Consider the following 72,089-nt stretch of genomic DNA (forward strand, 5'->3'; position numbering starts at 1 on the left):
CTGAATGACCATCACATACAATTTCTCAGAGCCTGTTTTAAACAGTTCTGATCAATTTTACAACTGCAACCAAAGAAAGTAGCCAAATTGCAAACTTTTGTAAGGGCTGTCATATTGTATCTGTGCTATGAGCACTGACTTACCCTCCCCCACAATCTTCATGAGGTGTCAACGCTAGCACCATAACCCAAGAATCTTCCTGCTACTAACCAGATCAGTGTCTGCAGTAGTAGGAGTATTTTTTTTTTGGCATCCTGAATTTTGGAGAAACATGTTAATGTATCTGCTCTTTTTGCTCAATATTTTACAAGCACATATTTTATAAGCACAGTAAAAAAAAAAAAAAAAAAAAAAGCAGTGTGTGTGTGTGTGTGTGTGTGTGTGTGTGTGTGTGTGTGTGTGTGTGTGCATACAACTGTCTATGTGTCATTGACAGATCTGTCATTTAAATTTGTGTAAGTAGATTGTTTAAACCGAGGCACAAATGCTCTAATACATTTATATTTTCCCACTTCAGTTGCATCTCTACCCCTTGATTTGTTATATTACAGCATACAAAGACTTCATCAAAACTATAATCTTTAAGCATGACAAATCAGTTTCTCTTTGTAAGACTAACATTACTTTCTATAAAACTGTTGTATTTTTAGAAAATACCACTTACAAGTGAGTTGCTATACAAAATACACGGTCGTCTGTTTGAGCTGCCATTTTTTTTAGATGCCCAACGTGGGACATGCGTAGTGAAACTTAGGATTACATGGGAAAAAGAATGCCATCATTTAATGAAAAACAATGATTTTTCATCTTATTCCCAAAATAAAGACTCCGTGATGTACAATTTTTGTTAGTTATACTATTTAGCATGATATTAAGATGACTGTAGTATCACAGCTTTCTGTGATATTCAGAGGAAAGTCAAAACATATTTTGTCCTGTAAAATACGAAGACATTTGCCTTTTTCATGCTCTCCCAGAACAAAACTGTCCACATAAGACACAGATGGTAACCCTATCAATTAGGTGCACTAATTCTATTTCTCTTCCGGTCTGTAATAAAGGTAATGGAAAACAGTTTCACAACACTCTGCTTTTCTATAGCAGTTACTGATCTGCTGACATCAGTAAGACTATTCAATTGCCTATGCAAGACTGTGAGCAGCATCTAACAGGGAGAAATGTATATTGCCCTGCATCTGTGCTATGTCATGCAACTGGAGACAGATTCCTCTGCCAAAGTATATGAGAAGTTAAGCTTAAAGAAAAAAGTGGGTAGGCTTTCCCTTACTTTTATTCCAAGACAAGGAAATGAAAGTTTCATGAGGTACAAGCAGGTTTCTAGTACATAAATAATACTGGAACCATATTGTAACAGAAAAGCAACCTAAGGGTTGAGTTAAGTTGTAGAAGAGGGTGGGGTTTTCCTTTAATATAGAATGTTTGTGAATTTCTTCATTACTTGCTACTTGCATGGCAGGTACACTGCACAGTTATAGCCAAGACATAGTGTGGAGTAATAAATATAGGGAGTACACTGCAGACTGGAGGTGGAGATTAAATTTAGTATCAGGGTAAAGTTGCAGGATGCCATATGCTCTCTGCAATGCTACCCAGATTCTTTTGGAATCTAGGGGTGAACCATTCACACATTATTGGTCAGGATTCTAAAATAAACACAGTCATATTGCAGAGGTTCTTCACTTTCCAGCAGTGCTACTCTAAACTCTAACTCAGTCACCTGGTAAGACATCATGCCTGTGGTAAAGTACTGCATACACTTCCAATGCTACAAGCCTACGGAGTGCACACTACTCAGGAATCAGTACTGTGATTCACCAACATTCTACTTGAATCTTGTTGCCTATTTCTGGGGTAATCTAATAACCCCCAAGCTTCCCACATTATCACTAAGGTTATCTGAAGCTGGATGTTCTTACAATTCTAGCTGAAATATTAGACTGCTACATTACCATATTGCCAAGTAATGTCAACTTTATCAGTTGTTTCATACACGTGCAGCTGATAGTTCCCAAAAGTTGGCTTTCACCGCAGCGTCATCTGTATTCCAGCACTGATAGTACAGGGTACACGCTTTGTCACCATGTGCTGCGTACAGTACCGCTACCAGCAAATAGGTGGAGCGCCACCTACAAAAGAAAATCTCTTTCATTTGAATGGGCCATATTGTTACTTAAAGGTTTTACATTCACATTTTAAATTTCTAACTCAGAGGAACTATAAGCCTGATTCACTTACTGAAACTGGATGCTGCGCAGTGGGACTCTTTATTAGCCTAAACAGTTGTGGGATTCCTGGAGGGTTTTTTTTTTCATAGAATAAGATATACTGTTTCTGCTTGGAGTAGTGGGTCACTATAGGCATGTCTCTTTTAGAATCCCAGAGATTGTTTGCGAGGGTTCAGTGCTACAAAAGCACTAAAATACAGCTATTAGTGCTAAAATCAGTACAATAAACAAGTAACACAACAGTTTATAAATTTCAATAATTTAAAACAACAAACTACAGACTCCCATGGTGAACTTATTGTGCATATTGGGTGAAAGTGACATAAAATAACTATTGTATTTAGTCTATTTACAAAAGATAACCAAACACTAACTGAAAAAGGCGTCAGTGAACCGAGTGGTGTGAACATTTCAGTGAGCTTTAATTGTGAAACAATAGTTCAAATATATTAAATTCATTAATATTTAAAGACTTGCAGGATAAAGTATAAATTGCCTAGACTTTACTGCGTGACGGTAGGAGCTTTGAGACTTTGTGATTTTTAAAAGTTACTGAACCATCCCCATAATATTGTGCAGTAAGGTATAAAGGAGATCTGTTTTATTTTGTAATTTAAAGCATCTGATTAACAGAGATATAAAGTGCTAGATTTGATTGTATTCATGAGAGCTGTCTGTCATCTGCAAGGCAGGATGTATTTTTTTCTATAGTAATTTTCAGTGGGTTACCAAATTTCTAAACATTTTTTCAGTATCTGGTCCTCTTTCTCTGCATTTCTGTCACCCAGAATCCTTTGCATGTAAACCGAAGAGTCCCACACTACTTTGCAGAGTGAACCAGCAGTACACATATGGCATTCATAATGTTTTATGCTTCTGAGTGCAGTTATGATCGGTAAAAATTAGCACTTCAGAGCTGCAATTCTTTTTACTATGTATGGTGTAACAAATGTTCCATTATATTTTTGATGAAAACTGGAAGTGTGTATATAAGTGAAGTGTGATTCTTCACGAGTCCTAGCTTTAATAAGTTGTAGAACATGCGTGCCTGTGACTTTTAAGGCAAAATCTGAAAAATGTTCTCACAGTGATCTGGAACAGCAACTAAAATGATGTCTCTTTCAAGGAAGCACTAAAGCTAACTGTTAATATGTTGTTGAATTTACCACACTTCTAGTTTTAAACAAAAATCACAGTGCTTTAAAGTCAGAGGGTACACACAGCAAAGTCCAGAAAAAATGTAAAAGTTACATTGCTGAACACATTAACAATAATTAATAAATGAATAAATAAAATTCTAGAAAAATATAATTGTTTAAAGTATTTTGACACATTTTCCATCCCTTAATCATGAGAGTAATCTCATTACTATGTACAATATCAAATGTTGGTGTCTAATGCAAAAACAGTATTATTTTTGCAAGTAGTTTTTTTGGAAAAGTATCCCCTTGAAAATTTTCTTGAAGCTGAAATTCCTTGTCATGATGTCGTGAAAGACAGAACCCACAATTCTCTCTACTTTCATTAGTGTATAGGCTATTATTTGTCCATGCTAAATACAGGCAGCAACAGAGGGGTCTTATATCCTTGTAATACAATTTGTTAGCTATGTTTCCCAGGTGGAACACCCCATATTGTGAAACCAGAATGTAAGTAAGGAGCTGTTGCTCTAAAAAAGGGTGGTGAGCTGAAATACCCAATGTAAATCATTGTTAATACCTTAGCTGCTATCATTAAGTGGGTGTGGTTATAAGAAAACTCTAAGTTAGCAGTAGATATAATTTTTGTTTTGTTTTCAAACCGTTGGAAGTCATAGTAAACAAAGCACTTTAACTTCGAAGACAATAAACCATAGAACCAAAAATGAATGTGATAACCCAGTCTCCTCATGGGAAGGATACTCAAACTGATTAAAGAAAAATGCATAGATCACATTAAGAAGTATCTTTGTTTTACATTTCAATTAATTTAATTTCTGTTATATTCTTCATGTTAAATATGCAAGTCATTTTACAAAAAGAAAAAGACACTGCTGTTTACATGAGCTTTTTCTAAAACCGCACTCACAAAATTATGTCATGGTACATATTGGGCAATGATTTACATATTACTGCAAAGCATTGTGGGTAATCAAACAAGTTACCCCTTTAGAGGAACTACTTCATATTTACATTGTGGTTTCACTATTATATTATCAAGTAAACATTTTCTATGTGAGGTGTTCAACCTGCAAGAACTTGTCTTTTAAGGAAGTACATAACTTCTGCTGATTCATTTTGTATGGAGTTACAGTAGCCTGCACATTAATTTAGGTAGTGAGACATTATAGATTCTGTTTTTCATGACAACATGGCAGTTTTGTTCTGCTCTGAAGAAAAAAGGAGAAGAAAAAAACACATAGGGGGCTGTCTTTATTAACAAAATAAAACAGTGAAGTAAGATACTTTTTGTATCCAAAACTACATAATTTGGTGTTGTGTATGGCACAGAAATTATATCTAACTCCAAAAGTTTGTGACTTTCCTCCAGAACATAACCAGTATGGTTTGAGAACTGGAAAAGGATGTTAAAATTAGAAATACATTCAGAAGTGTTTTACCTGGGGCCGGGTCGGTGGGGTAGCACACCACCAAAGAAGTTGCACCACTCCTGGCTCTGTAACAGAGGGCACTGTCAGTCTTCACCAGCATATCTTAATAAAGACTGGTGGAACCCTATACTAGTTTATAAAATGTTAATATGGCTCACAGTGCCTCAACACTTACAATTCTGCATTGGTGATGAATGCCATGTAAAGCTCCCAAGCAAAAGAGTACTTCATTGACATTAATGGGCTATTGTGGCATTGCTACAGCTCCCTTTGTAAGAGGTAAGTGGTATTACAAGCAGTAGAGGATGGAAAGTCACACTGCCTTCAATATAAAGTCCCACAAACAGGTGGAGTTGTACTGCAAGAATAAGGAAGCCAGTGGACAGCCGACAACAGCATGCATATGTGCATGCATGTATTGCACAGTGTTTTCTGAGTGAGTCCTGATTTACAGTGGTGACAACTCAAAGTCTGAACTTTTAAAAAAAATAGTCATTGCACCTCTGGAACATTCCTGTAGCAATAAGTCTGCTATACAGGTGGGAGCTGCATAGCCATGAGGCACAGGACCTCAGTCTGCAGAGTGGACTGGAGAATTCAGGCATGACATCAAATTGCCATCATGTCTGCATTCTTCCCATTTGTAACAAGGGATGTAATTATAGGACCACTAGTTCACCAAGAAGTTCTCTCTGTTTATAAGTAAATGGTCATTGCAAGCTATTCCCGCAAGAGTTTGGGAATTGCTTGTACTTCATGAAGAAATAATAGAGCATTGAGATGGGGGGGTGTTTATATATAGTGACTGTGGTATAAAGACATCATCATCTAGAACCAATTTTTACACTGCTGATTGTTTAACCCTGACCAGGTGTGCAGCCTATGGTTTGTGTACTCCTTTGTATGTGACTACAAACCACAGCTGAGTCCTAAACAAGTGGTCCACACAAATTTTCCTGGAGTTTGAGTTGCTATCTATGATTCCATTCATTTGTGGGAGCTTTCTTCTTAGAGGCACAAACACTCAGCAATTTTTTTTTTAAGGAACCCCTTCTGGAAAGGGGGGAAGATATGGAAACTCCCACATATAGTAACCAGAAGGATCATGTCCTGGTTCTTGTGTTCATAATGCAAAGATCTTAACCATTACAACAACGTCTCCATGCTATTATTCTAATGTGTCTTCCCATTATGCTCCTATACCTCTTCCTTACAGCACATTGTCGTCCAGATTCAGATCAGGATGCAGTACAATTGACCTGATGTCTGCAGTGAAACAGATGGTGTAAATGATGTTGGACATTAGGAAGGAGTCCAAATGGGAATTCCTAGACATAGAGATAACATATGACAAGGTTCCTATACGATAGTTTGAAGTCTCAGAAACACTGATAGAATTAGTGCAGGCTATATACAAGGACCCAATAACACACGTACAAACAGTGCTTGTACACACAAACATCTTTCAGTGGGAGAGGGTATGCATCCAGGTTCACCTCTGTGCCCATTTCTGTTCATAATGGTGATGGACTATATCAGCAGCAAACAGGTCAGAGAGAACAGATCAGAACAGCTGGTGTTTATAGATGATGTGGCACTGCAAGCAGACACTGAACAGGAGCTTCAGCAAAAGTTAGGAGACTGGAATACGTCACTGAAGGCACATAGGATGAAACTCAGTATAGACAAGACAGTGATCATAGCAACAAATGGGGGTTATTAGAAGAAGCTGAGAAATGAGATAGAATGGAACCTAGTGGAACATGTTAGTAGAGGTAAATATCTAGGAGCTGTGGTGTGGCTGAGGAAAATGGAAGTCTGAATGAAGAAGTCAAAGCTATAATCACAGGTGCTACAGCCAACTGGCATGAAGTGCTAAGAGTAGCGTGTTACACAACAATGTCACAAAGCTGACCAGCAGCATGTGCAAAAGAGATGTGCATCTAATGCTTTCTGTATGGTACAGGAACCAGGACAATGAAGGCAGAGTAGCTGGGGAAGCTTGTGGTGATGGAAATGAAGTGCCTAAGATGCACATTGTGAGACAGATGAAGAGATGAGAACATCAGAGTGGAAGCCAAAGTAACCAAAATTGCAAACAAGGTCACGGAGGACAGATTACAGTGGCTCAGTCACATGTGCAGGAAAGCAGAGTATCATTTGCTAAAGTAGATTTGAAAGACATAGAAATAAGACAAGAGAAGATGTGGATGTCACACTACGGATGGATTGATTGCATGAGAGACCTGAACAGTTTGGCAAGACTGTTAAAGAAGGTAGGACAGTAGCTCTGAATAGAGATATGATGACAGTTGGCATGACACCCTGATCCCATGGAAAATGGAAAAAGGGAGTTGATGATGATGATGACGATTATGATGACTGCATCAGAAAGAGCAATTCCATACAGTGACTGATGATACAGAAGTACTCAGAGGAGTTTAGGATATAAAAACAAATATGGAGTGTGGATGTAAATCAATTACATATAGCAATGTCTGGTTTAATGAATGTGGTGCATAGTGCTGAAAGTAAAAGTAATCATATAATGACAGAGAGTGCAGGTACTGTGAGAACATTTTGAAAGATGGAGCTTTTTTATCGAAGTGGAAGAAAGGTATAAATAATACAACATAATGAAAACTATGGGAAATAGAATTTCTTTCTTTCTTTCTTTCTTGCATTTTCACACTTACTATTTTTTTTTCCATTAGCAAATGTCTTCAGTTGGAGGAAAGAAGTCTCCAAGTGGAAGTCTCCAAGTGCAAGCAATTAATCAAGAGAGGTCTGAACACTGTGTTCTGAGTGGAATTTACAAAGGGTCTTTCATGAATTTGCAGTTACTTGCTGTTTTTCTCTTTCTATCATGTACTGATTATTATTTCAAGAGGAACAGTCTGCAGGTACAAGCAATTAATCAGGAGAAGTCTGAACAGTGTGTGCTGAGTGATATGTAAAATGTACACTGTAATGAGCATTTACAGCTACATTGGCAAACAGTTCACTGAAAAATAAATGAAGTTTAAAACTGTAGGAATTGAATAAGCTATAATAATAGCTGCCAGCCCAACAGCCTTAGTATTTTAATGCATCTAATACAACAGTACTCAGTTTAGTTTATTTATTTAAATAGATTGAGTGCACTTTTTCTGAGGGTTACAAGTTAATGCAGACTGACAGCATGCAATTTATTTTTACATTTGGGAGGGAAAAAGATTTAAGAAAAATGTTGCTAAGTGTGATGAGTAGCAGAACACACGGGCTGTTGCAAAGTTTATTATTTAGTAAAGACAAACAATTTAATTGTGGCAATACATAGTAATTGTTGGTTTAAAGAAAATATTGCTGGCACCATAATTAAAAAGACAATACTGCTACTTATTACATACCTGTAACCCTCTATGCACGTAATTTTCTGTGGGAAGGCTTTGCCTTGAACACCTCCAATATGGGATGCTTTTCTCCCTATACTCCTTGAATTTACATGCACCCCCTCTAATACCACAACAGCACCTAATAAGGGTACATTCTGACTTTAGTGATATTTACAAGATTATCCTCTTTGAAGTTATGTGAATTTAATTTGTACTGTAGTCTATAACTTCATAGATAAGTACTAAGGTAATCAGTCTACAGACCATTACAAGCCAGTAAACAATATTCTGACATTTCTTCCAGCCTCAAAGAAGGCAACACAAGACAGATGGGGGGAGGGGTGAAACTGCCCAACCAATTATCTAGGTTTACTTTGAAGTTGGCAAGTATATGCTGCTTGGCTTGACATGTAGAAGAAGTTTGTTCCAGGGCTAGGGATACATTGTGTTATGAATACATCATGCCAGTGTGTCTTAAAGATCTGTTGAGGTAACATTTAACCCTTTAACCAGAATTTCAGGAAACATTTTTCTGTGAAGGAATAGGGGGTCAAGGAAGATCAGATCTTTCATGGCTTGAAATGGACACAGATCACCACAGAGGAATTTATAAGATAATGAATACAAGAAGAGTGTTAAAAGTCTGTCCTATCTGAGGGTTTTGAGGCCATTGATAATTTAGTTAGTAAACTTTGTGTCTCTTAAGTTCAATGATATGTTTTGATAAATATATACAAAACAGACATTTTATTCAATAACAGGTCTTATAAGAGATAAGCAAAAAGAAATTGCTGCTTCTTTGGATTAAGAGCAGATGCCTTTGGAAATCAGTTGAGCCATATAGAAGGATTTCCAAACTACTATGGTGACATGATAGTCAAAAGTTAAAGTATTATCCACAAGATTGTACAGATCCCTTACAATACTGTCTCATTGGAGAGATGTGTCATCTACATTGCATGATGTGGTAATGTTTTGTTTACCAAGATGAATTACAATACATTTTTTCACATTTATTTTGAGACTGTTGTCTTGCACCAATTATTAACATAGCTTAAACCACATTTGAGCAATTGTGAGTAATTGGAGGAATGAATAACAATACTCAATTTACAGTCATCAACAAACTTAGATAACCATAGACTTGGACTGCTGGCTAGAAGGTGTAATAAATGGATGCCAGCTAGGAGAAGGTCCAACAATGAGCCATGTGGTACACCAGTGGTAATTATTTTGTACCTATAATACTAACCACATGGGTTCTTTTAGTCTACCAGTTAGCTATCCACCACACAATATATTGATTTATATTTAGATTTAAAATCCTGCCAACAATATCTGCGAAATACCTGCATGGAGAACAGTGATAAAGACCTTGGCTAGATACAAATATGCTGTATTTATTAACTAGGTTAGTCAGACTGGACAAAGGCCCCATTCCAGCAGAAGCCCAGGGAAAAAAAAAGTTCAATTAACAAAGACAGACTTACACATTCATAAACTGCAGGTTAATTATACCATGCAAATAAATTATATTACTTACAGTTTATGCTGACAAACAGATAATGTTTGCGGTACTGGTGATAGTATAAAACATATGATCTGAAGTTGTTAATCTTCTTCCTATTCATCACTAATGGCTTTGGTTCCGAGCCCTCGGAACCAAGTCGGCCTAATACCAAGCTCGCATACACCAAAAACTGTCGAGCTAAGCTGCTACCCACAATTTCCTTCTCCCAGTTACCTCAGATCTCATTTGACACGCAGCCATATAGCAGCGTTTCACTGAACTCTCCAGCTAAGTGTTGTATTTTTTTCAAAATTTTCAGTATTTTATAAGTTTTTCTCTTAAAAACTCTTCTATACCTATTTATCTTAACCAGCTCTACCCAGGGGTATCTTCTTTTTACCATTGTTGGTAACGCCCTTCTTTACCCTTGTGGTATTCTCAATACCATTGTTGGTATTTTCTTTTCCTTCTCTATCCCTTTTTGGATTGTTGAATTGTTTTTTTCTGAGTATGTCTGAAAAGAAAGGGACTTTGGGGTTTAAGCATTGCACTTCCTGCAGTGGTAAACTCCCCAATAGCGACCTGCATGAGGAATATGTATATTGTCTGGGGGTTCCACACTTATCTGTGAAACCTCCCTGTCAGACTTGTGTCAGGTTCAGTCAGTGGATGCTGAATGAAAGAAGAAATAAACTTATTTTGAAATGCCCGTTCCCTTCTTTTTCTGAGGCTCTTTCTGCATCGGAGGTCTCAACCCCTCCATCTAAGGACAAAAAAGTCCTCATTCTGACCCTTCTTCACCGGCCAGTCATAAGGGCAAGCCTCATAAGCACAAGGCCCATAAGTCTTCCACGGAGCACAAGATTGCCTCCTCGGTTCCGACCACCTCGGCTCCGAGTTCTGCTCCATTGGTCTCTACAGACATTGCGATGACTTCCACATCGGCACCACCCTTGGCACCCACTGTTACAGTTTCAACTGTGATTTCGGCTCCAGCCTTGTTGCCCATCTACCACAAGAGGAGTGGTTCTTGGCCCAGAAATTGTAGCTATTGGCCGTTTGGGAAGTTTTTTTTCCATCTCTTTCAACTTTCTGGTTTAAAAGCCGCACTTGCGCTTGTTTCCCACCTGTCCTATAACTAGCCTAGTCCAGATACAGAGTTGCTGTATCCAGGACTGTTGGTAAGCTTCTGAGCCCCGCAAGCCTTTCTGTGTTGGAGGAAACCCTTCTAGCTTATCATTGGAAGTGGTAAGCACTAGGTAGCCTGTCTACCACAAGAGGAGTGGTTTTTGGCCCAGAAATTGTAGTTTATTGACCATTTGGACAGTTTGTCCATCTCTTTCAACTTTCTGGTTTAAAAGACCACATCTGCACTTGTTTCCCGTCTTTCCTGTAACTAACCTACTGGGAAGCACTATAAAGCCTTAAACTGATAAAAGCCTTCTAGCTTAGAAGAGAGACTTTGGAGTGATTAAGTATCAGTTTTCTGTACTTTCTTGCTGTATTTAACTGTTTTCCGCCTAAATGCCGATTTTCCAGCATTTATTGTGATTCAAAAGCTTGTTTTTTTTCACATATTGTACTTATTTGACTGTTTGCACTTTTAAAAAGTTGTTTTTTGGTTAAATAATTTGTTTAACTGTTGTAGGTTACATATTAAAGTGCGATAGCCTTTTCTGATTGTTTGTAGTCATTTAAAGCTGTTTTAAGTGCATTTGTTACTGTTTTTGCCTTATCTTTTCAAAAAAAAAAAAAAAAAAAACAAAACAATTCCTTGTTTTCTGCCTTTCTAAGCTAGTATAGTCCAGTTTTCAGGAAACCCAAAAAAAAAGGAACTGTGGCAAGCAAACGGCACACGAACAGGAAGTAAAAACAAATCCTTTAATATAATAAAGCGGTTTTCGTTTGATACAATGTACAAACTTCTTCAGACAAACAAAATCCCTTGCTCTAGTGCTATAAATACTAAATCAATTAATAACTCAATTAAGCAATAAAATCAGTGATGCACATTTAAACAGGAATGACCGCTTTAAAACACCTTCAATGCAAAATAGGTCCAGACTCTAAAGCCAGTTATAATAGCAAACATTGGGTCGGCTCACATAACAAAACCTACTGAATAAAAATAAACAGTAGAAACAGTATTGAAAAACTTATTAAACAAAAAATTAAACTGTGAACTAAAAGCAAAGTGGAAGAAAGTAAAAAAACTATCATCTTGATAATAATTATTTTATTTTTGGTGACAATTTTTATTTACAGAAAGTTGGGGTCGCGATGGGCTCCCCTTGTGGTGCCAGTGTTGCCAACTCAGTAATGGCTTATTGGGAGCATCTTTTTGTTTTTAACAACTTTGACCTCAAGGAAAGAATGATCTTTTACACCCGTTACCTTGACAACATTTTTATCTTGTTGGATGGTGACAGAGTGACCAATGATATGGTGGTTAACTATTTTAATAGTTCTACTCAGTTTTTGAAGTTTACATCTACATTTAGAACTGAGGCCATTGCATATCTTGATGTTTTGTTAACTAAAGATTATTCTATCCAAAAATTTACGGCAAAAATCCATAGGAAGAATACGTATTCCAACTCCTTTCTACACTATTCTAGTTGCCATCCATATTACCAGAAGGGGGCTGTAGTAAAGGGTCAGTTGGTTAGGGCAGCCCGCATTATTACCCTTGACACTGACTTCCATGCTGAATGCACTCTTTTAAGGAATATGTTCTTACATCGAGGCTATCCAGAATCTATGGTTAATGACATCATAGAGGAGGTTTCGAGTAAACGTTTAAGACGTTTTTATAAACCAATTCTAGATAGTGTACATATACAGCTCCAGCACGAAGGGAATATTGTTTCTCAGTCAGCAAATGATTCTAACAAGCCCCCCGAGTCTAGGGCACAAGGACCCACTTTTATTACAACTTATAACATCAATAGTAATGCTTGCTTTCGCATTATATGCAAAAACTAGGCACTGTTTAGAAGTGATCCCAGTGTTTTCAATAGGGTCGGAGATCAATCAATAGTTGTGTATAAGAAAGCTAAAAATCTTAAAGCTTTCTTTGAACAACATCAACCTGGAAGTTTTAGAACTGTTGGCATGTACAAATGTCAATCCTGTAACTACTGTCATTACATTATAGAATCTAATAGACTTAAGGTGCATGACCAACAGTACACTTTAAAATGTAGAGTGAACTGCAATTCTAAGATGATAGTCTATCTAGCACAGTGTCAGGCTTGTTTGGCTTTCTATATTGGAAAAACGGAGAGGCGACTCCGTGACCGCCTCTATGAACATATTTATGCTATTAGAAAAAATAAACTTGCAAACGCTTTAGCTAAGCATATTTTATCTTATCCCGATCACAGTGTTAAATTTTTGGTGATTGATCAGGTTTGAAAGGATGTTAGGGGTGGTCCAGCACCCTTAAAGTTGGAAGAACTAGAGTTAGTTTGGCAGATCAGATTAAATGCCTATAATTTGCCTGGACTGAATGAATGCTGCTCTATCAGCAGCATTCTGAAACTAAAGAGTTTATTAAGATGATAGTTTTTTTACTTTCTTCCACTTTGCTTTTAGTTCACAGTTTAATTTTTTGTTTAATAAGTTTTTCAATACTGTTTCTACTGTTTATTTTTATTCAGTAGGTTTTGTTATGTGAGCCGACCTAATGTTTGCTATTATAACTGGCTTTAGAGTCTGGACCTATTTTGCATTGAAGGTGTTTTAAAGCGGTCATTCCTGTTTAAATGTGCATCATTGATTTTATTGCTTAATTGAGTTATTAATTGATTTAGTATTTATAGCACTAGAGCAAGGGATTTTGTTTGTCTGAAGAAGTTTGTACATTGTATCAAACGAAAAGCGCTTTATTATATTAAAGGATTTGTTTTTACTTCCTGTTCATGTGCCGTTTGCTTGCCACAGTTCCTTTTTTTTTTTTGGGTTTCATGAAGTTTGTTTTTGCCTTGGTTCGAGTTTGAGATAGTCCAGTTTTCAGGCTAGTGCTGAATTCTGGGCTGTGTTACAAGTTTCTATGTTGCCCATACCTTCCTTGGATATAAGGAAGTTTCTCTGTTCACCTGTGAGAGAGGGGAGCTTTGAGTAGCCTATCTGTCCCTGGAGGAGTGGTTCCAGCCCAGAAGTTAGTAGTTTATTGGCCATTTTGGGCTAATTTCTATCTCTTTCATTTCCCTGCTATAAAATCTGCATTTGCACAGTTTTGTGCACTGGGCAGTGCCGGTTAGCTAGAGTTAAATTATTCCCGGCTCCACTAAGTCTCCTCTTCACTTTTTCCATTGAAAGTAGTCTAACTCTCAACCTAAGCTTTCAAAAAGCAGCCTACAGCCCAGCACTTGCTCAGACGTAATAGCAAGCACTAATATACCCTGACACTTGATTGCCCAGCGGGGGGCTCTTTATTCACCCTTCACCAACCAAGTGACTAAGCCGCTCACCCTAATATTCAGGCATGACCAAAGGACAATTTCAGGTGTACTCTCCAGTCCAGCTGGTGAATCTGGGTATCCTGAGGCAATGTTACAACTGCCTCATGTACACAGATAACCCTCTCCCCCTACCACAAAACACTAACATATGCGAGAGATGCAATTATACAGCCAAACTGGAGGCTAAGCTTTCTCCACCCAAGACTGGAACAGACAGTCAAGAGGAGAAGGTTAACACTTGCACCATACCTCCAGCCACACATAGACCTACTAAACCAGCACTGGCAAAAAATACACATAAATGCACTAAATTATACTCGGAGGCTTTAAATAAAAACCTGCAAAAGCATCAGAGACCTCCAAAGCAGACACCCAAACAACCTGCACCTCCTGTCACAAACCAGACAACACATAAAACACAAAATCAGTGTGCCGCACAATCACAGCCCTTAAGGCAAAATAACATACCTAACACAGTGGTAATAGGTGACTGTATAGTCAGGCACACTGACGTCTCACTCACTAGGCTGGACAAGCAGAAGGTTACTGTTAGCTGCCTGTCGGGAGCCAGAATCCGCCACATAACACAAGCAGTCAGGTCACTCCAGAACAAGTACAAATATGACTCTGTCATTGTTCATGTTGGTGTGAATGACCTGAGACATACCTCCCTGGACTACATGAAAAGAGACATGGAAGAGCTCTCTGATCATGTAGCCCAGGCTGGTGTGACCCTAACCCTGAGTAGCATCCTACCCTCACCAAGAATGATACCTAAGTATAAAGAAAAAATGATTAATTTCAACAATTGGCTAAACTTCTGGTGTCATTCAAAGGGGATCCAGTATCTGTCAGCCTGGGATGACATGCTCGACAAGCCGCGTTGCTTCGCAAGAGACGGCTTGCACCTGTCACCCCTAGGCTTTTGAATACTGGCCAAGGCTCTTGCTTCCCCCATAGTGCCTTTTTTAGGCAAGGCTCAAAAGTCAAACCCAGCTCCGTAAACAGCACAATTAACAAAAAAACTGAGGGTTATGCTACTCAATGCCAGGAGTTTAAATCTCAAAATGCACACGCTCGAAGCACTCTTCAGTATGGAGAACGTCGACATCTGTGCAGTAACTGAAACCTGGTTCAAGGCTCCAGAGAGCACCCCAGCACTTCGGGCTACAACTCGTACCACACATTTTGGCCACAGAACACGGACCAAAACACAAAAGGAGGGGGTGTATCCATATTCATCAAGGATACCTACACCTCCAGGTTAGTGGCGCAGCATGATACCTCTGAGATCATCTAAATGCAACTAGCATCGGGCAAATCTGCATTGCAAATTGTGGTCTGCTACAGATCACCCTCCATGACCCAGGACCACCACTCCACCTTTCTGGAGACACTGGAGAACATGAAGGTCCTACCGAACATCCTGATATTGGGCGATTTCAATTTCCCTATCATTAACTGGGAAAACTACTAGAGTACAAACTCCCAGGCCCAGCGCTTCCTGGTATTCATCAACTCAAACACCCTGGATCAACTGGTAAACTCCCCTACCAGAGGTGAAAACATATTGGATCTGGTCATCACGAACATGGGCGACAGGTGTTCCACACCAGAGGTCAACCCATCACTGGTTAGATCAGACCATAAACTAATCACTCTGGATGTCCACACTCCACCACCACACCCAACTAAGGAAACCACAGTAAAAAACTTTTCTAAAGCAAACTTCACTTTACTTAAGACAGAGGCGGTAAGTTTCACAGCCCCCATACTAAAGGATAATGCTGCCCAAGATGCAGAAACCTTTACAAATGCACTCTATGAGCACCTACAAGGATGCATGGATCGTGCCATCTCTAGCAAAACCAAGCCTCACTCTTCTGAGAGAAGGAAACCAGTCTGGTGGACCCCTGCCATAAACAGGCTCTACAATAGAAGGAAGAAACTAGTTCAGAAAAAAAGCAAATATCAAGAAGGAAAGACATCCCTGATCAGTATCAGTAAGAAACTAAGGTCCCTCATAAAATCATCCAAGGCTAACTTTGAAAGAAAAATAGCCAAGGATTCAAAAGATAAGCACAAAGCCTTCTTTAGCTATGTTAAGAACCTAAGTGGCAACTCGCAGATATGCACTGAACTAGTGCAAAATACCACAAAATATACTGAACCTACTGATATTGCCAACATCCTGGCAGATAGATTCAGTGCAAACTTCACCCCCCTCTCACCCCCAAAAGGGCCCACAACAATACCGGAAAAGTGTAGTGTCCCGGAATTCACAGACGCACAAGTGAAAATAGCCCTTTCAAAAGCCAAAAACACAGCATCAATGGGACCAGATGGTGTCCCAGGCTGCGTCTTGCATGAACTACAGAACGAACTAACCCCCTACCTAAACACGCTGTTCAACCTCAGCCTCTCCACAGGCTACATGCCCATAGAATGGCACACAGCAACGCTTATTCCACTCCACAAAGGAGGGGCCACAACTGACCCTGGTAACTATTGCCCCATAAACCTGACTAGCCTGGTCTGCAAGGCTAAGGAGCGCATCATCATAGAACTCATTAACAAAGACATCGGGAACCTCCAAACAGTTGACCCGACCCAGTTCGGCTTTACTAAGGGCAGATCATGCCTACTAAACCTGGTTGACATCTTCGAGACAGTCACCAATGCCATAGATGAGGGAAAGGTTGTTCACACAGCTTACCTTGACCTCGCCAAGGCTTTCAACACCATTCTCCACTCGGGTACTACAGAAAAACTCACCAGTGTGAACATAAACCCCTACGTCATGAGATGGGTTGCCAACTGGCTTACAGACAGTACTCACAAGGAAAGAATAGCGGACTCCAGGTCCAACTCTAAACCAGTCACAAGTGGTGTCCTGCAAGGCTCGGTCCTGGGACCCCTACTGTTCGGCATATACTTCTCAGAAGTACAGGCAAACACAGGAGGACTATAGCTAACCAAGTTCGCAGATGGCTGCAAACTGTGAGCCATAATTGACTCTCCGACTGACACGGACATCCTTCAAAAGGGCCTTACTGAGACGGACACCTGGTGTCAAAGTCATGGCCTCAAGCTAAATGCCAAAAAATGCATAGTCATCCCGTTTGGAAAAAACGAAACACCCACGAATTACCACATAGGTGGCAGCGCCCTTAATACAGAAGAGGTAATAAGAGATCTGGGGACCCAGGTAGATAGTAATCTCTCCTTTGATAATCATATTGCCAAAGTTGGGAAATCCTTCTTTGTTTTCCATCTAATTACTAAAGGGTTTGCATCTAGAAATAAAGAGGTTATAGTGCCCCTCTACTCATCACTCATTAGACCCATCATAGAGTACAATGCCCCATTTGGGATGTACCTCTAAATACACTTCCAACAGCTGGAGAGACTACAAAAGTATCTCACCAAGAGGATTACTGGTCTCAAACATATGTCCTATGCAGCCCGACTGGAAAAACTCCAGCTGTACTCAGTGGCATATCGCTTACTCAGAGGTGATCTCTGCCTGACTTACAAAGCCATGTCCAACTCAGAATTGATGGACATGCTCCACCTAAAGAAATTCAAGTCACTACGAGCCACGTGCTCTAGTGAGCTAAACCTCACCACAACAATAAATAGAACATGCTGGAGTTATAGTTTTCTGTCATAGAGACTCCCCATTCTTTGGAACAAAATTCCAAACTACATTAGGCAGAGCCCCTCATTAACAATCTTCAAGAGAAACCTTGACGAGTGGATGGGTAACAGAAAATACACCCCTGGGATCACTTCATTGGCTCTGCTTGACAGAGGATCAGTTAATTAATCAATGGGGCAGCGAAAGCCGACACACTCTGGCTAGGCTTATAAATGCCCTTGGGAAGATAGCCTAGTACCTACCTATGAACGTATGAACCTATGCCTGCCATTACCTCGGCACCGACATCTCCCATCTCCGTTCCAAGATCAGTACCGAAGACTTCTTCGGAGCCGATAATGACTTCCAATCCAGCTATTTCTTCGGCTCCGAGCTCTTTCTCGGCACTGACAGTCTCCCTTTTGCCTGTTTCGAAACTGGAATCCTCGGTGCTGACTTTTATTGCACCATGGACCCAGTACTCCCCATCTTTGGATCTGTTTTCAGGACAAGCCTTTAGCCCCTTTTTGGACCGACCTGACTCCCCCTCAGGAGTGTCAGTAAGGTCCACCAGGAGTCTATCTGAACTGGATGTGGTGCGCCTGTTCGATCAGCTGCTGACAGCTAGAGGGATTACAAATTTTCCTAAAACCCATCCCACTCAGGGTTTTGGGTCCATTGCCCCTGCAACTCCTACGTATTCTCCTCCCTTGGACCCTTCGGTTCCGAGGCCCATAGCTCTGACGTCTGCGGGAGGACTCCTATCCTCGGCACCGACAGTGACCTTCTCTGAGGCTCCTTTGGGTTTGGTTTCTTCAGAACCACCCCTTCCTCAATCTCATGCTTGGGGGGTGGAACCCCCTGGCTCCAGGTACGGTTCCAGTTGTTTCATTGGTTCCGACTTCGGACCCGAGGGCGACTCCTGCCCCAGTTTTGCTTGAGGCTTCATCCCTGGGAGCGGGACGCGTGGAGTGGGGTGTGACCCCGGTTCCGAGATTGTCTTCTTCGGTTCCGGGCTCCCATTCCTCTTCGGGCGGGCCTGCCTTCCAGGTGATGGAGAGGGTGCTTGTTGTCCTATGTTGGACATTCCCCCCACTCCTTCTGAGCTGCAGCTATCACAGGACACCCCCCCAGTACACTGAGAGCGCAAGCCTCAGGAATCCCCTGTACAGCGCTTTCTGAGTCTTTTTTAGATGCTTCCACTGAAGAACCACCTCAGAAACGGACGTGTAAGAGGAAACACATGGACTACCCAGAGGAGTCCCTTACTGAGGATACGGACTACGAAGATGGGGAAGGGTCCCCTGACGATGTCTCCTTTGGAAACATCCTGGAAATTTTTAGGCAGAGGGATGACTGGAAGCCCGCCAATCCTTTTGTATTCCTGCAGGCCTTCCGCTCTCGGCCCTCTATTTCTTGGGTGACCCCTCCCTGCTGATGAGTTAGTCAAGCTCATCGTGCAGCGTGAGTGGAAGAACCCTGATACCATTGAGGCCATTCCCCGGAGACCAGACAAGATACTCACCCCTCCCGAGGAACAGCCCCATTGATCTAGAGGCTTACCGGTAGCTGCTGTGGTGGGGGCGGCTGCCACAAAAAAGGACCTTGCGAAGGAAAGTCCTGCTGTCCATCCACCCAACAGAGAAACCTGGGCGGTGGACAGATTAAGGAAGCAAGTTTTTTCTTCAGTGACCTTTGCTGTCAGGTCTATGAATTACTTGGCACATTTTATGAGGCTCCAAAGAGATCTCATATCCGAACTCTCTGGAACCCTCGTGGGTCAAATTTCAGACAGGGCACATGATAAAGTTGCTTCCCAGCTTGCTACCCTAGAGTTGATCTCCAACTCATCCATGAGGTTGCTGTCCCACGCAACCGAAGGGGCAGTTAGAGCTGCGGGTGCAGGTGTAGTTATGAGACGCCACGCCTGGATGCGCATTTTGACCTCGCGGACTCCTTCAAGTCTTCCTTCTTGAATGCCCCTATCAAACCGTCTGCTCTGTTCGGTTCTAAAGTGAAGGACACATTAGCCAGGTGCAAGCAGGGCAGAAAAACCTTGTCTCCCGTTGGCCTACGTTTTTCCAAACCTCAGTGCTATTTCTCCAGGAACCAGAAGAGTGGAAAGATATGGCACAAAAAATCTCAAGGTCCTTTCCGTAGTGCACGTGGTGAGGATTACCCCAGAGGCAGAGGGGGTTCCAATAATGGAAGATGCCCCTTTTGGGGGAGAGGGGGTCCCCAAAATCAGGACTCCAGGGATTCTTTCTCCGGACGACCTAATCAGCGCTCCTGAAGTGCTGCCTGATTGCATTCCTCTGGAAGCAGTCAGGGGTCGTTTTTCTCTGCACCAAGCTGCCTGGCACTAAACGATCAGTGGGTGCAGAGCATAATTTCCAGAGGTTATTACATCCCTCTAATCTCTTATCCAAGACCTCCAAAATGCCTTTCTGATGATCCATCCAGTCAAAGGACAAGAGGCAGCTTCAGAAATAAGAAAGCTGTGTCCAAAATAAGTAATCCAACAAGTCCCCTCAGACCAGTGCGGATCCGGTTTTTACTCAAGATTCTTTTTGGTGCCAAAAAAGACCGGGGACTGGAGACCCATTTTGGATCTCAGCCAACTAAACAAATCAGTAGTTTAGACCAAATTCCGCATAGTCACGATACAATCCATTCTCCCATTTCTTCGGGAGGGTATGTGGATGTGCTCGATAGATCTCTGGGATGTGTATTACCACATCAAAATGGACAAGCACTCCAGGAGTCTCCTTCACTTCTGGCTGGGAGCCAATCATTACCAATTCAGAGCCTTGCCATTCGGTCTCTTGACGGCCCCCAGAGTGTTCACGAAATGCCTAGCAGTGGTGACAGCTCATCTGAGACTTCAGGGATTCCAGGTGTTTCCATATCTAGACAATTGGCTCCTCTCCGCCCCCACCAAGCGCCAACTGGTCAGGGCCCTCCGCTACACTCTAGCACTGGTGGAGTTCCTCGGCATCACAATACACTGGGAAAAATCCAACCTTCATCCCACCCAACAATTGGTATTTATAGGAGCAGTATTCAATACTCAAACAAGCCAAGTCTCTCTTCCTCCTCACAGACTTCAGAGATTAAGGTTACAAGTACAAGTGATACTCTGTCGAAGGAAGGTGTCTGCAAGGGAAGTTCTACAAGCTCTGGGGTGTATGGCGGCAGCCATCCCAATTGTCCCCTTAGCAAGACTGCATATGAGATTACTACAATGGCTCCTTTTGTCCCAGTGGATATCCAATCTCCATCCTCTGAACTCACAGATCCTCATCACCGATTCCTGCAAGCAAGATCTCCTCTGGTGGATGAGAACAGATAAAAATCTTTTGTGCCGCCCCTTCCAGTCTCCCCAACCCAATGCCACGGTGACCATGGACGTTTCCCTGATAGAGTGGGGGGGGCCACTTCCAGGGAAAGACAGTCCAAGGTGCGTAGTCCAGCTTAGAGCTCAACTTTCATATCAGTGTCCTGGAGTTAAGAGTGGTGCTGTTAGCGTTGCAGGCACTTCATCCGCTCCTTCCTTCAGGAACGATTGCAATCCAGTCGGACAATATGTCCATTGTCTGGTACATAAACAAACAGGGAGGGACCAAATCCTACCCGCTATGTCTCGAGGTCATGAGAATTTGGCATTGGTCGATAGCTTCCAACCGCTTTTTAATTGCAACGCATATCCTGGGGAGCTCCAACGTGATTGCAGACAGGCTGAGCAGATGCATCCTCCGTCCACACGAGTGTTCTCTCAACCCGAACATAATGGCAGAAATCTTCAGCTGTTGGGAGCAGCCTTGCTGCAATCTTTTCACTTCCCTTCAAACAAAAAATGCAGCAGCTACTTCGCTCTCTTTCCCCCAGACAGGGAGTCACCGAGAGATGCTTTGACTCATGATTGGCCTGCGGGTCTCCTCTATGCTTATCCTCCGATACCTTTGATACCCCTGTTTCTAAGGAAAGCAATCCGGTTGAGATTTAAAGTAATCCTCATTGCCCCCTTCTGGCCTCGACAAGTATGGTTTCCCTTCCTCCGGCCTCACCTGTTACAACCTCCTTGGATCCTGGACACTCATCAGGACCTACTATCTCACCCACAAGGGCTGACTCCCCCAAATCTATCCACTTTCTAGCTGACAGCTTGGTTTCTCCATTTCCATTAGTCATCAGGCAGGAAACCCTCTCCTCAGCTGTCCATGATATAATTCTGGCCTCCCATAAACCATCCACCAGAAAACTCTACAGAGAGAAATGGAAAAGATTCGCTATCTGGTCTAATGATCAGATGCTAGATCCCTTTTCAACTCCTACAGCTGCTATACTTCAGTATATTTCTGTGTTGTTTGACAATGGACCATCAGCTTCTACTATTCAAGTCCATTTAGCAGCTATTTCCAATTTCCATAATGGCTCAGATAGCATTCCTCTTATCTCCTTTCTCAAGGGTGTTTTCCATAGCAGACCTCCTACTTCCTATCAGGCAACCTGTGGCAACATGGAATCTCTCTCTGGTTTACAGTCTCTGTCTCTCTCTGGTTTACAGTCTCTCTCTCTCTCTACTCCCCTTTGAGCCTGCTGTGACAAGTGATCTTAAATTCCTATCATGGAAATAATTGCTTCTGGTAGCGGTCACATCAGCCAGATGGATATCTGAGTTACAAGCCTTATGCATCAAGAGCCCGTATCTGATCTTCCATAAGGACAGAGTATTCCTTCGTACTAACCCATCCTTTCTCCCCAAAGTGGTGTCTGACTTCTCTGTTAACCAGTCCATTGAGCTCCCTGTGTTTTTTCTAAATTATTCCAACTTGGGAGAATACTGTCTACATTCATTGGACATGCATAGACAACTACGCTTCTACCTGGACAGAACTAAGTCCTTCTGCAAGTCGGACCAACTTTTCATTTCCTTGTCTGGTCCAAGAATGGAATGTGCTGTATCAAAAGTTACTTTATCAAAATGGCTCAGAGATTGTATTACCTTTTCATACTCCCTAGCGAATGAATCTAAACCTGTTCATATCAAAGCTCATTCAATGAGGGTCATCGCAACTTTGGTTGCCTTTCACTCCAGGGCTTCCATGGATGACATTTGTGCAGCAGCCATTTGGGCTAAACCCTATACTTTCATCAAGCATTACAAATCGGATTTGGTCTCCAGGGAAAGAGTGGCCTTCGGCTCTATGGTTCTCAGAAATGTTCTTCCATAGGGGCCATCCAGGTTCTCCAAGTAGCTTGGGATTCTGCCCCATCAGTGATGAATAGGAAGAAGATTAACAACTTCAGATAAAGAAATTATGTCTTACCATAACGTTCCAGCTGAGTTGTTGATCTTCTTCCAGTCATCACACCCTCCCATCGTCCCCCACCAAAGGCTCCTGGTGGATCTTCTGGGTCCTTGTGGTGTTTCAGGGCTTTTGCGCAGAAATGGCCTCTATTTTCTGTTTCTTCTATATATTGCATGCAAACTTGATCTGTGGTAACTGGGAGAAGGGCATTGTGGGTAGCAGCTTAGCTCGAGAGTTTTTGGTGTACGCAAACTTGATATTAGGCCGACTCAGTTTTGAGGGCTCGGAACCAAACCCATCAGTGATGACTGGAAGAAGATCAACAACTCAAATGGAACATTATGGTAAGACATAACCTCCTTTTACATATTATAGTATGGGTATCACCCAGTAGTGGGCATGGAAGAAAGAGTGCAGACATTGAGAAGAGTTGAGTTTATTACGAGACATATAAAAGATAAAAATTAATTTAGATAATGCAATAAGGGAAAAGCAAAAGGTGAGGAAAGAGCAACAAGGAGACAGATAAAAAGAGAGGGACAACTTGTATATACTGTGTAACTGGTATCTGCTGTTTCTGTGACTTTTTCAAAGAAATTAATGAGGTTAAGGAGGCAGGACCTGCCTTCCTCAAAATTGAATTGAAGAGGATCCAGGGTTAGGGGGGTTTCAATGTCCAGATTAATGAGGTTTGAGATAATACATTGCATAGCTTTATATATGAGGCTTGTGAGGCAGATTAGTCTATAGTTACCAGGTCCATATCTGGGCCATGCTTGTGTAATGACTCTACAATGTTTTCCAGTTTTTTTTTTTTTTTTTTTAGGATTCAGAAATGTAACCAGTGGAGAGGCTTAGATTAAAAAGGTCAAGTTGATGTTCAGATAGACCATGTTTGATGATAATATGAAAGGGTCTTTTTAAGCCAAGCTATGCATCCCAAATCTCTGACAAGTTCTGGTACCACAGGAGTTTGGGAGATGAAACATTTACAAGCAGGGGCTTGGGAGATGAAACATTTAGGCTGCCTGTGTTGATTAGAGACATATGTGCTTATTCCCCATCCAATTGTCTAAGTTCACTTGAATTGGGTTAGGGAGGGCTTCACATGTTCCAAAGAAGGGGTAATCTCTGGGATGCATACCTGCTATAGGTATATATAGCTATAGCTATATAAATTTTTCCACACCATTCTCTTTTTATCCACCCTTCCTCTTCTTGTTCGTTGTTATTATTATTATTTTTATTTGATTGGTCTATTTATATTTGATTTTCAAATTGATTATATATATCGTATATATTTTTTAGGTATGTTCTGATGAAATTTGATATGTTGTATGGTATATACAACTATGCATTAATATAAATTAATATATATTAGTAATGTATTATGTGGTTTTAAGAAATACAAACACAATATATTATATTTATTTAAAATAAAATAAATATTTAGATTTTCTTAGATAGGAAGAAATATATATTAATGTTCATTGAACTATTTATATAGGTATGGTTTTTTGATAAATTGAAGGAGTGCACTGTGTACATCTATACATTTAATATACTTTTAGATTATTCTATTGTAGTAGTGATAAGCCTTAAAAAAAGTTGTACTAGTTTCTAAGCTTAATCTTCAGATGAGCTACGGCTTTAAGTACAAATGCAATTAAGTGTTCTCTAATTGTTTAATTATTTTTAGCCGCCAAAAATGCGGTTAATTAGGGTGTATGCTACACTATATAAGATGAATATTTATTTTTAAAAATTGTAACCTGATGAAGCGCACTTGTTAGGTGCGTGAAAGCGCTTGTTTTATTCTAAAAATAAAATCCTTTGCTGCTTATTCATCGTGGAGGCTTCAGTGATTTGTTGAATAATTGTGTAATGACTCTACAATGTTTTCCAGTTTTTTTTTTTTTTTTTAGGATTCAGAAATGTAACCAGTGGAGAGGCTTAGATTAAAAAGGTCAAGTTGATGTTCAGATAGACCATGTTTGATGATAATATGAAAGGGTCTTTTTAAGCCAAGCTATGCATCCCAAATCTCTGACAAGTTCTGGTACCACAGGAGTTTGGGAGATGAAACATTTACAAGCAGGGGCTTGGGAGATGAAACATTTAGGCTGCCTGTGTTGATTAGAGACATATGTGCTTATTCCCCATCCAATTGTCTAAGTTCACTTGAATTGGGTTAGGGAGGGCTTCACATGTTCCAAAGAAGGGGTAATCTCTGGGATGCATACCTGTCTCTCCAGCAGATCCTACTTATATCGCGGGTAAGGTTTAAGTCTTTAGAATTGTTAATTCTGGTGCTGTTTATTTTTTTTTGGCGGATATGCAGGAGGTCAGTTAGGGTGGGATCTCACAATGCCTTGTATGTCATAAATAGATCTCTCCTTAACAGCCTGTAGGAGACAGAACAGTGGGATATAGAGGGATAAGGGCTTGAGGTGGTCTGCATAGGACATGTTACCTATGCCCTGTATTGTTTTAGTGAGGAACCTCTATAGACATTCCAGTTGTTGGATATGCCTGGTTAGGTACATACCAAAGGAGGCACTGTACTCAATGACAGGTCTGATGAATGCCAAATGCAATGAAACAGTGACTTCCTTGGACCTAAATGCCATACTTTTGTTTATAAGTTGCACAACACAGAATGATTTCCAAACTACTGTAGACTCGTGATGGTCAAAGGCTAGATTACTGTCTATGTGGGTCCCCAAGTCCCTGACTACTGGGTCACCTGTTAGGGGTGTGTTATTCATGTGATAGTTACCAGGGGTAGATGACTTCCTAAAAGATATTATTATGCATTTCTTAACATTTAGTTTTAATCCATGGCTCTGACACCAGTTTTTTATCTGTGTCAGCCGTTCTTGGAGAACATTTGTGTCAGTGGAGAATTCTATGACTGCTCCTAACTTGTAATCCTCTGCAAATTTAGTCAGCCAGAGACCATTGACTTTGGCCTTGACTTTAGAGAAGTAAATGCCAGAAAGGAGCGGTCCCAGGTCCAGTCCTTGAGGGATTCCAGTTGTGACTGGCCTCTTTGTAGAGGTGGTCTCCCTAATTCTAACTTCCTCGGTCCTGTCTGTGAGCCAGCTGGCTATCCATTGGGTGACATAAGGGTTTATACTTAACCTCTTGAGTTTCTCAAAATGCCTGAGTGGGATATGGTGTCAAATGCCTTGGACAGGTCAAGGTAGGCAGTGTGAACCATTTTCTTGTCCATTGCATTGGTGACCTTCTCAAGAAGTCCACCGGGTTGGGTAGGTATTAGCCTACCCTTGACGAAACCAAAATGGGTTGGATCCATTGTCTGGAGGTTTCCTATGGCATTATTGATCATTTCCATGATAATTCTTTCCATGACTTTGTATATGAGACTAATAAGACTTAAGAGTCTGTAGTTAACAAGATATGTAGATGGCCCACCTTTCTGCAGAAAGATGACTGTTGTTGTTCTCCATTCATGAGGTACGAAGCCTGTTTGGAGGCTACAGTTAAACAGCAATTCCAGAGGGCATGATAAGTTATGTTTCATGCTACTTAGAAGGCATCATGGGATATTGTCTCGGCCCATTGATGCAGTGTTCCTGGCTTTAGAGAGAGCATTAAGGACCTGTTCCCTAGTGATAGCAGGGGGAGTTATATTTGATGGTATTACCTTTGGGAAAGATCAGGGGGAGAAGTGGTAAAGTTGGAGATTAATTTGTTGGCCAGTAGGTTTGCTATATCTTCAGGCTCAGTACAAGTGACTCCATTAACAATGAGCCCTGCATATAACTGTGTATTGCCTTTGACGTTGTGGACATAGTTAATGAATGCCTTGCGGTTGTCCTTGGCCTGGGAGTCAAAATTTACCTCAAATTTGGCTTTGTTAGACTTTATTTGTCCTCTGAGTTGTTTATTTGGTTTGATGAGAGTGCTTTTATCCTGCTGGGTGCTGTACCTCCTAATTTTTGCCATGATTTTCTTTCTTCTGTTATACACTATTGATGTTGTGATTCTGCCAGGGTGGCTTGTTTTTTGAATTATTTTGTACTTCTTCCTGGTGGGTACAGCTGCCATTATGCGGCTATTAACAATCTTGTATAGAGTTTCTGTGAACAGTTCCACGTAGGCAGCAGTGTTTTCAGGGTTTATGGGTGCTTGAAATTTTGCCAGGTTATCGTTTAATGGTAAGAGGTTGGTCTTAGAATAGTTCCTGAATATTCAAGAGTTAGCGGGGGTTCCAGGTTTTACTTTTGCTTTAAAGGAGACCATTTTGTGGTCTGACCTTACCATAGAAGACATTACACTAGGGAGTGTGCTGCACACTCCTATATTAGTGAGGACCAGATCCAGTATGTTTGTACCCTGGTCGGTGTATTGACAAACTGGTTCAGGGAGTCTGTGTTTGAAAAATCCAGGAATCTCTATGCCTGTACATATGGGGTCATATATGATTCCCAGTTAATAGTGGGATAATTAAAATCACCCATGAATATGGTATTCGATTGGATGGTGGGTGTTTCCAATAAAGTTTAAATACATGTTATGTGTTTCCTGAGTCACAGAGGAAGACCTATAGCTTGCAAGGGAGCTGTATGAGATTTTGCATATGATGATTTGAACATAGGGAAGCTCAAGTGCATTGTCCTGTTTGAACAGCCTTGAGGTATATTTATTTTTGATGTAAACTAAGACGCCTCCCCCTTTAGTTCCTGTCTGTGTAGTAGCTGGTAGTTTGTGGTAGTTTTTGATTGAATCTACTAATTTTTCTTTTAGCAAGATTCAAGTGTTAGTAGTGCTTATGGAACTTGTATTGAAGACTAATTTTATATTTTTTGAAGGGCAATACTTTTTGCAAACTGAAAGTGTAGCAATGGGGGATGCATGTGCCACCATTTTTTCTAATATTATGATTCAGTATGAGAAGAAATTTTTGTTCATCCATCCTATTTCTAGCTCATGGGCCCTTTATACCCGTTTTTTAGATGACATCTTTATTGCATGGAAGTTTTCCCCTGAGAAAATAGATGTTTTTTTGAATATATTAATTCTGCTACTTCTTTCCTGAAGTTTATGCATTCACATAATCAGGATTGAATTAATTATTTAGATATGGAAATTTGCTAACATATACAGGAAACCTACATATTCTAATGCTATTTTGCATTTTACTAGTTGCCACCCTTTGTATCAAAAAGAGAGATTATAAAAGGGCAATTTGTTTGTTTAGCAAGGATGGTTTCAGGTGATAGCTTATTTCGTAATGAATGCAATAAGTTAATTGGTATGTTTACCACCAGGGGGTATCCCACTGACTTGGTGCATGAAAAATTTAATGAGGTTAAGCTTAAAAGAGTGTTCCATTTACTTTAAAGTAGTAAGGTTGATGATGGTGTTGTTCTTTCTGATTTTGTTACAAACAACAATTTTGAACTGCAATGTTGTGTTAACTATTCTGAGTCCTTCATTACCACCTTTACTTCTGACCATTCATCTATCACACACATTGCAACACATTACAAAAATGCTGGACAGAGGTATAAATATTAAGAATCTTTTGGAGTTTTCTGGAAATTTGTCCCACACAATGAGTGGGGAGAAGGGTACTTTTAGATGTGGTTTGTCCCCAGTACAAATTTATTTTGGAGGCAACAATTGTCACTTTAAGAAATTTGGTTGTTTATGTAGCTATTTGTCAGTCTTGCTTTTGTTTTTATGTGGGGAAAACAGAGAGAAAATTTAAGGAGCATAGACAGAATATATGCATTTGAATGAGAAGGAGCTAGAGGAATGGTGAAGATGCAGGGAGTAGAGGTGGCAAAGGTGGATGAGTTTAAGTACTTGGAATCAACAGTTCAGAGTAATGGTGAGTGTGAAACAGAGGTGAAGAAGAGAGTACAGGCAGGGTGGAATGGGTGGAGAAGAGTATCAGTAGTGATTTGTGACAGAAGGGTACCAGTAAGAGTGAAAGGGAAGGTCTACAAGAGGGTAGTTAGACCTGCTCTGTTATATGGGTTGGAGATGGTGGCATTGACAAAAAGGCAAGATTCAGAGCTGGACATGTCAGAGTTAAAGATGTTAAGATTTGCACTGGGTGTGACGAGGATAGACAGGATTAGGAATCAGTATATAAGAGGGTCAGCTCAGGTCGGACGGTTTGGAGACAAATCCAGAGAGGTGAGATTGCATTGGTTTGGACATGTGCTGAGGGATCTATATTAGAACATCGAAGTTTCAAAACTTTGAATGTTCTAATATCGAACCCTATTCAGCGAAAGCTGAAAACATTGAACATACAGAACGAATTCGCTGTTCCAAAACACATACACACAACACAAGCACCCCAAGCAAACAGCAATCCACACACATACACCTAAAATCTTACACCTAACCCTACACTAAACTATACACACACCACTAACTATCCACTTAAAGGTCTGTCACTATCGCACACTCACCCGCGCCCTAACCCTAACTCACCTACCCCGCCCTAACCCTCACATACACACAATCGCACACTTACCTGACTCGCACCCTAACTCACCTAACCTGCCCTAACCCTCACATCCACACAGTCGCACACATACCTAACCCTCGCCCTAACCCTAGCTCACCTAACCCACCCTAACCCTCACGTCCACACAATTGCACACATACCTAACCCGCACCCTTATCCTAACTAACCTAACCCGCACTCAGTCGCACACTTACCTGAACCCGACCCATAACTTTCCACCACAACGCTGAAAATACTGAAGCAACAGAAATGGACAACCAAATTCTTTCCCTAGGAAAAAGTTCGGTTTTCTGTTGCTTCGATATTTTCAGCTTTCGTTTTGAAACTTTGATGTTCTAATATAGACCAGTGCTGAGGAGGGATGCTGGGTATATTGGGAAAAGGATGCTAAGGATGGAGCTGCCAGGTAAGAGGAAAAGAGGATCAGAATCAGCCACTATACCTTGCATCTATAGCTGGAGGCAAATACATTAACCATTATGCTAACCCCGCTCCTCTTACTTGCACAAAAAAGTTAGCATTTATAATGTCAAGGAAGTACTGGGCATGGTTGTGTAGGTCAGCCTGTTTATTGATAAATAGTTGAATTTCCCTAATACAGAAGGTCTTGGGATAAATGGGAGGTTTTGGATAAGGCATTAAAATAGCTATTGTGTTCAGCAGGGGACATAAAGGTTGTTCTACATCAAACTAGTAAATTGTAATTAATCTTGTTTAGTTTGATTTGGATATCTAAATCCGCCAGTTTTGAGCCCTGAGGAATTATTTACAAGATAAAAGCATCCTTGACAAATACTGATCTGGCACCCATAATTTTCATCAGGTCTAATGACAAGATAGTTGCTGATCCCAGAAATAAAAAGGGAGTGCTTTCATTGATATGAAACCATGTCTCTGTAACTACAGAGATACGAGTATGTTTAAGTTGTAGGAGATCCTCAAGTATGTACATTTTAAGACCCTTGGGATTGAGTAAAGCCACTCTAATGTGTTATGAATTATATAGATGACAGGATTTATAATTATTGTCTTCAGTCATACAGGGCTGGTGTGCAGTCCAGCCACATACTGGAATCCTGTACAATTCATGAACAGACCTATGTGTAATGGAATAACTACATGTATACTATAGTGTTCATGAATAAGTTAAGGTATGAAGTAGGTATGCATATTATGTGCTTAACAAACCTGTAGCTCACAAATACATAAATGTTATAGAGTGTGACATGTAGGGTAACCACATAGATATGTGAGCCCAACTGTGCAGCATAAGTACAAAATATATCAGCAACATCGTTAAGGTGAACTAGACACTGATGTTATGCACAGCATATCACTGTTGTGCACAACATCAGTCTGTCATTCAGGTACAGTGTTGTATTAATATATATATATATATATATATATATATATATATATATATATATATATATATATATAAAATAAACATTGTTTGTTGCATTGTGTTGCCATGCATACACACATTGTATGACAGCCATACTTACTACTCTAACCATACAAATGACAACGCAGTTCTCTCACCCATGAGAATAGCTGTAGTAGTAGATCACTGAATTTAAATATATTTAAATTCTGCTTACTTTCACAGTCATGGTCAGAGTGATTAACCACACATGGCAATGACCATGGAATACTAGTGTATAGAACACCACTACCATAACCGTGTTATAACACATGGTTAATGGTGCACCACCTACTTTGTTACTCACCTAGGGATGTCTTACATTAGCTGACTGTTGCTCATTTCAGTGTACCTTGAGTAATTATGTTAACACTGTTTACAAAAACTATCTGTAGGGTCTGACATTTGGGATAACACCAACATGGTAACATAGGATGTATCATGCAGAATACTATATGCAACATGGAATTGCTTCTGCATATAATGCTTTATTTGGTTCCTCTGTACTATATTATGACTAGAAGGTGGCAGGCTTGTATAACAAAGTTTGATATGGTAGACATGGTTTTGAACACCTCTTTACAGGGATGTCACATTTTTAAGTATAATTATTGTTACTAAAACAAACAACAGTCTTCTTCCTTACAGATTAATACTTTCCTTTTCTATACTGTCTAATGCATCATTTATCAGATCAGTGCTGATTATTTTTTGATGTCTCCAGACCTGCCAGATGACTGCATTACATTACCCAATTGGTCCATTCATTCAATCATGAGGTCAAGAGCCAGGCATATCCAGGCTAGGCAGGAGTCCTATGACCATTCATCCCTGCCTAGGGTGCCTTATTAGCCCACCTATTTCCCCACTATGATGAGAGTCAGCTGATAGAGAGTAGGCCAGCTTACTAGTTCAGTGGAGTGGTCTACCCTCCTCTGCTGTAGCACCCACTCCTTGCAGCGGCTCACTGAGCTGCACTTCTGTGCTGCTGGATGCAGGCAGCATACCTCTGCATGCTGTCGTGGTTCATGTGCATGCATGCAGGCACTGTGTGATCCTAAGCTAGTGTTCCACAAGTGCAACAGTAGTGATACCATTAGGTGTCACCCAAGTTGTGAGCCAGAGTTGACAACAGCTGCTTACATACATCCTCCCCGGTTAGATCCTACAGGTGACTGACCTGCTTGTTGAAGTCAGGTCAACTGCATCATAGGGCTTTATCCTTCCATGCCACCAAGCTGGCTCAGTGCTAAATATTTGTAAACTGTGAATACAACTATTGAAGATAGTAAGGAGAAAAGCATCTATTGTTTTAGCCAGTTTACTGAAGAATGAAAATAACCTAATCTGTATACTGTCTTACAGCAGCTCTGACCAGTGTCTGGTTGCAGCAGCTGTTATATACCACTTGTCCCTTGTCCATGTATATCACTATACTCATCATTGCACATTATCTGGTCCCAAACTGGGTAGTAGAAAGGTTTGTGCAAACATTTAAGAATGTTGTTAGAACCATGAGTCCTGGTCATAATCCATTATAACAAATGGTAGGTAATGTCTTTTATGCACATCAAAATTTAGCATGTGCAGTTTTTTTTCCTAAGTCAGAACTTGAGGTTCTCCTAAGACTTAATAAAACTGAATGTCAGGAGATAAGTATAAAACAAACAGTTTCAGAACATAAATGCCAAGCCAATCCAAAAGTTTAATTCTGGGTGCATGCGTTAGCATGCACCTAAAGAACTAACAAATTAGAGTCAGGACAACTAATTTTAACAGCAGATCTTTTAACATATACAAGATAGCACATGAGGAAGGCACATAGCCCACATCTGAATTACTCATCTTCTCAAAGTCTTAGCATATATTGCAAAGCAATTAAGTCTATAAAGCCCTCCAGATGACCAATGGTGGACTCCAAGAAGGATGGCTAACCAATATTATATGCCAAATAGGGCTAATGGCCAGTGGTGTATCCCAAAAATGATGGATGACAATAATTGTATCCTAACACTAAATGAGTAACCAAGCATATATTACAAGAAGGAATGAATGACCAGTGGTGTGCACCAAAAAAGATGGATGACCAAGACTATATCATAACTATGACTGATACTCAAGACCATATCCCTAGAAGGATGAATGGCCGCAACCATACCCAAGAGAAAATAGATGAACTATAGACTCATGCATCATTCTCAGACTGAAGGATGACAATTTTTATTTTCCAGAATGTTACAGAGTTTTAGAAAAGATGTCTAAATTCCCTATATGGAAGATGACATTATAAAACATCATGAAGTCAGAATGACCCAATATATTGATATTAGCTATGTCTCCAAGACAAATGGAACTCTTAGAGAAGATATTCTGAAAGCCTGAGAAAATCTCGACAAAAACATAATTTATGTGGTTTTGGATGGGAGACAGTAACAGTGGGAAGTTCCTTTTAATAAGTAATTGAAGCAATTCATCCTATGTCATCAAAATTAACTTGTGATGCCATCAGAGAACATTCATTGTAAGTGCTATCGTTTTACTAAACATTAATATAACCAGAATACATTGCATAACTAACATTTAATATTTAAATCATAGTATAAGTAAAGTATTGGTATTAATATGTATGTCAGAGTAGCATTACAAGTTTGTAGGGAGAACATTACATTTTTTCCTAGCGTAGTGTCCTCACTGGTCAGGTCAGACCATAAAGCTGAATCCTTTGAAATAAAAATAAAACCCTGGACTCCAGCTAACTGTGGAACTTTTAGGAATTGTTTATTTATTTACTCAGTTCACATTTGTTTATCGGAAAGTCCAACTGAGTCAAAAAGTGCCAATTTCCAGCAGAGGCTCAACAATCACAATCTATCAAAAATAAGTTACACATATTTTAAATCACAAAATATCATGTAACACTACAAAGAGTGAAAAAATGTAATGATAAAAATATAGAGCATATGTTTCATAGTAGAGTGCGATGAAAAACAATAGCATTAGTTGGAGAAAATATGTGAGGAAAAATTCATTATATTATTTGATACGTAGATTAGTATGCAATAAATGAGACATGACACAATTCCAATAAGATACTTAAAAGAGATATTAGAGATTAAATTATTAGAGACAATTAGGGGAAATTAAGTGATGTCTTAGTATGAGAAAGGGTGTTCATATTAGGATTATAGAAGGAAGTAAGGATGGAGAGAAAAGGAGATTATAAAACGAGTGCAGGGCAGGGTGTCTTCAGGTAGCTTAGGTAAGTAGGGAGAAAAGAGAAAGAGGTAGAGGAAAGGTCTGTATTATTATTCTAAGGCAAACTTCCAACTGTTAGATGACATTCTGATAAAAATTCAAGCCCCCCCCCCCAAACATTGCTGCCTGCAAGAAATTGTTCACTGAAACCCTGTACAGTCATGTTAATGGTTACATAGAAACAACTTTACCTACTTGGAATAAGCACAGGACAAACTCAAAAAAAAAAAAAAGACACCTTGGTGTAATCCCAACATGAATAGGTTCTATAATAAAAGAAAGAAAATCATGGCAAAAAATCTTTAGGGACTGCATTGCCCATTAAAGTAAAAACTCCCTCATCAATCTAAACAAGCAATTCATGACATTATGGGTATATGTACACATACTTACACACACACACACACACACACACACACACACACACACACACAGCAAATACAGATGGGGAGAATTGTGGTATGTGCATAGATACATGGAGAGAAGGAAATGTATTCTGTCAGATGTCATATTGATTAATTTTTCTACACAGCCACATAGATCTACAACTACTTGCAGATATAGTTGGTATACAACTGACAAGCAGTTTTTTATGCTGAGAAAGCACCCCAGCTATGGGCATCATACGTGTGTGGAAAAATATGTACTAGTGCCAACAGCAAATGTTACAATGTAAGTATTGCCATCTATGTAGAACAGTTTCCAGAGGAAGCTTCAGACATGTAGGCAGTTCCACAGTAGCAGACACATGGCAGGAGCACTACAGTCATGTATGTATCAAACATGGACTTAAATATGATATAGCACAGCAGATGTGGCATTATATAAGTGGACATACATTGACATAAGCCTGCTAAATTTACTCAAGTAGAGGTAATCACATATATGTGAGCATCTCAGAATACTGCAGACTATTGTTCTGTGACTAGCTGCCATAATTAGTTCTTCTGCTCCATATTTTACTAATGGAAATATTTAGCATGTAGTGTTTTGCAATCTTATCTCAAAAATGTATAACATTTGAAAGACTGGTAGCACACAGTACCAATGTCTGCAAATTCTTACTGAATATAAAAGTATGTACCAAAATGTAGAAGTCTTGCAGGGGAAGCCATCTTGTAAAGGTGCATGTGTATGTTGCAGGATGAATTATCAGAGTTAGAGAATAGTGGCACTGAAGAAATGTCTGGAGTCTGCAAGTATTTCGTGAATATCTCAGATGCAGCACAGTGCACTATGATCATGCCTTGTTATATTTTCGTCTGTTGTTTGCTAATATGTGGTAGCCTGGTTAGAATGAGAAAATGCATGTGTTAGCGTAATGCAATGTGTAACAGAGTTGATATTGGTTTATACATATTAGTAATGCAATTACTATGGACACAAGTCAACTGTAACTATATGTTAATGTACCACTCCTAAGCAATATTAGTTACTGTACTAACCAGTATCTAACTATTATGACAGGTTTTGTCATTCTGATAAAACATAATTATATGTGCAGGGAAATGTGGAAATAGTATTTCATGTTGTGATTAGCATATTCCTTATTTATGAATTCTTGTTGCATACTTGTTGGCAAGCTTATATGATTAACTAACAGGAGACATGAGGCGCTATATACTGACAGCAATGGCATAATCACACAATATAAAATATGTTCAACGTTTATTGTTTAATGCAGACAGATTAGCAGCGAAGTATGTAATCAATACTGAGTGGCATTTATAATATGAGACAATGTTTCATTCTTTTTTTTGTGTGTGCACACATGAGGTTTATGGTATTTGGCAAGATAAGTATACTTAGCTGTTTGATTTATTATGGATTTAGTATGTGTACAAGTTTGTTATAATGTGTCTTGGTGTGCTGTTTTGCTAATTCTGCATGGTAGAAGTATTTGATGCATGCGATGTTCATGATTTTAAGCATGCTAGAGATATATTAAGTACTCCATCTTGGTGCCAGCTGTGTTTATTATGCTTCTTTGTCTTTACTTAGAGGCTTTTAAACTGATTTGAGGAAAGCAGTACTGTAATATGTGCTTATGACATGACTAAAACTGATATAGTCATAGATATAGGAGACAGGCACTCTTAAATTGGCTTTCTATTCATACACATCATAGTGAAGTCACTACCATTAATATGCAGTGTCCATAAGCCTTTATCACATAGTTGTCTAATAGTGTTCTTCTAATAACAGTTATCTAGAGTTCTTGGAGTATCAGTTATCTAAGTTAGCATTGTGTGTTAACCATTTTAAGGAGATACAACTCTATTATGGAATAACTTCCACATACTGTACATATACACACACACACACACACACATATATATATATATGTATATATATATATATATATATATATATATATATATATAGTATAGCCACAACATGTATAAACACATTGAAAATACCTTTATCAATAGTGTGTGTGTGTGTGTGTGTGTGTTTGTGTGTGTGTTTATATTTATATTTAATAGCTACCTTATTTAACAGTTATTTGCATAAGATATTGTTAGTTTGATGTTTAGTTGTTGTAACTGCAAGTTGTCAGGTATGGGAGATGCTGTATGCTAACATTTACTGCAACACTAACTTTTATAGGTGCTTGGGCCCCTTGGGCATTGTGACTGTAGGTAGGCAAGCATAGCATCCCCCATGGACTTTCTCACTGTCACAATAGCTCCTACAAGGGTTTAGACCACTAAACAACCCAGGTGATGTTAGTCATTATCAAGACTTCATCCCTCTGTAGCAGTGGACCTGTCTTCCTCCATATTGACACCAGTGAATGTTTGTGAATGTTAGTGCTGTGTGCTGTCAGTCCCTGGCATTCTACACATTTCTGAAACACTGCATACTGATAAGCCCCATCAGTGACTTATGGCACTGGAGAGCTAAATATAGCAACCAGTATGTCATAAAAGTCTGCAGTGTTTTGATGCTTGCATATGTGGGATTATTTGTTAGCAGGGAGATAGCATAGCTGGCTGATACCAAACATCTGTTGTGCTGCATCACTTTTTAGTCCTGTGTAGAATAAGTCTTAACTAATGCATATTGTATGTCTAAATCTTTACAACTCCCAACATGCCTCGCAGTGAAAACAAATATAGGCCTTTTCTAATATAATGTTTGTTGATTTTTTCCAATGTTTCTTAAAAAATATCCAACGGGTATTGAGCTTTCACCTTTTTTAAAGAGTTTACTGCTTAGTATGTACACCATTAATAAATAAATATGTTTATGTTTTTACTAAAATAGAGCATCTACTGTTGTGTTTCTTTTAAATAAAAAGGTTGCATTCTAATAATCCACACAAAACACCCAGTCCAGCACACTGGTCCCAATAAAGGCAAGGAAGTCACTCTGATCTTAATAAAAAGTAAAAAAAAACTTTTAAAATACAAAAAAAGCAATCTGCATTAAGCGCTTTCATTCCGCATAGGGAACTTCATCTGAATGCTTGTAAAACAAATACTGCCATTGATATAATATCAACAGTTAAGTAATACAACACACCCATCGGTTCCTGAACTAATAATATTCAATTAAATTCAACAAAAGGAATTTCAATTAGGTGTTTCAATTAGGTACTTCCAACTTGCCCACCCAAAAAGACCTTATGTGAAAGTATAAAATGTAAAAATATATAAAAATATATATATAAAAATATAATATATACGTTCTACTACATACTATAAATATAACTTAATATACAAATACAACTCAGTATAACAGTAATGGGATCTAAAATCATCCCTTGGTTACAAGACTCTTCTCTTAAGGGCAGGTGCTATGGAATAATGTTCATTTAAACCTGGGGGGGGGGTACGCCTCCAGTCTCAACTACCACATAAGCTCACTATACTCCTTAAGTTATTTTCCCAGTCACCACCTCAAATTTCTTAACCTGTTCCAAAACCCAAAACTTAAAACAGAATTCAGAACATACTAGGGAATGCTTGTATAGAACATTAATTTCCTTCCCTTTACTAATATCATAGTTATCTGCATAAATTCTTTGTTTAAGTTTTCTTTCTGTTTTTCCTACATAGTATGCAAAACATGCTCTACAGAAAGCCAAGTATACCACCTCTCTAGTATAATATGTATAATATTCTGTAGCTTTTAAAGTTCCAATAGTACTCCAATGGTTTAATTCATCAGTATTGGCTATATATGGGCACTGAAGGCACATACCACCCTTAAACGTGCCAACCCTATTACCACTCCCATTCCTATTGTAAAGACTTTCAAAATATTTTTTCAAGTTGGGACCCCTTCTCAGTCCAAATTTTAATTTCCCTGAGAAAACCTCCAAACTGTTGGGTATACTGGAAAATATATCCCAGTATCCCTGAACAATCTTCTTTACTTCCTGGGTGCCCCTGTGGTAATTGGTTACAAAACAGGATTCACAGTGTTGGCCTAGCTAAGGATTGTTGTCATCCTGGGTTCCCACTACCAGGAATTGACTTGATCTATTATTAATCAACTGTCTGTTGCTCACACTTTCCCTATGAACCAAAAGGGGTAAATATCTCATACCTCAACCATGCAGAGTATCATTCATAGTGGACATAACCAAATCTCTGGGATACCCCCTAGTCATAAAGAGTTCCCCTATATAAAATAATCCTTTAACTAGATCTTTCTTCAAAGAGGTCATGCAGGCTACCCTTACCATCTGCCCTTGATAATATTCCTCTTTTGAAAGGATGTTTAGTTTTAAAATGGAAGTAGGAGTTAGAAAAATGTTCTTTTCTATACAAAGTAGAAATAAAACTCCTATTAACAATATCTTTTCCCCTATATAAAATAATCCTTTAACTAGATCTTCCTTCAAAGAGGTCATGCGGGCTACCCTTACCATCTGCCCTTTGATAATATTCCTCTTTTGAAAGGAAGGATGTTTAGTTTTAAAATGGAAGTAGGAGTTAGAAAAATGTTCTTTTCTATACAAAGTAGAAATAAAACTCCTATTAACAATATCCTTTTTAATGTTAACATCCAAAAAATGCATCTCGGTGTGTCCATTGTTTTTTCCCCGAGTGCAAAACCTAATGCTCCTCCAGTCTCCATTCAGCCTATATTAAAGGGGACTGCCATCAACCTAAAGAAGCCCTATGATGAGCAGTTACTCCTTTCCTGAGTCCAAAACCTAGGGCTTCTCCAGTCTCTATTCAGCCTGTACTAAAGGGGATTGTCAGAAACCTAAAGAAGCCCTACGATGAGCAGTTAGTCCATTATTGAGCCTAGAGTCTAGGTCCTCCAGTCTCCATTCAGTCTATATTAAAGGGGACTGCCATCAACCTAAAGAAGCCCTATGATGAGCAGTTACTCCTTTCCTGAGTCCAAAACCTAGGGCTTCTCCAGTCTCTATTCAGCCTGTACTAAAGGGGATTGTCAGAAACCTAAAGAAGCCCTATGATGAGCAGTTAGTCCATTATTGAGCCTAGAGTCTAGGTCCTCCAGTCTTCATTCAGCCTATACTAATGGGGACTGCCAGAATCCTATACCCAGTTCAAAAAGGAGAATTGGGCTTAATCACTCAAAAAAAAAAAAAAAAACTACAGCATATCTTTTCCTATATATATGGCTTAAGTAACGGAGCTAGCAACTCCACTTGTATGTTGGACTTAGTATTGCAAGCAATATCTGGTGAGAAGCCAGAGTGCTTACAGTCACTGCAGAATCTGACAACCTTGTGGGCCCCCCAAGCACTGCACATGAGCATGCACGGTTGGGTGATATGCAAAATGTACAGGTACTGAATGGATAATGACTGAAAAAGACTTTGAAGTTAAAAATAGATGGCATTTCTTGGTGCTGTAGTGACCATACCAAAATCCCACCCTGCCCATCTCTTACACTGGATTGGAATAATGCAGGCATGATAACCATGCTGACTGTCATGCCTGCATGCTGCCATCCATTCTACAGATGGAGTTGCTGTGCAGAATGTCTTCATGGTTGTGCAGCTCCACCTGTATGCAGACATGGTAGTGCCAGCAGGTTCCCTGCCTACAATGCCAGGTTTGCTGTACAACGGGAACTGTGAAGCAGAAAAGCTTCATCCAAACTTGACAAACTCATCAAGTCCTTGGTTAGTTTGTACTACACTAGGCATTGGTAATGAGATTCATTAGCACAGCATGTTATGGACTCTCATTATCGTCTTCTAGCATAGCAGGGCTCCTGGCCATTCAGTACATCAGCAAGGGAGCTGCTGAATTAGGGAGCCCAGTTTTCAGGGGACAGAGCAGCCAAGTAACTTTGGAGTAGCAAGTGCAGGATGTTGGAGGCTGTCCGCTGTGCTATTCCAATTTTTATGGAATGTGACCTATTGACTGACACCTTCTGAGGGCCCACAACAGAAAGAACAAATCTGTGTCCATACTTTAAGGCACATTGAACACATAGAGAGCCTTCTCCCTACATGTTTTTGAATTCAGGCTATTAAGGTTACATTTGGAGTGGTGGTGAACACAGAGAAAGCCTTATTCACAAATGTTGTGGAAGTGAGGCTCACAAGACTAAATATGGAATGGTGTTGAATGCACAGGCCCTTATCCATACATGATGTACAAGTGAGGATCACAAGGCTAGCTCTGCAAAGGTGGTAAACACAGAAAAAGTCGTATTAACAAGTGGTGTAGCAGTGAATCTCTCAAGATCTAGAATGGGGACAAAGATATAGATGGTATAGATAATATATATATATATTTATATAAATGTATAAAGATGTAGATGGTGTTTACAAAGACATGCGTCTGCAGCATTTCTCCCTGGGCCTGCAATGAAAATTGGCACGTTCCAAGTCAGACTTTCCCAGTAAGCAAATGTTAAATAAAAAATAAATAACAGCTACAGGCACAATTGGTAGTTACACTGGCTTGGAGTGTGGAGAACTTTAGCTACTGGACAGTATTAGCAGTGGGAATTCTACACATGGTGACACCAAAAATAGAGATTTAGTAAATAGTAGTGTATAGGCCTACACTGTATAAATATATAAACACATCTAAGAATAAGACAGGGGGTATCACACCATATAGACAACTTCCAGTTGTCCCCACCTTATAAACAAAGACTAGAAAAATTACATTTTGCAGTGAAAAGTGATCTAACCCTTGGTTGTAAACCCTAGGGTAGGATTTTGAAAAGTCTTACACCAAGCTAGTCTGAAGTCTTCAGGGTAATTAAAGGGGTAATGTAGCAAACAGTATTCATATGTGATAGGCAATGGAATGGTAATATTGACAAGGAAGAGTTAATCCAATGAGCAATGCAATGTATGCTGACTTTGCTCACATTATGATTAAACATAAACATATATAAGTGGGAATTCCTAAAAAAATATTGCACTATTCTATTCCAAAGGTTTTGGAATAATTAATGGGCTTCATTACCAGCCAATATTTCGTAATGTTATTTTCTACAAAATGTGTACCTTGCCAGGTACTGATAGCAAACTGTGTCAATATTCACACGCACTTGCTGATCCAACAGCATGTGCCCAAGTCTGCAAGTTTTGTAGATTAGAACAACTACATTGGTGTAGAGGGATAAAGCTCTGACAATGACCCAGACCTGTGTCCATTTATGCAGTCCTAATACCTATAGGACCTGGCAGGGGGAAGGAATTATAAGACTATGTCTGCTCACCTCAGATACATGGGAGGGATAAAGACAATATGCTGGAATGAGGGGCCTTGGACAAGACCAGAACCATGAATGGCAGTTGCACTGGGTGACTTGCCAGGCCTTAATGGAGTATTGTTATTTTGGAGGAGGGTGGGGACACACCTAAAGAGAGACCATACCTAATAGCTCACAGTCACCTTTTGAATAATGCCAGCACAAAGGGTTGGGGCCTGCTACCACTGTTTCAAGCCATGCTATCGAGTGGTAGTGATAGCTCTCAGGATCACTCTCTTTATGTACCCAGCTGATGACCCCAACACATAAGGCTTTATCACATGACTTACTCTTAATAACTTGCAATCAGGTAGAGGAGGGATAAGAGGAGACACACAGCCACAGGAGTCAGCCCAACCAATGTAATCTGCATAGATTTGCAAAAAAAAAAAAAAAAAATTTTGCAAAATAATATGCTTATGAAGCAGGACTCAACACCATGGCAAGGGTCATTGCAAAAACCTGGACTTTGCAGATCTCTCTAGAATACTACAGGTAGTTAGAGTACCATAGATATGGTCATGCTTGAATACACATAAAGCTGTAACCTGTTTGCATGCCATAGACTAAGTATGAGCACATGTTCAGTATCAAACAGTGTACCATATAAATCATTGTGCAATATCAAGTTAGTACTGGTTTATACATGCCAATACTGTGATGGACTGTGAAACTTAAGAATGCAGTCACATAGCACTCCTGAGGAGTATCAGAGGCTGTATTACCCCTCATAACATACTGTCATGATAAGCTTTGTCGCATTGGTCAGATGTAGTTATTTAAGTAAGATGTAGTTATTTAAGTAGGGAACTTGGAAAAAGCATTCACAGCTGTGGTTAATGTATTACCCAATTACCCATGAGTACTTGTAGTATTCTTTCAGAAAAGTTTATATGATTACATAGCAGTAAACATGCTACACAAGGTGCTGACAGCAGTGGCATATATAGGTAAAATAAAATATGTTCACTGTGCATTACAATTGCCAGACACTATAGCTGCCGCTTAAGAGTTCACTTCAAAATCTTGAAAGCCAAAAATCCTGAATCCCAAAATACTGAGACTAAAATCTTGAAAGTTCAAAATACTGAAAACTCAAAAGACTGAATCTCATAATATCGAAAAAACACAGGGCACCAACACTTACTATATTCAAGCACAAGTGCATACAGAAACATATTACTCTTCTCCAACTATAAGCAGGTGGGCAAGCCGCCCTGCACTCCCCATGTGGGGGCTGCACCCACCCCACACACACACCCTGCTGTATCAACTCTGAGATCACACTCCACAGAACAAAATGGCAAAGATACCATTACATGCTTCATGACTGTTGTAACCTTAGTCATGTTCTCTTCTAATTTGCTATACAACAACATAACTCATCTTAGTGTAGTGAAGTGCCCCCCTGCTTATAGTTGGAGAAGAGTAATATGGGTTGTCTTTTATTTGTTTCTGTATGTACTTGTGCTGGAATATAGTAAGAATTGGTGTCCTGTGTTTTTTCGATATTATGAGATTCAGTATTTTGAATTTTGAGTATTTTGAACTTTCAAGATTCTGGTCGCAGGATTTTGGGATTCAGGATTTTGGGCTTTCGGGATTTAGAACTGAGCCCCCACATACACAATGAAAATTGCTTCAGTATAATATGTTCTGGGCAGAATTGTGTTCCTCGTCCCACTGATGGAGTGTTGTATGTTTATTAGTACATAGTTTGAAGTGGCTTTTGTATTGCTGTATCTCTGCTTGTTGTAGAAAAATATATATTTTTGTATTACATGACTTTTTCCTACCTTTTTTGGCAGGCACTTTAGATTGGAGGTGGTACATTTCACACATCTATTTGAACTTCCTATCTTCCTGTATTTGGAAACAGACGTGCTTCAGCTATAATCTGTGTATTACCGATGAGTGCTTATCAGATGCACGTGTCATACAAGATCTATTGATATAATGGCATCTGAATGTTGGTATTCAAAGCTTATTTTGATGCCACAATACAAGCATACACTTTTGCCACCACAATTGAAATGAACATTGCATATAGTCAAAATATAAGGCAGCTGAAGACAATATTTGTATTACTAAGCTAATGGCTCTTCACATGTGCTGCTTAATATGTATGAGAGTTTTTCTGTACTAATTTGCTTTATTTATTTCATTTTGAGAAACTGCGGTTATGGTTGCCATAGAAAATAACTTAGATAATGGTTACTACTTTATAACACTTGGTACACAGATATTATGCACTAACCACCAGCAGTAAACTTACAACACACTCGCTTATCAACTATGACATTATAATCTGAATAAAAACCTACAGCTTCCAGAATCCTACTGTGGGTATTTTCAGTATTCCTTACAAATGGGTTGACTGTAGCGTATGTGCATCCCTAAGCTGGGAATACATAGTGTTAACACAGGCAACTTATAGTATAGCTGTGTGACAAAAGCTCCCATGTAATATGCAAATTAATGCTTGTGGCATCACTAAGTCATGTACCAATAGAAAAATTATCTCTGATTCTCACAGTTAGGTTGCAGCCTCTATGGTCTTAACTGTTTTTGGCCATATGTCATCAGTATATCTTATTAGGCCTTTCCATAGTACTACCGTTGCTCTCTTATCCTTCTCTGACTGCATTAAGAAACATTGTAATAATAACATGCTCTCAGCTGCACTCTTTATTGATCTATCTAAAGCCTTTGATATAGTTAACCATCAGATACTTCTAAACATACTCAAATCACTCACTCAACACACAGGCATTACAATGGTTCAAGTCCTACTTAGAAAATAGACAGCAAGCTGTCCTTTGGGACAATCACCTATCCACTCATCTCCCTATTACCCCTGGTGTCTCTCAAGGTTCTATCCTGGGACCTCTCCTTTTCTCTATATTCATTAATGATCTAAATATAAATTTTCCTCAAGCTACATGCATAGAATATGCAGACCACTCCATATTAATTTGTGCTGCCTCTTCTTCTGCCTCTTCTTCAGCTGAGCTCTAAACCATCACCCAAACAGTATTTTCCTCAGCAGAAAAATGGTTCCTACAACGTTGCCTCCTCTTAAATACCAAAAAAACAAAATTATTGCTATTTACTCCAACACTAAAATCCTACCCAATAGATCTCACAGTTACATCCAACAATGGTACTGTTATAGGTCCTGACCCAACCAACAAATTCTTAGGCATAATAATTGATCACAACCTTAACTTTGACTCGCATATTAACACAACTATTAAAACAGTTAACAGAAAACTTGGTTCCCTTTACAGAATAAAACCTTTCCTTACCCCTGAAGCCAGAACTACCATTGCCCACACCCATCTGATCTCTACCCTTCTCTATGCCTCCCCCATTTATACTAATCTTTCTAAAAGCAACCTTAACAAACTGGCAGCCTCCTTTAACAACATTGCCAGATTTGCCACCGGCTCCCATTTAAAACCCACCATTGTCTAAATCTCAAACAGCTAGGATGGCTTGAACTGCAAAACCAGCTACAATTTCAACAACTTTCTATCACCCATAAGATTCTGTATCATCCCAGCAATACTATTCTCTGTAGCCTAATCTCCCCCTAGATAAATCTTACTACCCTTTGCTCAGGAAATAAATTACTAGTAACCATCCAGAAGTCCTACAACAAAGCAGGTGATTCTCTCTTCTCTAATTCTGTGGGGAAAACCTGGAACAGGCTTCCCAGCAAACTAACATCACTTTCATCATTACCAGTTTTCAAAAAGCAACTAAAAATGCTCCTTAAAACACAGTGGTTATGCCCATGTACTAACCCAGACTAACACTCCCCCTCTATAGCATTACTGTATTCCTCCCTCCCAAAACCCCTAAAGTGGGATTAGTAAGCCTCCTTTACTCTGATTCTAGTCTAGTCTTTTCTGGGAACTACCCCTGAGTATGTACTTTGTAACATTCATCCTGCTCTGAGCACGTGTTCGACTTTGTATGTATGCCAACTTTGTTTTACTTTGAGTGTAATATTTTAAACAACCTTAATAATTAGTTTGAATATTTTCTTTTTTCCTAGTCTTCTACATGTCGAATGTCAAACCCTTTACCATATAAATATGCTTCTAGTAGTACTGTATTGCTAAACTTTGTAGTCAAGTTTCTTTGATGTTAAGTTCTTTGATGTTAATCTCTAGCAAAAATGTATTTAATGTTTTATTTTTTTTCTATTTCCTGATTTATTAGCTTAATTGGAGCTTATCTCCCCGGGCCTCTACTGAAAATGGACATGTATCCAGTTGGACTAGCCTGATCAACAAATGTAAAATAAATAAATAAATAAAATATTATGGAACTGCTTTCCTTAAACCACATCACAATATGCTGCAAATTCAGAAGAGTGTTGTCTGTGTACATACCTGCAGGAGTCATACACTAGTGGCAATTGCACACACCACTATAAAGGCATTAGTACCATACAACTACCATGTGCTTTACACTACACATAAACATATTTAAGTCGCTACAATGTAGTTCACTATAAACACAAATGAGCAATAGCACTTACATTTTATAAAAAAAATAAAATAACCACAGCCTGTTATTTTACATAAACATATTATTCACTACACTTGACCACTAAACTGTTTGGTAAATTAAATGTATGCGGACTAATCTTCATTTTACCTATATATGTAACTACTGGGATCCACTGAGTATCATATATTAACTGTCATGTAATCACACAGCCTTTCCTACAAGTGTTTGTTTGTTTTCTGGGGTAGAGCACTGATCTCCACAGAAACAGTTGCACATTGCATTGCACTGTTCAGTATTGTATATACAGAGTCATACTTTTCAAGAGTATTTCATATTTGTAGATATAAGCTGTATGTCTATTCAGGTCTGACTGTTCTGTAGTGTACTCTAACTTTCTGCAACATTCAAGAGATACCTGAATATCCCAGACATTTCTGTAACTCTGCTTAGCTCTTATGCTGATAATGTGTCCTGCATCATATACATGTTTACCTACAGGACTTTTTTCTGTGGTGGTTCAGTGGGATAAGATGACGTCTATGAAAGTGTGGCATTCTTGAGCCTTTTATAATAGTATGAGATACCGGTAAGTACAGCATCTAGTACTGTAAAGGAGTATTGTGCTACCATATTGTTACAGCTAACTTGTGTCATGCACAGTAATTGCATTACATACATATGTGACCCAATATCACCTCTGGGTTACGCATTGAATTACAGTGTTCAATACCATATGCACTTATAGTCATATAGCTCAGACTACCACATATAAGCACTCATCAGCTATTACGTATATCCAGGTATGACCATACTGTACTGTACTCTGTAATATGTAAGACATACCTGAAATGCCCAAGCATTTTTGTAATTCCACTCATCTCTCACTCTAGTAATATGACCTGCATCATACACATATTTATCTAGAGGGCTTTTAATTTTTTCCAAATCTGAGGTGGTTCTGTGGGATGTGATGACTTCTGAGCAGGTGTGGCTCTGCTGAGGCCTCTTCTCTGTGATATCACAATTATACATCATCTCCCGAGTATTTAAACTTCCCTAGGCCAAGTTTGTCAGCTGGTATTGACTGGTGAAGACAGGGTGGAGAAAAAGAAAGTGGGAGTCAACCTTGATGCTCACAGGGATGATTTGACACAGTAATGGGAGGCCCAACCCCCTCTATGCTGACATCATTCAGAAAAGCATTGTGAGCTATTAGGCATGAGAATCTTTTTAGGTGACAACACACCACTCTTAAAGTTGTGACTGCACATTCACCTACTCTGGCCATTATACATGGATCTGGGCTTCACTGATGATTCAAGAATGGCCTACCTCACACTGGCATGTCATTCCCTTGCTTTCTCTGAAAAGGGATGTGCAGGCAAAGGGTCATCATTCCTCTTTTCTCCCACCTGCTCATATAGTTGCTTAGGGTGCAGAGTGAAACCAGCCTGTTCTATGTTCAATATGCCCATAACTATAATGCTCCTGCCAGGTTTGTTTGTTTGTTTGTGTCTTTCGGCTTTTCCCGGTTAGGGGTCACCACAGCGGAACTCCGGTCCGCTAATGATTGGCAGTAGATTTTTACATGCTGGCTTGCCGGGCCTAACGCACAACCTTCAATGAAGGAACGCCCATTCACACATGTCGCCACACAAAAGATGCTCTGAGAATCGAACGGGCAACGTCTAACTGTGAGGTGACAACGCTACCACAGCACCACCACTGCAGTTATAATGCTCCTGCCATGTGATTTCTGTAATTGGAAACTTGCATGGAAGATACTACCAGTATAATGTGATACTGCTTGGATTTTTGAGGCTTCCTTTGGAAACCACTTTATGTAGATGGCAGTACTTCCACTGTAATGCTTGTTGTGGACACCTGGAGACTGATATATATTTTTCCCCACACATATATTATCCATATGTATGTTATGCATAGAAAGTTGTTAGCTGTACACAACTGCCCATTACAGTATTCTGCATACTCAACCCATCCACAAGTAATTTTATATCTCTGTGTCTGTGAATAAAAAAAAGTAATTGTAAGTTCATTTAGAATAGGTTTTCTTTCTCTCTGTATACATATTGCAATCCTTTCTGTTCTTTATATATTATGTAATATATATCTATATCTATATATCTATACAAACCCAGGTATGCACACATACACACACACACACACACACACACACACACACACACACACACACACACACACACACACACACATACCTGCACATATATTTATATATACATTAAATAAAAAAAATCCCCTCTTGCAGAAGCAGTTGCCAGCATGAACCCTGAGGATGTCCTTAAGATTTAAGCTGCCCTCATCCCTGAGTCAGAGAAAGTCTGGCTGTGGATGGAGGAGATGGTTGGCCTTACCGATGAATGGGACATTGGGGCAGCTGGAAAGTGTTAAGCAAAAAGAGGGGAAAGCTGTTGCTGCCTCCCCAACTCTAGTTGATGGACAGTTCAAAGTAACTAACATATCAGTCCTGAATCAGATCACATCAGTGCTAGACATCTAAAAACTAAATTGCTTGATCTTGGGGCATTTCTGCATTTGGCAAACATCCATGGGTTGATAGGTTCAAAGGTCAACACTAGGCTGTTGAGCTAGTGGAGCATTGTAGCCTAACCACAACGCTACTTTGAATTTACCAAGACATTTAGATAATACCTGACCCTTAATAAGATGAATTACTTTGAACCTAACTATGTTCCCTTTACAGGATGAATTACTTTGGATCTAGTTACATCCCCTTTATATGAGGGCTTGAGGGGCCAGATCAAGGGTTTACTTACGATTGCCCATCCAGTCTTCCAGGTTGTGCTTAAAAACAGGTAAGGGATCTACTATGTTTTACATCTGGGGAGTCTGTTCTATAAAATAGGCATTCTCTTTAATAGACCCCTACCATTCTAGTAGGTCCTGTTTATTTTGCAGTAGAAGTTTAGATCTCTTGAGTAGGCATTTAGGCTGTTATTAGTTTTGCGGATATAAAGAAGGTTGCATAAGGTCGAATTGTTTGAAGCTCTGTAGGCTATGCAGAAGTCTCCTCTCAAAAGTCGATAGGATGCAGAAAAGAGTAAGAGTGCTTTAAGATGGTCAGGGTAGCTCAAAGTTGACATGCCCTTGACTGTCTTAGTAAGGTAGTGCTGTGGTCTCTTGAGCTGGGATATGTGCTTAGATAAGTACGTACCAAAAGGAGCATTATGCTCTCTAACTGGCCTGAAAAGGGAGTAGTATAAGGGGATAATGACTTCCTTAGATCTAGAAGATATACCCTTGATGATCAGTCTGGCTTTATAAAAAGATTTAGTAACAACAGTGGTAATGTGGTTGCCAAGGATAGTCCATTGTCAAAATCTTCACTACAAGATAAAGAAAACATAGTGGAGGGACAGGTTTCTAACCTAGTAGCACCCACACCCGTGGAATAACATTCCCCTGAATGTTAAGTACTGTAACTCACTATTTTCCTTTAAACATAAACTAGATGACTGGATGGTTATCCAGAAATTTACTCCAGGATTGACTGGTATGGCCTTGCTTGAGAAAGGAGGTGTAGCCTGAGGGTGGGTACTGCACAGAATGAATGGTCATAAGACTCAGCAGCCTTAGAATATCAGAACGGCTGCAAGCCAATTGCAGCAAGCCGCTATTTGTCTGAGGTAGGTCAGCTCGGGATAGGTTGAGATGTGCTGGCAGAAGGGAGGAATATTCCTCCCTTCTGTGGTGGAAGACAGGAAAGGTAAGGGAGGCCAAGGTAAGTGGGGGGGGGGGGTCACAGGACTCTTCAGCTGGACCTTCCACAGGTCAGACAGCCCCAAGGGATTGTTACAAGGGGACTTACCAGCCCGGCAATGGCTCCCTGGCAGATTGTAAGGCGGCCCAGAGGAATTGTGATGAATTGTGAAATGAAAAGCTGTTATGATGTGGGTATGTTGAATCAGAAGGGCCGGATATCGATGTGCTGTCTGTTGTCCTGTAGGTTCAGGGGAATGCTATGAAAGAAATAAAATGGCCTCCCTGACATTCCTGCCTTGCGCACATCTCATAATAATTGGCTTCTATTTGAGTAAATGGCAATAAACACATGGCTGCAGTCATTTAATCCATCTGAGGTCTCTGTGTTTTTTGTATTGAATATACAGCTTGTGGCAACCCTAACTTGTTAAAGCATGCAACCTTGATACATTTATTGTGAATGATGCCAGGGAATGATAATGTTCTAAGCTGGTTTTTGGATATGGCTCAAAGGTTGATATGGATCATTAAATGAATTATGAACACTAGTTGATATGGATCATTAAATGAATTATGAACACTATGCTAAATGTTTTATGTGAAACAGCATCTAAAAGATCATTCTGTTGGCATCAATGCCAAGGTAAGATATTGGTTCACTAACCTTTATTAAAAGCAGGTAGAGCTGTACCAATCTCAGACAAATGAATCTACTACTGAAATTTACAGTCCTGCGTAAGATGATAGCTTGCTGATGTGGAAACAGTTATAACCCCTCTATCATCACTGCCATTTTTGTGATTCGTAGGTATCCATCCCAGCATGATTTTAACTAACAAAAGGTATCCCACACTACCAAGTGTACACAGAACTGTGCAGACTACAATCGCTCTCTAGTTAGGGCAAAGACAGATTGCAATCTTTGTATATGTCCTGAATTGGAAACTATCATAAATACTTGTATGCTTTGTTTCCTGAACTAAAGCAGTATCTCCATCGTGTTTCCCTATGCATTTGGAGGTGGCATGCCACTTATAAGGAAAAGTTTAAATCTCTGCTATGCACTATTAAACATCCAATGATGTCAAAATGTTGTGAGTTTTCAGGTACTATTTTTAATTTGTAGTATTGAAAATATTCAACACTAATGTTAGTAAGTGAGTAAATTTATATCTTACATTTCTGTTAGTGCTATAAAAAGTGTTAGCCAAGAAAATTATGAAGAAGAGTATATACTGTTGTACAATGCTAAATAAGAAATAACAAATCTGTATAACAAGAAAACAGTTCATGTAACTTATAAACAAGCAAACTCTTTTTTAAGTCAATGCAACAATTCTAAGCACAAAAACTAGGTCAAACAGATAAACCAGAAGTCAGTTTGTCAAACTGCTAAGAATGATGTGTAACCTATTAAGGCAGAAAACTGAGTAAACTTACCTAATGAATTAATAGGCACTTTTTGGGAGTATATATACACACATACGTATACACACACACACACACACACACACACACACACACACACACACACACACACACACACACACACACACACACCTTTCCCAAGGTGCTAATAGGCACTTTTTTGGAATTCACACACACACACACACACACACACACACACACACACACACACACACACACACACACACACACACACACACACATGCATGTGCACACACACACACACACACACACACACGGCCTGCTGCTATTAAATGTATACACAATTTAGGTTAAAGCTGTGTTGCTTTAGCAGTTTGTTTAAGGTGGCTGCTTTTTGTGTCATTCAAGTTTGCTGCACTGATTATCCAGCCTTGCTCTCCAATGACGGTACTCAGGTTTTGGGATTCACAGAGGGAATACAAGCTGTCGATGCCATCTTTAGTAGAGGGACATTGGGTCCCTATGCCATTTTCCTCTTCTTTGTATAATACCTTGTAGGGGGTTGCTTGCTGGTATTTTAAAATGCTGGTGAGCTGAGTCTTTCCTGTATAATGTCATGGGGCTCCTGGTCTCATCTGTCAAGTTGTCTCCACTTTCTGGGCTCACTTAGTGGGGCACTCTATGGTGGTTGGTTACTACAGCAAATTTCTTGACCACTATAACAGTTTTTCAAATAGTTTATGGGGATAACAGCTGCAGAGAAGGACATGGGCTGCTTGTCTATACACCTTGGGAAGTTACTTTATTGGAAGACCATAGCAACTTCATGTGAATAAAATTGACAATAGTTACTTATTCATTCAACTAATGATGTTGTTGGGCACTTGAAGGCTGTGTGCATTATTTTACAGCACTCCGACATATGACTGTGAAAACCTGTTGTTTCACTGTTATTTCTATGGAGAAACTTGATAAAGGTGGACCTTGATTTCATGTGTCTGTCCCTGGCTTCATTCAATATTTTTTATTTGAAAAACAAAATTGTAAAGTTTCAGAAATACTTGCCTGTGGAAATCTGAAGCAGGAGTGTAGCCAGAAAATTCCATTTTGTACTCATAAACTCTTTTTGTTGCCTCCAAACCACCTGCCATTTTAAAAAATGAACACATCTTTCAAAATGTTGGCCCCTAGCAGTTAATAAATGTACCCATAATTTTCAATGGTTCCCTCTAAAACTATTAAAGATATTGCTTTTTAGATTAGCAATCCTCTCTGTAAGCAAATTGTGTACCTGTTGTTACAGGCATTACTGTAGGCAATTGTAGACATTTTATAGCCTGAAAAAAAGTTATAACCATCTTCACATTAAAAAAGTTAATGCAGCCTCACACATACTGATTAAAACCAATCAAAGGACATTTATTGCCATTATCTCTTCCAAACCTCAACATTTTTATCCCACTCCAGACCATTCTTTGGTAGGAAATGTTCATGCAAGTCCTAGTTAGATATTTGATCATCACATCTGACGTTGTTAATCTTCATTCATTCCTTACTGATGGGTGTCAGTTCTGTCCTCGGGACCGAGTTGGCCTTATAACAAGCTTGTGCCAGCCAAAAAACTCTCAAGCTAAGCCCATAGTGCCCCTCTCAGTGTTACCCCAGATCTTGTTTGCCATGTAGCCATCAAGATGTGTCAAGCCAGCTCTCAGCTAAGTGCTATAAGAATCATTACTTTGAAAACTTTCTTTTCCACATTTTTAATCTTGTAAGACCTTCTCTTGTTAGTCACTAACCTTTTTACCCTTTTTCAGTGAAATTTTCTTCTTACGTCATTACCAACTTGGTAATCTTAGTACCATCATTGGGACAGGCCTTCCCTCTCTCCCTCTCATTTACCTCTTGAGGTAACTACATACCATTGCTGGTATTTTTTCCTGCCTTTAAAAAAAATGCTTTCTGTCCCTTTTGCTTATAGAGTTTATACTGACATTGCATTTCTGTTGTATTTTGTTGGTACTAGTTAACCAGTTGACTCAAGTTGTTCTCTGCCATGTCTGAGAAGAAAGGGACAACAGGTTTCAAGCAATGCAACCAATGTGGTCGCAAAATGCCTAATTCCCTCACCCATGTCTCTTGTGTTTATTGTCTGTTTGTCCCACACCTATCTGTTTAACCTCCTTGTGACATATTTAAAGGGCTCAGTTCTCGTACCCTAAACAAGAGGAAAAGCTTTCTAGTGAACCTTCTACCCTTGCTTCCACACTGCTTTTTGAAAAGCATCTTAAAGAATATCTTAAAACTCACTGGCTTTGTCCCTGCTCTGACCCTGACTGATATCTCATTCCCTTCTTGCTCTCCCTATACTTCTCTACTCCACTGTTCTATGTTGCCTGCCTGTAATAAAGTTTCCTTCTTAGTACTAAAAAAAAAAATGGGATTCCCCATATATGTTTATCTCTCAAATGTTGTTTGTTTGTTCTCTGTATTTGAGCTTAGCTTAAACCTACTAAAGAACTCTGTACACGTTTATCTTACCTACAATTTAAACAATGTACTGTAACTCATTTTACTATTGGTATATATTGTATGCTTTGTCACTGCCAGTGCTTGGAGCTTTTCTCCCCGGGCCTGTACTGAAAATGGACATATATCCACTTAGACTAGCCCGGTCAACAAATGTAAAATAAATAAAATAAAATAAATAAAAAACAAATTGATACTTAAGGGCCTATTAAAAACACCCTTCTCAGAGGCTATTTCTGGGTCGGAGGGCTCACCCCCTTCAAAGAAAGAACACAAAAAAAGATCTCACTGTATTCCTTCATCACCTTCTGGTGATAAGAAGTCTGAACCTAAACAAAAAATACAGAAACTGGCACCAACCACTTCAGCTCTGGGGCCTCAACTGCCCTCCACGGCACCATATTCGATACCGAAGCTGCATGTTTCCACTTCGGTGCCGTCTTTAATAATTTTGACCCCGACACCAGCAATGACACCGACAATTTCTACTGAACCAACTATGCCTTCAATTTCAGTTCCACCCTATTCAGCACCAACAATAGTTAATCCAGCACCTGTTATTTTCCCCCACCCCATACATGCTACTGGTCTTGAGACCACAGTGCAGATAGGAGAGACTGTTCAGACCCGATACTCTCCCACGGCAGATCCTTTCTTTGGGCAGCAGTACATCCCTTGTTTCGAATGACCCAATTCTCTATCGGGGATATCGACCCAATCTACCAAGAGCCTCTCGGAATTGGACGTGGTGCGTCTTGTGGATCAGTTGCTGACAGCCAGAGGGATTTCAACACCTTTCAAAACTCCCCTCTCATTTGGAGTTGAGAGTTTTTCTCCATGGACTCTGACATATTCTCCTCCTTTGACCTCCTTGCTAGCATCAAAGCAATCTGCACCGACACCTATTTCGGTTCCCACTGATTTGGTTCCACTGGTGGATCTCATCATGGTTCCGGAGCCGACCCTTTGGTCTTCGGCTCGTTCAGAGCCAAACCATCCTCAGGATCATGACTGGACTGCAGGCACTGTGACCCCTAGTACAGCGCCAATTTTCTTCTACTGCACCGTCTACTACGGTTCTGGGAGTCCTGACAGCACTAAGTCCTCTTGGGGCTCCTTCCTTGGGAGTGGGCCCATCGGAGTGGGGTGTGACCCCGGTTCCGAGGTTGTCCTTCTAGGTTCTGGGCTCCCATCCCTCTTCAGGCAGGCCAACTTTCCAAGCGATGGAGAGGGCCCTTGCCTCTGTAGGCAAACCATTGGCGTCAGAATACCAGATATGTCCTCCCTCTGAGCCACAGCTGACACAAGCCACAGCTTTGGGACATTGAGCACAAGAGCCTCAAGATAACCTACTGAAGGGTGCCCCGTCTTCTGAGTCCATGTCAGAAGCCCCCACTGAAGAGGTTCCATGTAAGAAGCCATGCAAGAGGAAGCACGTAAACTCCCCTGAGGAGTCCCTCACCGAAGATACAGACTACGATGAAGGGGAGGGATCCCCACGTTTACCCCCTGAGGATGTCTTCGTTTGAGACATACTGGAAATCTTGAAACAGCGGGGAGACTGAAAGCCCACCAACACTTCCTCCAAGGAGTCTGTATTCTTGCAGGCTTTTCATGCTCGAGCTTCTACTTCTTGGGTGACCCCACCTGCAGATGAGCTAGTCCAACTTGTTGTGCAGCGCGCATGGAAGAGTCCTGATACTCGTGAACTAATCCCACAGAGACCAGACAAAATGTTATCCCCCACCTGAGGAAAGTCCACATTGGTCAAAGGACCTACCAGTAGATGCTATGTTGGTGGCAGCTGCCACTAGGAAAGACCTTGCCGAGGAGAGCCAGACTGTCCATTCCCGAAACAGCGAGTCTCGGGTGGTGGACAGGTTAGGGAAGCGAGTATTTGCCTCATTGATCTTTGCCATTCGGTCTTTGAGCTACTTGGCACATTTTACTAGGCTTCAGAGAGACCTAGTCTCAGAATTCTCTGAAAACTTAGCAGGAGCAGTTTATGATGAGGTACATGACAAAGTTGCCTCGCAGCTTGCAACCCTGGAATCCATATCCAACTCATCCATGCAGTTAATTTCTCACGCTACTGAAGGGGAGGTCAGAACTGTGGGTTCAGGCATTGTCATGATATGTCATGCTTGGATGCGCCTTTGTGACTTTGCAGACCCTTTTAAGTCTTCTTTTCTTAACACTCCAGTGGAAACTTCTTTGCTTTTTGGCCCAAAAGTGAAAGACACATTAGCCAGGTGTGAAAAAGACGGCAAGACCCTGTCTGCATGGGCGTATGTTTTTCAACCCCCCCCCCCTGCAACAACCTTACTCTATTAATTAGAGGAGTGGAAAGATGTGGCACAAGAAATCCCAGGGACCTTTCTGTGACACACATGGTGAGTTTAATCCCCAAGGTAGAGGGGATAACTCTTCTGGAAGACGCCCCTACAGAGGCAGAGGGGGGCCTGTGTAACCAGGGGTCCAGAGATTCCATCTCTGGACATCCCTATCAGTACTCCTGAAGAGCGGCCCAATTGATTTCCTCTGGAAGCAGTCAGGGGACGTATCTCTCTGTACCACCCTGCCTGGCAAACAATAACAACAGATTCTTGGGTGCAAAATATCATAGCCAGAGGTTATCACATACCATTCAATATTTATCCAAAGTCATCAAGACAAATTCCTGACATTCCACCCAGTTAAAGGGAAGCAGCAGCTCAAGAGAGAAGAAGGCTGTCTCAAAATAGAGTCATCCAGCCAGTCCCAGCAGACCAAATAGGATCCGGATTCTACTCAAGGTTGTTTTTAGTGCCAAAAAAGATAGGGGACTGGAGACCAATTTTGGATCTCATCATTTTAAAATTTGTCAACCAAACAAAATTCTGGATGGTCACGGTTCAGTCTAACCTCCCCTTTCTGGAGAAAGATGATTGGATGTGCTCAATAGATCTTCAGGATGCGTATTACCACATAAAAATGGACAAATGCTCCAGAAGATTTCTTTGCTTCTGGCTGGGAGCCAATCATTACCAATTCTGGGGTTGCCCTTTGGACTCTCTACAGCTCCCAGAGTGTTCACCAAATGCATGGCAGTGGTAACAGCTCACTTGAGACTTCAAGGATTCCGGGTGTTTCCATACTTAGACGAATGGCTCCTTACCACCCCCACCAAGCATCTACTGGTTACAACTCTAAACTACGCTCTAATACTGGCAGAATACCTAGGAATCTCTATAAACAGGGAGAAATGCAAACTGACTCCTTCTCAAACCTTGGAATTTATAGGAGCAACTTTCAATAGCTAATCCTACCTAGTCTCCCTCCCAGATCACAGACTGGAAAGACTGCGGTCTCAACTTTGGGTGATACTCTCTCAAGACCAAGTTTCAGCTCAGGCGGTCCTTCAGCTTTTAGGATCAATGGCAGCATCAATTACAATAGTTCCTCTAGCAAGGCTACACGTGAGGCTTCTTCAGTGGCTCCTACTGGCGCAGTGGTATCCTTCGCATCATCCTATGTCCTTTCAAATCTGCACAACAGAACGATGCAAACAAGATTTAACTTGGTGGATGAAGCCAGAGGAAGAACTATGGAGTCACCTTTTCTCCCCATCTCAACCCAGGGCCATAGTGACCATGGACGCTTCCCTGATGGGGGGCATTTTCAGGGAAAGATAGTCCAAGGCACGTGGTCAGATACAAAGGCCAGTCTGCATGTCAGTGTTCTAGAACTGAGGGCAGTGCTTCTAGTGTTGCAAGCATTCCAGTCTGTCTTCCTGTCAGGGACAATTACTATCCAGTCCGACAACGTCAGTGGTCTGGTACATCAACAAACAAGGGTGAACCAAGTCCAATCCGTTGTGTTGAGAAACCATGAGAATTTGACAATGGGTGATAGCTCCCAACCGCTTTCAGATTACAATGCATATTCCTGGGAATGCCAATGTGATTGCAGACAAGCTGAGCAGATGTATCCTACTGCCTCATGAGTGCTCCCTCAATCCTACCATTGTGGCAAAGATCTTCAGCCGCTGGGGCCAGCTTTGCTGTGACCTATTCACCTCTCCAGCAAATCACAAATGCAGCAGCTACTTTGCCCTAATTCCCCCGCAGAGGGAGTCCCCGAGGGATGCTCTGATACACGATTGGCCCATGGGACTTCTGTATGCTTTCCCTCCACTTCTCCTAATTCCAGAATTTCTAAAGAAGACCCTTCGGCTGAGAAGCAGAGTAATCCTCATTGCACTCTACTGGCCCCGACAAGTTTGGTTTCCCTTCCTTTGGCCTCACCTAGTATACCAACCATGGATTCTGGATCCAACTCCAGAACTGATCTTGTACCCTCAAGGGTTGACTCATCCAAACATATCCAGCCTCAAGCTGACAGCTTGGTTTCTCCACTTCCAGTAATTGCCAGGCAGAAAAACCTTACCTCCCCGGTTGTAATATTCTTCTAGCTTCACATAAAGCATCCACCAGGAAAATCTACTTTAGCAAGTGGAAGTGATTCCTTATTTGATCCAGACAAAGAAAACTACACCCTTGCTCAGCTCCTGTTAGTGTACTTTTGGATTATTTGTCAGGTCTTCTTCATTCAGGAGCAGCAGCCTCCACTATTCAAGTACATTTGGCTGCTATCTCAAAGTTCCATAATGGATTCCAAGACTCATCATTGATCTCCCATCATCTCTATAGAACCTTCTTGAAAGGGGTCTCGGTTATCAGATCACCTTTCAAAGAACCAATCGAACCGTGGAGCTTAACACAATTACCTTTCGAACCTGCCACCACTTGCGATATAAAGTTTTTATCCTGGAAATCACTATTTCTTGTAGCCGTCACCTCAGCAAGACACATATCCAAGCTTCAGGTCTTGTGCATAAAATGCCCTTACATAGTCTTTCATAAGGACAGAGTATCACTCCGGACTAACCCTTCCTTTCTGCCCAAAGTTATCTCAGAATTGACAATTGACCAGACAATTGACCTACCAGTCTTTTTTCCTAGCTACTTAAATAAAGGAGAATATTGTCGTCATTTGTTGGATGTGCATAGATAATTACGATTTTATCTGGACAGAACTAAATCAGTATGTAAATCAGACCATTTGTTTGTTTCCTACTTAGGTCCTAAATTGGGAAACTCTATTTCTAAAGTGACCTTATCTAAGTGGTTGAGAAACTGTATATCCTTTGTCTACCAACACAATAAAACTCCTCTACCAGGCAAAGTCAAAACACACTCCACTAGATCAGTGTCGGCTTCTGTGGCTTTTCATTCCAAGGCCCCAATGGATGATATCTGTGCAGCTGCAACCTGGGCTACCTCTCATACCTTTATCACTCATTACAAATTGGATTTGGTCTCCAGGGGGAGAGCATCCTTTGGTTCAATGGTACTCAGGAACATCCTTCCATAAGGGCCTCCTGGGATATAAAGTAGCTAGGGACTCAGTCCCATCAGTAACGAATGAATGAAGATTAACAACATCAGATAAAGAAGTTATGTTCTTACCATAACGTTCCATCTGTGTTGTTCATCTTCATTAATTCATTATGTCCCACCCTCCTTCCCTGTCCAAGGGGCTCCTGGAGGTTCGGATTTGGTCCAAATCCCGCTTTAGTGGACCTTCTCAGAAAAAGCCTCTGCTTTCTTTATTATGGGCAAACTTGATCTGAGGTAACACGGAGAGGGGCACTATGGACAAAGCTTAGCTTGAGAGTTTTTTTGGCTGGCACAAACTTGTTATAAGGCTGACTCAGTTCCGAGGACGGAACCGACACCCATCAGTAATGAATGAATGAAGATGAATAACACAGATGGAATGTTATGGTAAGAATATAACTTAGGCATTCGCATGATTACTACCAATATCAGAAGCCCTACTTTGGTGTAATAATAGAAACCTAGCAAATCAGCAACTAAGGTCTGCCAGTATACAGTTACAAACTGGATATCTGACTCGGGTTGCCTACACTAATGAGGAGTATTTCAGCAATGCCTACCTCAGCATCCCTGAATGTAAATGCATCCAGTATAAACTGCAAAGTAAAGGGCGGGTTCTTCTATGACATACAAAATATTTCAGTCAATACTAGGTATATTACACTACAGACTACTCAGGAACAAATGTGCGACTTCCATCAGAGATTACTTTCTGCATTTATAAAGAGACACTGGAAACATAAATAACACTGGGCCGGTATTAGTTGCTTACTAGGGAATAAAATCAAGGACAAATTTCAGGCCTTCCTTTTAGCTTTCTGACAACAAAATGCATACTTACTTTTGACCTAGGCCAACTTTCAGAGTTTCCAATGGGCCTTGGTGGCAACAAAAGTCACATTTGAGTATTATGAATTACCAACATAACATACTTATTTTGTAGAACTGTTGAAGCGTATGCTTACCTCTTATAAGCAGTAAATAAATTACTGTAAAAAAGGAAAAGCACACATCTTCTTCTGGCTGACAGGTTCCCCTCAAATTCATTCAAAAACAATTGACTATATGGTCATATGAGAGACTTGAATTACTAACGGCAGTATTCTGGAATGCAAAGTGCGTGCTCTCAGGAAAAATCATTACATCATTTCTTTTCATACAATAGGTGAATTTAAGATCATCATCAGTTAGAAGTCTAACTATTTTCACTACTTTTCTTAAGTTTCTGCAGCAGTGGTTCATGCATAGAGCTTTTTTGACTATTTTCAGCAGTAAGTGGACATATCTGGTACCAGACAGCTACACTCATCTCCCCATAAAGAGGTAACCCCATATATGTCAGAATCATCTCAAAAAACTGTTAGAAGGCAACCAACTACTACACACTTGTATAATGACTGCCATATTTTGCTCCTCAGCACCATATATCACTAATGGACCTCATTAGCAGAGGTGTAGCAAGGGTGGGGTGAATGGGGCAGCCACCCTGGCAACAAAGTCTTAGGGGTAGTGATCACCATATGCAGATCTTCAGTGTGTTACCAGCATTCAGCTTTCAGAAATGAATACTGGCATCGCATCTGCAGTCAGAATGGAAGCACTTTAGCACTCTGTGTTTGGAAAAAGTGCAGTAGCAGCTGCATGCTAAATGCAGCAACCTGTTTGCTACAGTTTAAAAGGAAAAGAGAGCTTATTTTTTCTTTGCTCTTCATGTCCAAGGCAAGGAGAGGATGTTTTTGTTTTTGTTTGTTGATGAATGGGGGTTGGGGAGGTGCACCAGGCACCACAGTAGCAATCTACATCTCTGGTCATTATTTATTTATTTATTTATTTATTTATTTACCAGGAAGGTCCACTGGGCCAGGTGAGCTCATTTTCAGTGGAGGCCTAGGGAGAAAAGCTCCAGAAGGTTAAACAACAAACATAATATAAATCTATGATATTAAAAAAACAATACAAGAGTCTACATGCTATGCAATCGGTAGTTATAGTTAAGCACACAATTGATATACATATATTTACAAAACAATTGAAGATATGCTGTGTCATATAAACATTAATTTAAGCTAGATACACTAGATTATTTACATATATAGTGTGAAACAGTTCAGAAGCAGTGGGTGGGTTATGGTTGGACTAGTATAGATATAGCAATATGATCAGTTATGCTATATTCAAGTAATTGATGTAGATATTATATAGCATTTTGCAACAGAGAGAGTAAGTTCCCAAAAATAGAAAGTTAATTTATTGAAGAGAGAAGTTTTACTAAAAGTGAATAGATATTTTTTACAAGGTGTACAAGTGGTTATAAGGCTGTGGAGTTAAGATGGAGGAAGTCAGGTATTAGGGAGGGCTGATTTAGAACAAGAGCACTGCCAGAGAGAAGAAAGATGTTGTTTGAGGGACTTTTTAAAGAGAACAGGCTTACTGGTGGTTCTGATTGGTGATGGGAGAGAGTTCCATAGCTTAAAAACAGTGAAAGAATAGAGTATTTGTCCAGGTGGAAGGTCTGGCTTTATGACTTTGAGCTGTAGTTTGTTTTCTGATCTGAGAGCTCTGTTAGGATGATACAAAGTCAGTATAGATGAAAGAGAAGGTCACTCAGAAGGTCTGTGTAGAAGTCTATGTACAGTAGGCAGTTGGAAATATGTGGGATAGTGTGGGAGTTCGAGCCATTTAAGTTGTTCTATAGATGAGCAGTGATGATCTGAGAATATAGCATTGGACACTAATTTAGTAATTTTGTTGCAGCATGTGTCGAATTTATATTTAAGAGAGGACTGGATATTGGTAAGGATAGGAGCACCATATAGCAGAAATGGCAGTAGGAAGGATGTGGCAAGTGACATTTTTGCTTTATGGCTAAGGAAATATTTATGTCCGTAGAGCATGCCTAATTTTTTTATGTTTTTTTTTATGTTGATGTGAATGTGGAGGTCAAATGTAAGGTCTTCATCTATTATAACACCTAACAGTTTGGTGTTTGGCATGACCCCTGTGATGGTGTTGTTTTTGGCCTGGATAGTGAAATATTTTTTGTTGAGGAAGGTGTTTTTTAGGAGTTTTCATTAGCAAGCAATATTTCAAACCTTCAGGGAATAATTGCATGCAGTGCCGATATCTGCTTACCCTTGTTGAGTCCAAAAGTTGCAAAAGCTGAAGACCACAACAACATCTCATCTACACTCTGTAATTATAGCAAGCAAACAGCCACACTTACTACCGCAGTGAGTGCTGAGTGCTTCAGCCATAGCCTACAAATGCAGTATCAGCAATATCCTTGTAGTTTCATAAATCATTACTTGTACTGTACCTGTGCACCGCTAGCTCCTGCTGATTAGGCTACATAGCATCTCATGTTCAGGGCAGCCACTCCCTTCACCCTGCCCTAGTTATGGCTCTGGCTGAGAGCCATGAACGGTGGCCAGAATATGTGAATGCACAGGCTATGAGGGAGTGTCTCAACTTTAGGACAGTGTGTAGACACTATTAAAGAGGTGATTGTGCCTTGCAGCTAACAATGGCTATCTGAATGACACCACCATATAGGGAGTTGGTCTCCCAGTATTCTGTCAAGCCATCCTCTGTAAGCAGGAAAGCTGGGTCCCAGTCTCACTCTTCTCCTGCACCCTGACATCCCCAGTCCACATCAGCTGATGACCCTGGTATGGGAAGCTTTAAATACTTAGGTGATGCTGTATAATTGTGGTATCATGGCGGAGAGTGCTCCAGAGAGACACACTTTCTCAGAAGTCATCACATCCTACACAACCACCACAGATTCAAATAAGAAAAAATGAAGATAAACATGTGCATAATTCAGGGCATTATACCAGAACAAGAGATGAACAGAGTTACAGAAGTGTCTGGATTTTTCAAATATGTCTTCAAATTGCAGTCAGAGTACAGTGCAGTATGGTCATACCTGTATATATATATATATATATATATATATATATATATATATATATATATATATATATATATAGGTCTACTTCAGTAGACCAACTTACCTGATAACCGAAGGCCAGACACCCGAGACCAAGAGACCAAAAAGATCAGGACACTGAACGGCAAAAAAGCGAAAGTTTAACATGGGAAAAGCGTTGGTTGGTCAACATGGTGACCTTTGCCCTTTTCCACACTGTAGTGCGATCTCAGAGTTGGTATATGTAAGTAATGGGGGTCTGGGGGTCTGAAGGATGAAGCCCCCCACTTGGGTGGGTTGAGTTTAGTGTGGTTTGTTTATGTGGTGGTGTTGGACAACTTACCATTTTCCCAGTGTTAGTTTTTGATGTTTTGTATGTTCGGTGTCCTGGTCTGTTCGGTTCTTTTGTCTTGGGAATCTGGGCTTTGGTTTTCTGGTAAGTCGATCTGAAGTAGATCCATATATATATATATATATATATATATATATATATATATATATATATATATATATATATATATATATATATATATATATATATCTCAGTGTACATCCACTAGTGACATTCACAGGTAAAATTAAATATATTCAGTGTGCATTATGTTTACACAGTTTAACAACCACATTTGAAATGAGTATTATGGCTATGTAAAATAATATAGTCATTTTTTTTAATTAATTTAGTGTGTTATTATTGGTCACATTTATGTAGTTAGTGAAGAAATATATAATAGCCTTAGTCTGGCCTCAGGTTTACTGAAATATGTAGAGTAAATGTCTTTAATGATAAATGTATAGTGATGCGGTTTGATGTATGCATTTGCCAGTAGGCATGAGTTGTGGTAATATGTAAAGCTCTTATGATCCTCTGACTTTGTTGACTGTTGTAATACGGCTAATGGGGAGCAGTACTGTAATAAGATGTAGTGATGATATGTGACCAAAACTCATGTAGGTAGATAGAAGAGTCAACCTAACAGACTCTGAGACATTAGTCATTTTTTATTGGTTCACAGCATAGGGATGTCACCACCATTAACTTGCATTTTACCCAGCCTTTATCATGTAGCTACAATAATTTTCTTCTAATGTTAGTTATTTAAGTTAGAACTATGCATTCGGGTCCTCTTCATAACGTTGACCTACCTTTTATTGACTTTCAAAACATCGAGACGAAAATGTCGTAAGTTTACAGTCATGAACTCCCGGAACATTGTATTTTCTCTCCGGGAAAGTAACTACTTGGTTGCCATCATGAACTTTGCCCATCCTCTGCTGTAGTGTGATCTTGGAGTTGGTATATTTAATTGGGGGGGGGGCGAAGTCCCTCTCTTCGGTGGGTGTAATTTGCTACCATCTGTGATTTTATCGTTGGTGGCCAAGTGGTTACTTTCCCGGAGAGGGATACAATGTTCCGGGAGTTCGTGATTGTAAACATATGACGTTTTTGTCTTGACGTTTTGAAAGTTGACGCAGGGAGGGTCGACGTTTTGAAGGGGACTGATGTATTCACATCTTAAAGATACATATCTGTATTATAGTATACCTTCCACATCTTTACAATTGTGCTGTACAGTCAACTCATATGTAAGGCACATTTAAAGTACTTAGATTACTATTTAAAAGACTGTTACATATTTTTGGATTATGATTGTCCATAGTCATTAATTAATGTTTTGTTTGTGTAAACATAGAAGGTGTAGATAAGCATCACATTCTAAGATATTAGAGCCTCTTTCTACTTGTTATGTGTACTAATTGCTTATTCAAATTATACCAATAGCTATATAAAATCATCTATACTACACATATATATTCTCTTAGAAATCAACCTTATATTTACATTTTGTCTACATGCAATATTCATTTCAATTGTGGTGATCACATTGTTTGCTAGTACAGTATATGCATAATATATTATAATATAAATATAGTGGCATCAAAGTATGCTCTAAGTACATATCAAGGTACAGCAATTTTAATAGATAATGTACAGCACCTATATGACAATATTTCATGGGTAATATTCAAATTATAACTGAACACATCAATATTGCACATCTGTATCAGAGGCCCAAGCAGATGCATGAATTGCAATATCTTTACTATGAACTATCTGCTATAAAAAAATTGTATTAAAATGCTCAGGAAATGGCTCAGGAAACACAGAGAATAAGACCTCTAGTTCTTACACAAAGAATTTGTACATTAATGGTGCTATAGCAACACAACAGCACACAGTTCTAATAAATGTGACATCCAATAGCTGTATACAAGAATCGTTGCTAGGTTACTACACTGTCAACTAAACATAATACATGCTGGAACATATCTTGTACTACCTGTGTATGCCACTGTTGTAAGTACATTGTATAGCAAATATTTAACGTTATGTAATTATATTAACTTTTCTACAAGTATGCTACAAGTCCTTATGGGTAAATGGGTAATATGTTAACCACAACTGTGAACACTGTTTTTCCTAGTCCCCTACATATATAACTACCTTTTTTCAGCAGAACAAAGCCTATTATAATACTATGTGATAAGGAGTAATATAGATGTTGGTACCGATCAGGAGTGGTATGTCAGTGTATTGTTACAGTTACACAGTCTAATGCATTACCAGCATATATGAACCTCTACTACTTGCATTTACACTTTGCTTTACATAGCAAACTAATCAGTGCAGTCACACATGTGCTCAGACTATTGCATGCTAACAGAAACAGTTGTATGTATATCCAGGCATGACCATACTGTACATCATAACAACTAACTGTGATATTCTAGACATACCTACAAAGTCCATATTTCTGCAACTCCTCTCATCTTTCACTCTAGCAATGAGCCCTGTATCATCATATGCATGCATATTTCACTGCAAAATTGATTGTTTGTTTTGCAAATACATATGGATAGGGGTGATATTTGTGGAAGTATGTTTCCTCCCCTCCCTGATAGCAAGTATATTTATTCTCACTCAAATGACTAACCCACATTTGCTGGGCTCACAAGCTGGATGCAGAAAGAGACTGAACTTGGGAGCTATCACTGATGCTCACATAGGGTGGCTTAAAACAATGCTAGAGGCCCTTTTCCTATGTGCTGGCATCATTCAGACAATAATTGTAAGCTATTAGGCATGAATTTCTATTTAAGTGTGTCTCCACTGCCCTCTTAAAGTGACAATTTCCCCTTATCGCTTGCCTATTCACCTAGTCAAGCTGTTGTTCATGGTTTTGATCTTGACCAAGCTCCAGGGCCACAAGGATCACCTGTCTCATGCTAGCACATTGTCAGTATCCCTTCCATGTATCTGAGGTAAGCAGGCATAGCCTCATTATTCCTTTCCTCTGCCAGCTCCTACAGGTGCCGGGACTGTACAAATTGTCAGGGCTTCATTCTCTACACCAATTCTGCTGACGTGCTTTCCAAGACTAACATACTTTAGCATATACTACCAGGTCGTCAAGTGTTTGCAGATGTTGTTACTGTTTGCCATCACTCACATGTGTGTTATGTATTTACAGAGAATAAGATTCTGAAACATTGCATGCTAATGAGGCCCTCTAGTGATGTATGGCACTGGACAGGCAAATATGGTGACCAATATGTCACAGAATTCTGCAGTATTCTGAGACACTCACATATATGGGACTATTACTTCTACATTGGGAGGTACTATAATTGCCTAAAACAAGATATGTCCACTTATCTATTACCTCATATCTCCTGGGCTGTATTGCATTTTTAGCTCTGCGTTATATATGTACATGACTATAGCACTCCTGCCATGTGTTGCTGTTGAGGAATACTTTTGCATGGAAGAGTCTACTTGCATATTGTGATATTGCTTATATTTTCTGAAACATCCTTAAGAAACTGTTTAATGCAGATAACAGTATTTCGCTGTAATGCTTGTTGTGTACACCTCTTGTGGATACTGATGCATATCTTTCCATGTTTGTGTGCTGCCCATAGCTATGTTATGTTCTCAGCATGAAAACCTGTCTGTCATCTGCACCTATCCATTAGAGTATGCTACATAACATTACCATATGCAAGTAGTTACATATCTAAGTGGCTGTGTAGAAACATAAATCAATATGATGTTCAGATACAGTATATTTCTCTCATATACATATGTATTCATGCATATGTGTGTACGTGCATTTATATATATATATATATATATATATATTTTTTTTTACATTTGTTAACCAGGGGTGTCTGACTGAGCCGAAAAGGCCCTTTTTCAGCGGAGGCTTGGGGAGAGAAGTTCCACACAGAAAAATTACAGATACATGTAGATATTTAGACATGATGAGTATACACACAAATTACAATAGACATGTTTTACAGTGGTATGCAGCACATCAACAGTTACAGTGGAGAGAACAAACAAGAAAATATTAATTTAAAAATAAAGGTAATTCATTGATTTGTGGTGTACAGCTGAAATTTGGAACATAGGTAGAATACATACATAGTACATTAGCCAGTGTTTGTGAGTAAGAGTGAAAACTATTATCAATAGACAGCTACATAGATAGATATAGATATACACACACAAAATAGATAGACATTTGTGTGTGTGTGTGTGTGTGTGTGTGTGTGTGTGTGTGTGTGTGTGTGTGTGTGTGTGTGTGTGTGTGTGTGTGTGTGTGTGTGTGTGTGTGTGTGTGTGTGTGTGTGTGTGTGTGTGTGTTGGTGCATATATATGTAGATATGACCCTAATGTAAGCAAAATCAACAAATGCTGCATTACTGCACTGGATAAAAATCTGTCCTGTCAATGTTGCAATTCATGTGTATAACACACTGTTTTCTCTTTAACTACTGAAAAAATTGGGTCTGTATCAGAAGATCGAAGTTTCAAAACTTCGAATCTGATATGGTCGACACCATATGAATCTTTTAATGGAGATCTCCGAACAGCGTGGAAAGGGAAAATTTCCCTTTTCTGCACTGTAGTGTGATCTCGGAGTTGGTATATTTAAGTAGCGGGGGGGGCAGGGGTGCTTTCCCCCCTGCTTAGAGCATCTAAATGGTTTGTTTTTGTAGGCTGTTGTGTTTTATTAAATTTTCGACATTTCAGAACTTCGATTATATGGTGTTGGCCATATTAGATTCGAGGTTTTGAAACTTTGATCATGTAATATAGACCCCACAAACGAAATGAAGAATAAAAACTCCAAGCCACAAAATAAGTGTAAATAAGTGCTTTCGTTTACTAAGTAAAGCAAACTTCTTCAGACAATAAATCCATGCAATAAACAACTTAAATACTAAACACGTGACATAATCATGTACATGAAGCAAATCCTGCTTACATTTAAACTGACAACAGTAAAAAAAAAACACAGTTAAACTGCATCAGTACATTAAACCCACAATTTATTCTTAATTAATAATAGTATTAAAATCATTATTGTATATAGTTATTATGCATAAATAAAAACTAGGAACTCATGTTGTAAGATTTTAACTTATAAACATCCCCATTATTATTCAAACCCCCGGAGTCTCAAAAGCTTGCACAGAGTGTTAGAGTAGTGTATGACGTCACACAGGCAAGATGTCTGCCGTGTGATTCAGGAACAGCATGTAGGGGCGTGTATGAGAGCTGCTAAAGGTAGTCTTGCACGGACAGCGTCATGGTATGCAAATTACCTCATTTGCTAGTGAAATCCATGCAAATGAGGTAAATTTGAGATCCAATTAACACTAACCTGTCTGTGGAAGATTAGTGTTACCCGCAGAAATGTACTCCGTTGATAACGGAGTACATTTCTGCAAATAGCTAAACAGAGCTATGACAGCTCCAAATAAAGGATGCATACAGTTGAGGAAGCATGCCAATGGCCAAATATAAGGCCATTGGCAGTGTAAAATGTTTAAAAACATAAAAATTAAACTTTTTTTCCCCCGATCTCCGATGTTTAAGCATAGTGCAGCACCGCGCAAACGTGCAGCACTTAAAAAAAACAAGAAAATCATTTTAAAAAAGCCAAAAATAGGCATTTTCACTAAAAGGCTTATTCTGCCATGCAGGTGAATGGCAGGCTGAAGACAACATGGCTACTGACTAGTGGTTGCTAAGGGGGGAAGCTCAGTGTGAGAGATGTAACCATGCATTACTAGGCAATCCTTTGCAAATGAAGATAAGGATAGTGAATCCCAATTTTCCCCAGCATGTGAGGCATGTCCCAAGAGTGTAAGATTTGGAGTAGGAGAGTAGAAGACTAGAATATAGGTGACATCATGAGGGGGTGTGTCAGACAGGCTGTAAGCTAATTGGAGCACAGTGGCTCGTATTTGCCCTGAGTTGCTCAGGATTGCAAAGAGATGTGTTTACAGTTGTCCTATTTGTAAACCTCAAACCCAAGGTGCACACTGTTATAAGGCAGGAAACTCCTTGCAAACATGCACACAGCGTGTGAGCGTGTGTGCACACATTGGCGCACGTTTGCACTCATTTGCGCGGTGCTTCCCCCGGGTGGAAACAGAAAGGCAAAAGGATGGAAAATAAGTAATAGGAAGTTAACCAAGGAGAACTAGCAGAACTGTAAAGTGAAATATATCAATTACACAGGCAGCAGACTAGCCCAGCCCAGCCCAGCACTTTAAAATCTGCAAACACCATTCCCCCCTGTTTTTTCTCAAGAACTCTGCAACACTGCAGTATACAAAGAGGGAAGGCTTAAAAAGCTTAAGTCAGACAAAATGTTAGGGGCTGCTCTTGCTATCATAAACCAACATGTGCAAGGTGCTGAGGGTGGTGATGTTGTGAATGCTGCTGAGCAACCCACAGTGAGGAGATGGAGAAGAGTGTACAGACCCAGGGTAACCTACCAGTGGCTACATGAGCTGGAGATAGTGGAGCGCTATAGGGTGGACAGGGACCTCCTACAGCAAATTGTTGAACTGTGCCGGCCACGCCTCACACACAGAACCAACAGAGGTGAACCCATCCCAGTGGATACCAAGGTATGTGCTGGCCTAAGAATACTAGCTAAAGGTACCCTCCAAAGACCAACTGGTACTATGATGGGGATTTCACAGGCATCAGCATCCAGGGTACTCCACCAGTTCCTGGATGCCATGTCAGCACATGTCGGTGACCACATATATTTCCTCACTTCCCGTGAGGCATTGGCCAGCAATATGCGTCCTTTCCACCAAATAGCAGAATACCCTGTGGTAGTGGGTGCAATAGATTGCATGCACATACACATCAAAGCACCACCCGGTGAGCGGGGTAGGGTCTACATCAACCACAAGGGCTTCCCCTCCATCAATTGCCAGTTCGTGTATGATGCCTAGGGCATAATAATGAATGTGTGTGCTGGATGCCCTGGAAGCTATCATGATTCCCACATTTGGCATCTGACCCAGCTGTACTAGTCATTTGCCAATGGGGACATTCCCCATGGTCACCTAGTAAGGGATGCTGGATACGCACTGGAGCCATGGCTGATGCCACCCATCTGAAATGCACACCCACCTGATCAAGAACTCCATAATGAGGCACATGCACAAACAAGAATCATAATAGAGTGTGTGTTTGGGATGCTCAAGTCACAGTTCCAGTGCCTGGACACATCTGATGGAGCCTTGCAGTACTCACCAACTACATGTACCCAGATTGTTATGGTATATGCCATGCTACACAATATGATCCTGTGGAAACAGCTGCAGCAGGAACAGCATGGGGCAGGGCCAAACAGCCCCCCACCATTGCCAAGGCCTGCACAGGCACAGCATGACTCGGAGGAGGAACAACCTGAGCCTGCCCCAGTAGGCAGAAGGAGGTGTGCCCAGTATGCCTGGCCTTGGCAAAGAGGCAACGCATAGCACATTCACTGACTCAGTAGGAACCCTGGAAATGACACCTCTTTCTGACTCGCACATACAGTAAAAGGGATGCCTAACTTGACACTACCTGTTTTCAAACATGTATAAGGAGTGTATTATGTGCATCCGACATAGGCAGCCCTGCAGCACCACCCTCATTACTGGCACAGACAAAACTTAAGTCACTCACACATACCAGTTGGGGGGGGGGGTCACATACCTAACAGTCACAGCCAGCAGGACAGTTGTAGACAAACGCAAACACAAACAAATGCTGTATCATGCCCTCTTAAGAGGCATATGGGTAACCTCCCCCCAGGCCTATGCAGACAGATAACAGTAGGCCAGGCAGTGTGATGTGGGTTGGGTAGGCTATAAAGTCACAAACTAATATGCGTGTAATTGGAAGCTAAGGTCTGTAGTACAGTGGTATGCCTCAAGCAAGTACGATAGGCAACAGTACAGACTGAAATGGAGTACCTGACATAGCAGTGCAGGCCTAGCAAATGTGTATAAGTAATTTAGATTTTAGATTTTAGATTTTATTATCTGGTGGATTGCTGGTGCAAGGAGTCCGTTCCTTTTTCGTTTTTTTACAGTGGTTTTTGCTTTTTCT

This window comes from Protopterus annectens, chromosome 11.part0 (genome assembly GCF_019279795.1).
Source record: "Protopterus annectens isolate FY-2018-M chromosome 11.part0, PAN1.0, whole genome shotgun sequence".
Taxonomy (NCBI): Eukaryota; Metazoa; Chordata; order Ceratodontiformes; family Protopteridae; genus Protopterus; species Protopterus annectens.